The following is a 70,000-nucleotide window of genomic DNA, read 5'->3' as shown; positions in this document are numbered from 1 at the left end:
CAGGACTTATCAGAGTTGTCATCACTAATCTCTGGATGCCCATTTTGTTTGAATGACGATCTCACTATCCTATATGAACAAGGGCTGAATCAACAAATATCATGTGATACCAGCAGCGTAATCTCCCAAGTGTGAAAACCGGACGTTGAGATACGTTTCAAGTTATGGTCTCTACCATGAGCGTCGATCCTTTCTCTATCATAGGGATGATTACTTGCCTTGTTTTGTGGTTTCTGTCATACCTGATGAAGTTCTGTTATGAATGTACGCACCTGGAATGTTATGGCAGGTATTCGATCGCTAAGAGATATCTTTGTCTATGGTATAAAAAGTGGAGTTAGTATCATAAAAGAATACTGTGGGAAGAAGTGAAAACTAGGTGAACTCATGACAGAAGAATACAAATAAATTAAGGGACATTATTCATTTTTACTTCATACTATTAAATCTAAAGACAAGCCCATTCGTTTCGACAAACTAATTTCATAAGTACAGTCTTACATTTAAAGGAATATTACGTAAACCGTTAAGGTGGCGAGCTGGCAGAATCGTTAGCACGCTGGGCAAAATGCTTAGCGGCATTTCGTTTGTCTTTAAGTTCTGAATTCAAATTCTACTGGGGTTGACTTTGCCTTTCATCTTTTCAGGGTCGATAAAATAAGTACCAGTTGAACACTGGGGTCGATGTAATCGACTCACCCACTTCTCTGAAATTGGTGGCCTTGTGCCAAAATTTGAAACCAATATTATATCAGCAGTTTAGAAAGGAAAATTAAAATTAATTAAACAAAATTGTTTAATTAGCTAAATAGGAGAGTTAATTACAGTTAGGATCATCTTTCTACTTCGATAAGCTAAAATACCAGTCAAGTACTAGCACTAATGGTAACAACTAACCACACTCGACAAAACCATTATATAAGCATAAGGCCAGAAATTTTATGTGTAGAAAGTCAATCGATTATATTGATCCCAGTATTTCATTGAACTGAGAGGATATAAGGCAAAGTCGACCTCGTCGGGGTTTGAACGCAGTACATAAAGAGATATAACTAAATACTGCATATCATTTTTCTCTGTGGAAGCACATAGCCTCGTGTTTAGAGCAGCAAAGGATCGTGGGTTCGAATCTCAGACGGGCGGTATGTGTGTTTATGAGCGGAACACCTAAGCTCCACGCAGTTCCGGCAGAAGGTAATGGCGAACTTCCGCTGACTTTGTCGCCACAACTTTCTCTCACTCTTTCCTCTTGCATCTAACAGCTCACCTGCGACGGATCGACGTCCTATGCAGGTTGGGAACCTATATGCCAATGAAACCGGGAAATCGGCCCTTATGAGTCAAGCATGACTCGAGAAGGAACAACGTTTTTCTCTGCTACTCTACCAAACATATTTCTCAACATTCTGATTCCAATTCCTTCAGAAGTTGAGTTTATTATTAAATGTATCAGTAGGAACACCAGTAATGTACTAGGCTGCATCCGGTTGTGAGGCCTTGGTTCGAGAGTCCCAGAGGTTTGAAGAGTGTGAAACCAGCTCTTAGCCACAATTGCTCGCAGCTCTACTCTGACTCGGAGTAGTAGCACTTGGCAGGTTCCCAGCTAAAGGTTAACTTGCATATCACGGAAGAAAGTCAGTCACAGACACACCCAATGGACCCAGGAGAGGGAAGGTCATTTAGCTCTTTAGCTACTCATCTGTCACCCCGTCGGTTACGATGACAAGGGCTCCAGTTGATCCGATCAACGGAACAGCCTGCTCGTGAAATTAACGCGCAAGTGGCTGAGCACTCTACAAACATGTGTATCAGGGAGATTCAGCGTGACACAGAGTGTGACAAGGCTGGCCCTTAGAAATACAAGTACTACTCATTTTTGGCAGCTGAGTGGACTGGACCAGCATGAAATAAAGTGTCTTGCTCAAGGACACAACACGTCGCCGGGAATCGAACTCATGACATTACGATCGTAAGCCGAATACCCTGACCACTAAGCCACGTGCCTTAACAGCTACTCATCTAGGAGGAGGTAATCTCATGCAAATCCTATATCCTGATAACTACCAGGCTCATTGCCCTTATTGCACCAGGCAAAAAAAAATTTGTAGCTTGAGAGAGTGAAACTAGCTCTATGCAAACCATGCCCATCATCATAATATTCATGGGGCTGGTTTTCAGCAAGCCAACACATCAACACCAACACCATCGTACTTTCTTCATAAATCCAGTGTTGAGAGTACAGGATACTATCAGAAGTCTTCAGTTTTGACCCTGCACCCAGGTGGGTATAGGGTGATTATCATTTTTCTGTGTTGCTGCAAGCGTTGCTATCCCAACAGAAAGGGCCTGTAGGTATCCTATTAGGTTCCCTGCCCATATCACTAACAATTCCATTTTGTATATCTGGATTTCATGGGGGGTTTTTCTGAAACGATTGAAAGTAAAATCAAACTCCATGTGATTTGAACTTAGAGTCAAAGCAAATACCGTGAAGTATTCTACCCAACATTCTAACAACTTTGATGATCCGTCTTACCCACACTCTCTCACACACACACACACACACACACACACACACACACACACACACACATTGGATTCGCACCTGCGCTTTATAGGTACGAAACCAATGATTACTCTATGACAGGCCATAACCATTAACTGTCGAAAATATATATATGTGTGTGTGACGACTCCAGCCATGCTAGAGCACCGCCGCCTTTAGTCGAACAAATCGACCCCCACGACTTGCTGCCATACTGAAATACCGGTTTGAAGGGTTTTTTCTTAAATTTGGCACTTATTTTATCGGTCTTTTCTATCGGTCGAACCGCTAGTTTACGGGGCTCTAGCATGGCTGCAATCAAAGACTGAAACAAATAAAAGAATATATAAACAGTAAAGCCAGTCGCACCAGAGTGATAACCAGCCAACAAAGAGGCCATCGGTCACTGTAAACAAAGTGGCCATCGGTCACTGATTTGCAACAATCAAACTAGCTACAATAATCTTATTAATCAATAATCTTATTGATAGAGTTACAACTCTATAAATAAGAGATAGAGTTGTAACGTATATTAAACAGTAAAACCAGTGGCCACATCAAAGTGGATGTGGAATGTTACTACTAGTTTAACCCCAGGCAGATTGTCAATCAGCTGGTTATCGGTGCAACACTCTGAAGATAAACCAAACAGAGAATCTACCTGGGGTTAAACTGGTAGTAACATTCAACAACCACTTTGCTGCGGCGACTGGCTTTATTGTTTAGTATACGTTGCTACTCTATCTCTGCGCTTGAGATTTTATAACTAGCTATTTTGCTTATAGATAGATAGATAGATAGATAGATAGATAGATAGATAGATAGATAGATAGATAGATAATAGATAGATAGATAGATAGATAGATAGATAGATAGATAGATAGATAGATAGATAGATATATACATATACATATATATATATATATATATATATACACACACACACACACACATGTACGTACATATGTATTTGCGCGCGTCTATGCGTGTGCGCGTATGTGCGTGCGTGCTTACGTGCAAACGTGCGTGCGTGCAAGCGTGCGTGCGTGCGTGCAAGCGTGCGTGCAAGCGTGCGTGCGTGCAAGCGTGCGTGCAAGCGTGCGTGCAAGCGTGCGTGCAAGCGTGCGTGCGGTCAAGCGTGCGTGCTTGCAAGCGTGCGTGCGTGCGTGCGTGCGTGCAAGCGTGCGTGCGTGCGTGCGTGCAAACGTGCGTGCGTGCAAGCGTGCGTGCGTGCGTGCAAGCCTGCGTGCGTGCAAGCGTGCGTGCGTGCGTGCGTGCAAGCGTGCGTGCGTACGTGCAAGCGTGCGTGCGTGCGTGCAAGCGTGCGTGCGTGCAAGCGTGCGTGCGTGCGTGCAAGCGTGCGTGCGTGCGTGCAATCGTGCGTGCGTGCGTGCAAGCGTGCGTGCGTGCGTGCAAGCGTGCGTGCGTGCAAGCGTGCGTGCGTGCAAGCGTGCGTGCGTGCAAGCGTGCGTGCGTGCGTGCAAGCGTGCGTGCGTGCGTGCAAGCGTGCGTGCGTGCGTGCTGTGTATGTGTGTGCGTGCGTGTGTGTGTGTGTGTGTGGTGTGTGTGTGTGTGTGTGTATGTGTATCTTTGCCGTTTTTACCCTGTACTTGTTTCAATCATCGGACTGCGGTCATGCTGAAATACTGCTTTGGAGGGTTTATTCTTTGGTACTTATTCTATCGGTCTCTTCTGCCGAACCGCTAGTTTACGGGGACGGAAACAAACTAACGCCAATCGTTAGGTGGTGAAGAGGCAAACACAAACACGCGATGGACTTTCACACAGCTTCCGTCTACCAAATTCACTGTCTATGCGTTGGTTGACTCTGGGCGATAAGAGAAAACACTTACCCAAGGTGCTACACTATGGGACTGAACCTAAAACCACAGGACTACAAAGTGTGCTTCTTAACTACGCAGCCATATTTAAATTTGATTACATGCATGCGAACTGCTTTTGTTCCTACACATAAACACACGCACGTATGTATGTATGCATTTATGTAAGTAGGAAGGTTGGTAGGTAGCAAGATAAATAGATGTGTGCGCGCTCGCGTCTGTGAGTCTGTGTGCGTTTCGGAGATTTCTGGGGTTTTTAACCCATTTGTTTCATATGAAAGATGGGAGACTTGCACAGGCGCAGGAGTGGCTGTGTGGTAAGTAGCTTGTTTACTAACCACATGGTTCCGGCTTCAGTCCCACTGCGTGGCACCTTGGGCAAGTGTTTTCTGCTAATAGCCTCGGGCCGACCAAAGCCTTGTGAGTGGATTTGGTAGACGGAAACTGAAAGAAGCCCGTTGTATATATATATATATATATATATATATGCGTGTATGTGTCTGTGTTTGTCCCCCTAGCATTGCTTGACAACCGATGCTGGTGTGTTTATGTCGCCGTTACTTAGCGATTCGGCAAAAGAGACCGATAGAATAAGCACTGGGCTTACAAAAGATTAAGTCCCAGGGTCGAGTTGCTCGATTAAAGGCGGTGCTCCAGCATGGCCGCAGTCAAATGACTGAAACAAGTAAAAGAATAAAAGAAAAAAGAAAATACCAAATACAGGAGAGAATTATATTAAAATGTTGGCTGGAAATACCCCCAAAATAAAGGGAAATAACTGCCATGTAAATAAAATATAGCATGCTGGAGTTATTTCCCTTGCATTTGAATACGTGTAAGGCTCAAAACACAATATCTTACGTTAACGAATTTGTGTTGCATGATTTCTGATGATAAATCGTGTATTGAAACAGATATTTTTATATTTAGGGCTGGTCATTTTTTTTTCTTGCCAAATAAACACAAGTAGTTGTTTATTACTGTTCTTATTTCATGTCGACGAAAAGTTTCCTGAGAATGGACATAAAATATGAAGGTAATAAACAAGTGAAGGACGAATATATAGTGCGTATGTTAATTTGGCAAGAAAAAAATGACCGTTCCGAAATATAACAATAACAATATCTTACTTTCATTAAAATTCGTCGAACGTGTCTTTTACTAGAAAGTAAAATGCGGGTTCAGAATCATAGTATATTCTTAAGTATTGATCCTGGAAAAGTACAGAACAAGCAGTAACAGAATGAAAAAATACGAGCACAGAATGCGAGTGCTATAATATTCGTATGTACTGGAACTGCAAAATACAGAACATGAAGAAGAAAACTAAAAACATTGTTGCTAAAGTTAGAATTTTAAAAACTAAAATAGTAATATTATGCCCTTTAATATTCTTTAATTTTACTTAAATGCTTAAATTCAAATATTCAAGGACCTATTTATTTTCACTTTTAGTGAAAATACTAATCAAATTCCCTCATACAGCAAATGAGCTAACAAGCAGGGCAAAAGTACATGGAGGATTGGTGATATGAAATCTCACTACCCTGAAATCAGTCAAATAAGAAACATAAGGAAAAGGTACAAAATCATGGTAGTGCTCCGTCATGACCGCAACCACATGGCTAAAACGAAGAAAAGGAACAAGATAGATAGATAGATAGATAGATAGATAGATAGATAGATAGATAGATAGATAGATAGATAGATAGATAGATAGATAGATAGATAGATAGATAGATAGGTTGGGTCCTTTCCTCAACACTACCACCGCTCCTCGAATCACTGAGAATTCTTTCGTTATGCTGTCAGTTACAGTAAAGGTTTGCTAAGAGATCTCCAAGATCTAAGAGTAAAGCTCGAAGGGCAAACCATCCAAACTTAACAATTCCCCACCCACCCCGTGCAGCCAATCATCGCTTCCCGTATTTCCGCGGCTATTCTTGGCTTTTCACAACATTCCACTTCTCACACCGAGGCGCAGTAGGCCGTCGAGGTAGGCACTGAAAACCATTCTGTAATCCGTCCAGCCACCCATATTAATCAGTCAAACGAAGTGTAACTGTAAAGCCGCACACATTTTCTCGAGATAGAGTAACGCACGCCAAGCGTAGCCGTCAGAGACCGAATTATGGCTTTGTGGCTACATTGCGCCTCTATCACTCTGGCCCTTTGAGCAACTCCAGTCCATGTGCATTTACACTGCCTATTCTGAAGGAGAGAGTGGGAAGATGTTCTGTCCCTCTGGTTAGATGTAGATGTTTCCACAAGCAGTTCCTTATAACGTATGTTGCTGGTGTTCCCTCTAAAGTCTCCTATTCCGTTGGGATATTTATTTTTTTATTACGTTATATATGTTTTATGCTATTTCGATGATTTTATGTATATTGATGTGTTGTTTATTGGTGTGGTGAAATCGCTCAGGGTGATGTCTGTATATTGATGTATATATTCCCTTAGTCCTATATAGTTCGTGTATTATTGTAGTAAAGTTTATAATGTTTCTTTGCTGTTGTTTTTAGTTTGCGAGTATGATGTGAGTTTACTGATCTTTGTGATATTGGTTGTGTCTGTAGTAATGGTGGTTGTGATGGTGATGATGAGGCTGGTAGTATTGGTATTGTTGTTGAAGACAGTATTGGTGTATTGTTGTTTGGAGATTTTCTTCTAGCAGATTGAACCTCCCAATTTTTTCTTGATCATTGCTTATTATAATTTAATTTCTTCTCAGTCACCTTCACCACACGATGTGTCTGAGTGATTCCGGGTGGGAGAGGAGGTCATTATTTTGAAGGTCATTATTTTGTTCTGATGTTATTGTTTGGAGACTTCAGTCGATATTGTCGGTGATGTGATTCTTGGATGCAGTCATTTTGTTGTTTGATAAGCAACCTAGCATCGTGGTTGGTGCAGTTTCATCAGAGTCCTTACCCTCTGCCGTTTCAAAGCAAAACGGAAGGAATCAACAAACTAAATGAATAGTGATTTGTGGGAGGTATGGGTGCCACTATTATTAATTGTAGGGATCTTGACCTAGGGATCTTCACCTCTACTAAATGTGGTAGGTGAAGCGAAACATGGTCCTTAAAATAGGCCAGGATTGGATTGACTGATTAATATTAAAAGTTTACTATTCCACTCATTTCAAAGAGGATATTCCTAGTGTAGAGGTTTTCTATTACGCTTGATTTATTGCTTGGTTCTTGGTTTCTCAATTGTTATAACGATTACCTTTATTATTATATAAAACTAGCAGTATCGCCCGGCGTTGCTCGGGTTTGTAAGGGAAATAACTATATAAGCATTTTTAGAGAGTTATAGCCAAAAAATGCATTAAAAATGGAATAAAAAATTATGGTAATTTTTTTTTTTAATCGGTGACTCATCGTAGACATTTTTAGAGAGTTACTTCCCTTATATAATAGCGAAAAAATGCATTAAAATGGAAAAAATGATGGTAAATTTTTTTTAAATCGTAGACTCATCGTAGACGCGCGCTAATACCCAGAAGGGCTCGATATGAATCACGACTATAAGATACCCGGTTTTGGTTAAACTGCACCGCAAAATGTGGGAGTAGTTAGGAATCTAAATCGTAGGAGACAGACACACAACTTCACTTTTATATATAAAGATTTGTGCAACAACTAAAACATTCGGTTGTGCAAATTGTTTGCACAGGAAACCTGTCCTGTGTGGCGGTTTTTGCCGTTTTTGTGGATCTGTTTCAGCTTTTTTAGCGATTTCTGTTTTGGCGACTTCAAGCCATGAAGTCGTTGTTCTAAAAGAACGCTGGTCTCCTTGACAAAGCTTTACGACGTTGATTTCCCTACCCTGCCTTCCCCACAGCTTCACGAGGGAGGGAAGAAGGGGAGGAGCTACACAGGTGCAGGTGCGAGCATGAACGCCAACGCCGCCACCGACACACGAAAAAATTGGAAGAACCCAGACGACAGCTTCAGCCACCACCACCACCACGACCAACACCATCACCACTACCACCATCACCACCACCACCACTACGCCCATGACCATCACCACCACCATCGCCATCACCACCACCCCCACCACCACGACCACTACCACCAACAACAACAACACCACCACCACCACCACCACCACCACCAACAACAACAACAACAACAACAACAACAACAACAACAACAACAACAACACCACCACCACCACCACAAACACGACGACCACCACGACCACGACCTCCAGCACCACCGCTGCCACTACCACCGCCTCCACCACCACCATACTATGTCTCTGCTCTCTCCTTTTGGCTACTAAATCCATTACCATATTTCACAAGTACCATCGCCATACAATATTGCCTTCAAAAGTTTGTGTTTGGATAATATTTTTTAAGTAAAAGTTGTGCAACAACTAAAACATTCGGTTGTGCAAATTCTTTGCACGGGAAACCTTCCCTGTGTGGCGTGTTTCCCGATTTTGTAGAATTTGTTTTCGGGCTTTCTTAGCCATTTCTGTTTTGGTGTCTTCAAGCCATGAAGTCGTTGTTCTAAAAGAACGCTGGTCTCCTTGACAACGCTTTACGACGTTGATTTCCTTACACTCCCTTCCCCACAGCTTCACGAGGGAGGGAAGAAGGGGGAGAAGCAACACAGGTGCAGGTGTGAGCATGGACGCCAACTCCGCCGCCATCGACACACGAAAAAATTGGAAGAACCCAAAAAAATATGCTTTAAAATGGAAAAAAATTTTGGTAAATTATTTTTTAAATCGTAGACTCATCGTAGACGCGCGCTAATACCCAGAAGGGCTCGATATGAATCACGACTATAAGATACCCGGTTTTGGTTAAACTGCACCGCAAAATGTGGGAGTAGTTAGGAATCTAAATCGTAGGAGACAGACACTCACACAACTTCACTTTTATATATATAGATGTAATAATGTAATGTGTTTATTTAAATTGTTTAAATGTAAATTTTCTTGTATCAAGGCATCTTAGAACACGTTCTTTCCATGCGTTTATTAGATTAAATTTAGAAGTGAAAATTTGGTACATTTCTTCTACGCAAAAGTTACCCCTCTTACCTCCTATTCTATAAGGTTTAGCTTTACTAATATCCCAGCTTATCGAATATATTTTGCTGCTGTCTTTCAGCAACCAAATTAACTTACTTAGGCTTGTGTTATCTTTTTGTACCTATATCTAAAAGATTTTCATGGTTAGTTATTCTTTTTTTGATAAAATGTGAACTAGTACCTATACAGAAATACTCTTTGTCTCCTGAGGTAACATTCACCTGTAAACTACATATTTAGCCTTACATCCAAGATTTAAGGACTATTGCGGTTAGCCAGCATCTGAAATCAACTTAAGAGGAAACGCGGTAACCGCCAGAATAATATATCCCTTTAAACTCATTATATATATATATATATATATACATAACAGGTTTCCATCTACCAAGTTCACTGATAAGGTATTGGTCAGCCCAGAGCAATAGAAGACTTCCCCAAAATACTGCTCAGTGGAATTGAACCTGAAACCATGTGGTTGAAAAGTGCTTCTTAACAACACACCCATGTCTACTTTTCCATGACCATGACTTACAATTTCCTACCAAAGAGAAGCCTTCAGATAGTGTTGGCTTTTAACAGTTTTAGTAGATATTTATTCAATATGTTTATACTTTATTCATAACTACTAATAGAATATTATCTGTGATAATATTATATAAATGTGATATGTATGTATGTATGTATGTATGTATGTATGTATGTATGTATGTATGTAGTATGTATGTATGTATGCATGCATGTATGTATGTATGTATGTATGCATTGTATGTATGTATGTATGTATGTATGTATGTATGTATGTATGTATGTATGTAACGATGACTACTTCATTTTATCAGATGACAGCCGTCTTGTATTCAGCTTGATTGTTGTGATTTACTTTCATCATTGCAGTTGCATGGATATATACATTGCCGAAGTACTTTGTAAAATACAAAGCGTACCAAGAAAGGAAATGATAGTGAAGCATCTGTACATCACTAGATTTAAGTGACAAAAGCTTGTACAACACTTTTGCCACTTTTGTCATTCTCTTGGTCGCTGTATTCGGTTCCAGTGACAAGTATTGCAAGAAGACTGGTACTATTTTGACTGCAAATTTTATGTCAGAACTACCTTCCTCACAACTTTGTCGAAAATAGCAAGAGCTTCTGCTACGCCTGAGAAATCTATTTAACCCATAGATGGGACACTTATAGGTACTACCATTCCGGCTCAGAATAAATTAGAGAGTAATGGTAATTAAGGGATGATTCCACATTCCCCACAACACTGGAACTCCCAAACTAAACTCTCACCACCAAATGCAGTCTAATGTCATACCTACGACAGATGCATACCATCATCCTTATCATCATCATCATTCCATACTGGCATGAGTTAGACAGTTTTCCTGGAGAGCTACACCAGGCACTATTCTGTTTTGGGTTGATTTCTATGGCTAGATGCCCTTCCTAATGCCAACCACTCCACAGAGTGCACTGGGTGTCTTTTAAATATCACTGACATAGGTACATTTTACGTGTCACCAACACCGGTGCCTTTTACCAGCACTAGCCATGACCACAGTTTCACTTTGACATGTCCTCTCAAGCACAGTAAGTCTTGGTCTCACTCGTCATCCCTTCTGTGAGCTCAACAACCAAAAGTCATATTACACCATCATGTCCCTGCTCCTGTACACAACGATTGACATCCAAAACTGCATCGAGAAATGACCCACTAGACTGATTGGCATAATCACTCTGAAATATACTCCAGCCTCTGGCTTCCTCTCTCAACTTTTTTATACCACTATCATAAAGGACTCTGCTTCTCAGAAAAATCACTCTCATTCTACCTGCTTCCTCTTCTCTCATCACCCTTGTTGTTTCCAACATGCCAGGCCTTGCATAAATCACTACATCTAATCTTTCTTTCACAAAACATGCCCATACATACACATGTGTATATATGGACATGTGTACTTACGCGATTACTACGAACATTTTTACTCCCTTACCTTTACTCCCTCCCCTTACTTAGCGGTCATTCAAATAGCTCTTTTGTCTTAATAACGGTCAATCACACAGTAATTTCCCTTTGTTTAACAGTCATTTTCATAGCATATTTTTCGATGGCCCGATAACTGAAGAGATGCCGGCGTGGGTTTCCGCCCGACATCCGAAACTCAGAGTTTTATCATGGCTTCGTCTATTTACATAATATCGAGGTCTCTTTCATTCTTTTGTGGTCTTACCATTTCTATCAATATGTGTGTGTGTGTGTGTATTCTTTTATTTGTTTGACTGCAGCCATGCTGGAGCACTGCCTTTAGTCAAACAAATCGACCCAAAGGACTTATTCTTTGTAAGGCTAGTACTTATTCTATTGGTCTCTTTTGCCAAACCGCTAAGTCAGGGAGATGTAAACACACCAACATCGGTTGTCAAGCAATGGTGGAGGACACAAAGACACACACACATAAACATATACATATATACGACAGGCTTCTTTCTGATGCCATCTACCAAAAGAACTCACAAGGCTTTGGTCTGCCCGAGGCTATAGCAGAAGACACTTGTCCAAGGTGCTACACAGTGGGACTGAGCCCAGAACCATATGGTTGGGGAGCAACCTTCTTACCATAGAGTCATGCCTATGAATGTATATACATCATCGTCATCATCCTCTAATGTCCGTTTTCCATGCTAGCATGGGTTGGACAGTTTGAACAGAGCTGTCATGCTAGAGAGCTGCACCAAGCTTCAGTCTGATTTGGCTAGGTTTCTAATGCCAACCACTTTACAGTATGTGCTATTATATATATATATATATGTATATATAATATCAAACCAAAAAGCATTTTGTCAATGCCTATTAACTTAATAATACAAAGCACTCAGCTGGAATTTGAAAGGTACAAGCTTTCATTCTTGGTAGGGGCATACTGGCCACTTTCTCGTCTTCTAAAGGGTATTTATCCAATTTTCAAAGCTATCTTCACAGCTATCCTGAGTTTGAGGATTCTTTTGTTTCCTGTAGAATATACGTATGTATGCTTTTTTTTATCTTTCATTTGTTTCAGTCACTGGAGTGTGGCCATGCTGGGGCACTGCCTAGATGGGTTTAGTCAAACAAATCAACCCCAATACTTTTTTTTTTATCAAAGCCTGGTACTTATTCTGTTTGTTATATTTGCTGAACTGCTAAGTTAGAGGAACATACACAAACCAACACCTACTGTCAAGCAATGGGGAAAACACAAATTCAAAAGCACACATAGCTATATATACAGTTGCAGCCAAAATGTTCAGAACGGCATTGTTTTCGCCAGAAAAGTAGGTATAAGTTTTTATCAAAGTTGTTTTATGTTCTATCATTTTCACAGACAATAAATACAGTATTAATTGTTACTGTCTGAGATTTTGGTGTAATTTGAGAGGATAATACATAAGGATGATTTAGTGATTTACTGCAAAACCCATGGCGGCCAAAATGATCAGAACGGTTGAAAAAATAACAAATTAATCAAAAATGACAGAGAATACTGGAATTATTTAATATTTAGTGTGAAGCCCTTTAGCTTCAATCACACTTTGACATCTTCGACTGCATGAGGAAATTAAATTTTCAATTTCTTGCTAGGTGATCTTATTCCATTCTTCCTGAAGGGCATTCCATAATTGCTCGGTTGTTTTGGGATTTCTGGCTTTCGAACGTTCTCCTAGAATATTCCACACATTTTCAATAGGATTGAGATCTGGGCTTTGAGCAGGCCAATCCATAATAATAACCTTTTCAGCCTTGAGGAAGTTCATGACCACCTTAGCCTTGTGACATGGGGCATTGTCCTGCATGAATATGGGTGGTCGCTTAGTTGAATTTCTCAGCACAGGCAAGACATGATCTTTTACAAGTTGTTTATAAACTCCTGCATTTAACTTTCCCTGTAATCGCACCAAAGAGCCCACACCATCTCCAGATATCATCCCCCAAACCATGACACTTCCTCCACTGAATTTAACACTAGTCTTAAGGCATTTAGGCGACAATTTTTCACCTACTTTTCAAAGAACGTACATTTTCCCATCTGAGCCAAATAACATAAACTTAGATTCATCACTGAAATGCACCGTTTGCCATTTTTCTCGAGACCACAACACATGTTCGGTTGCAAAGGTAAGATGACACTTTTTATTTTTGGAGCTGATCAGTGGCTTCATTGCAGGTGCTCTTGCTTGTAGGTTATGTTCAACTAAACGACGAGACACAGTTTTTCGAGATAAAGTTTTCTTCAGTACAATGCTCATTTCCCGAGAAACAGCAGCAGCAGTTTTAAATCTGTCCTTTTTAACCAACTTTACCATAGCATGATCTTCTCTCTTGGTCGTTTTTCTTGGCCTACCTGTAGACTTTCTTGCTTCACACGAACCACAATCATCGAAGACCTTAAGAATACCGTGAACAACACTTTTTGACTTGTTAACAATCTTTGCAATAGACCCAATACTTAAATTATCCTTCTTTCGAAGCTTAATAATCTGCTGACGAATTGGTAACGTAGTAAGTGGCATTATAATAACAAAGTACACTGCAGATATTCTTACTAATGTTTAGTAAATGAACCATCACATAAACAAATTCAAAACATTAGAGTTCGTCGGTTAAATATACTAAAACACGGAGTAAAAGCAACCGTTCTGATCATTCTGGCCGCCATGGGTTTTGCAGTGAATCACTAAATCATCCATAACTTTTGTATTATCCTCTCAAATTACACTAAAATCTCAGACAATAACAATTAATATTGTATTTATTGTCTGTGAAAATTATAGAATATAAAACAACTTTGATAAAAACTTATAACTACTTTTCTGGCGAAAACAAAGCTGTTCTGAACATTTTGGCCGCAACTGTATATATATATACAATGGGCTTCTTTCAGTTTTTGTCTCCCAAATCCACTCACATAGTCAGCCTAGAGTTAGTCTTTGTGATCATTTTGACACTTGACATATAAAACACAGTGCACCTGTTCAAGCAATGTTTATTTGATGGAGGGAGTTAGCTAGCGTACAGTATGTAATTTGATCACTATAAACAAATCATTCAAGAAGGTTACTCAGCAAAAGCTGAACACTCATACATCTTCTTCAACAGAAGAGTCCATCATATATATATATATGGATCTCTATTGCAAGCAGACCTGGACACAATGCAGCAGTGGATCATGGACTGGCAATTCAAGCTGGCTGTGGACAAATGTACCACCATGCATTTTGGGAGGAGAAACCTAGCGTCCACCTACTCCCTCCACAACACTAGTCTCAAAAAGTCTTCATGTGAATATGACCTGGGTGTTATTGTCGACAGTGATTTGCGTTGGACAAAACACATCGCTAAAATTGTCAAGAAGGCTGAGGGTGTCTTGGCATCACTCACCAAATCCTTTGTGAGCCACTCTCCGGCTATCTATCTGCAGCTTTATATAGCTATGGTAAGACCTCACCTTGAATTTGCATCACCGGCCTGGAACCCCTATCTTGCCCAGGATATCAATCGTCTGGAAGCTGTTCAGCGACGTGCAACCAAAAGAATACCCTCCATCAGGCATTTGCCATATCCTGAATGCCTTACTTCCCTGGGCATGGACACATTGAAACTTCGACGTCTGGCAACTGACTTGGCAGACACCCATAAAATTATCAACCATCGTACAAACAATAACTCTGAGCACCTTTTCAAACTCCACCCATCTAACACCCGTGGACATATTTACAAAGTAAGAAAACAGCACAGCTCCCATGACATCAGGAAACATTTTTTCATGCTGAGAGTTGCTGAAGCATGGAACAAACTGCCGGCATCAGTTGTTAGTTGTTGGAACACTGCATCCTTCAAAACTTCCATGCTTCCTGAGATTTGCGAACACTACACTTGATTTTCTCCCCTCCATACACACACAAGCATGTATCTGACTCATACATTGTTCGCTTTCCAGACATTTCTACATTACTGCATGTACTTTATATGCACTTTCTGACAAGTTGTGGTGCACCTGAGCACTGTATACAATAATTTCATTATTATTATTATACACTTTTACTTGTTTCAGTCATTTGTCTGCAGTCATGCTGGAACACCACCTTTAGTCAAGCAAATTGACCCCAGGACTTATTCTTTGTAAACCTAGTACTTATTCTATCGGTCTCTTTTGCCGAACTGCTAAGTAACAGGGACATAAACACACAAGCATCATTTGTCAAGCCATGTTGGGAGGACAAACACAGACACACAAACATATACACACACATACATATATATATATACCTACAACGGGCTTCTTTCAGTTTCCATCTATCAAATCCACTCACAAGGCTTTGGTCGGCCCAAGGCTCTAGTAGAAGACACTTTCCCAAGGTGCCACACAGTGGGACTGAACCCAGAACCATGTGGTTGGTAAGCAAGCTACTTACCACACAGCCACTCCTGCGCCTATTGTGTATATGAGAAAGAAGGAGAGTGAGAAACAGAGAGTAGTGTAGTAAAGTATTCTTTGCTCTTCAGATAGCTACCTGATAAGTCTTGGATAGTTTAAATAATCTATATTTTAGGCAAAATATTGGGTTGTCCAGAAAGTTTGTGCCAATTTATAGTAGCTTACCTTTCGACTTATTTTAGGACATGGTTGACTCCATAAAATAGGATTTGACTACACCTCCATTTAGAGCACAGTTTAAGCTATCTTTTCATGGAAGAAGGTTTATGTTCTTATAACCTGTGTTAATTCTGTAGCCCTTTAAAATGGAAGATAAGAAAGTTCATTTTTGGCACTTGATGTTTTGGGAACCAGACAAAAATTACTGCAGCTCGGCTGGGATGTGTTACCCCATCCTCCATATTTACCAGATATTACTCCTTCGGATTTCCACTTATTCAGGTCTCTGCAGAATAGTCTTAATGGTAAAAATTTCAATTCCTTGGATGACATAAAAAGATACCTTGATGAATTCTTTGCCATAAAACCACCTCAATTCTGGGAAGAGGGTATTTTCAAGTTAAAGGAAAGATGGAAACACATTGTGCAACAAAATGGTTCATATTTGGTTGATTAAAAATGTAATGGCAAGTATTTATTGACCTTTTTCTTTCCTTTAAAAATCAGCACGAATTTTCTGGGCAACCCAATATTAACTTTTCTGATGCAAATTTTGATTTTATGCACAGAGTTGCAAAATATTTACTTTCATAGGAACATTGAATAAAACAAATTTAGAAACCACTGGTGCACTGCCAGCATGGTGTCATGTAAAAGCACCAAGTACACTCAGTGGTTGGCATTAGAAAGGGCATCCAGCTGTAGAAACCATGCTAAGTCAGCCTGGAATCTGGTGCAGCTACCCAGCCCACCACCTCTGGTCAAACTGTCCAACCCATGTCACCATGGACAACAGACGTTAAATGATGATGATGGCGATGATGACGATAATGATCTGATCTGAATAGTCAAAAAAAAATTTTCTAGTGAAAATGAGGTGTCATCATCATTTTACATCCACTTTCCTTGATTTGAGAGCAGGATGGACAGGCTGTCATGCTTGGAGTTGTTATCAAGGGCCACTGCCCCACTGATACATTTTTGGTTTGGTTTCTACAGTTGGGTACCCTTCTTATCACCATCTGCATTACAGAATGCATTGTGGAACCAGCACTAGAAATATGTCATGTTGCCATGTTCTCAACAAGACATTTAACCCTTTAGCATTCAGATTATTGTCAAATGTATTGTTTATTTATTCACATTGTTTTGAATTGATTATGCATTATCTCACAGCTTTGAATTTTCAATGATGTATCTGTTTATCTTTGAACGATATTGCAGGACAGGTGTGAGAGGCCAGATCTGGCCAGTTTAAATGCTAAATGGTTAAGGCCTCTCAATTCTACACTTCATCTGCTCATTCACTGACCACTTCATGGTGTACAAGTGGCATGAGGGATTGCCTTGCACACTGTAAGAATAAAGGATATTCACTATTCTAAAACATGTACTACTGCTCAAATCAGTGAGATAAAGATGAATATGAGAAAAGAATGAGGATAGATGGGTGAAAGGAGCAAAAGTATGATGATAGAAACAGAAATGAGTAGGGTGAAGGTGAGAAAGTGGTAGATAATAATAGAGGAATACAATGATAAGGGAGATAGAGGACAGTAAATGACCTGAGGGTAAAATGATGACTGGGAGTAGAGAAAGGATGAAGGTTGAGATGTATTGAATGAGGAGATTGAAAATAGGAAAGTTTCATACTATGAAGACTTGTGGCCTAGTGGTTACAGTGTTGCACTCACAATCATATAATCATGGTTTCAATTTCCAAACAAGTTGGTGCACAGCATTCTTAAGCAAAACACTTTGATTTCTTTCTATTTCCCATTGCCCCAGTCCACTCAGCTGTAAATGAATTCTAGCAATAGCTGGGAGTTTACTCTGTGATGGATTGGCATCCCATTCAGAGGGGAATCTTGCTATTATCAGTCATGTACAGGTTATGAAAACCAGTTAAGCCCTGACCAGACAAATCCTAGAATTCGTTACAGACCTAGGTCTCATACCATTCATTGTTGTATGAAAAGCGCAATTAATAGATATGAGACATGGAAAGCAGTGACAGGGAGATGAGAGGGTGTCGAAGATACAAGGAAAGCAGTAGTTATAAACTTGACGATAGATAAGGGTAAAGACCCCCTTCAGTCATGTTTGATCATGGGATTGCCTCTAGAAAATTCCCCTCCGAGGCAAAAGTTGTGCAAGGAAAACCAGCAGTCACCCATGCATACCAGTCTTCCATCTCCATGCCATTGCTGTTATCCAAGGGAAAGGCAAGTGATGTCAGAACTCATTTCTGCTGCTTGTTTGTTTGTTTGTTGAGCAAAGAAGTCTTCGTCCTGGAGAAGTCTGAAACGTGGTCCTTTGCTATTCGTAAGACCCGCAGAAGAGAAAGCAGGTCAACCCCCAACACCGAGAGCATTGACGGATGGATGAATGTGCATCCAGGCTCAGCGGTTGCATAGGAAGTCGGGGACAAGAAACAGTGAGAGAAAGTTGGGGCGAAAGAGTACAACAGGAGTCGCTACCACCCCCTGCCAGAACCTTGTGGAGCTTTTATGTGTTTTCGTTCAATAAACACACACAACACCCGGTCTGGGAATTGAAACCACAAGTTCGCTGCCCTAACCATTGTGCCTCCACTGCTACTGCTGAATGAACTGGAGCAACATAAAATAAAATGTCTTGCTCAAGAACACAACACACCATCTGGTGCAGGAATTGAACTCACTACCTCATGATTGAGCCCAATGCTCTAACCACTGAGTCATGTGCCTTCACACTATTGATAATACTTATGCATGTCTTCATCACTTACACAATTTTCAATATTCAATTCACCATGCTTACTCAGGTGTTCAAGTCTTCTATCAACCTGGTTCTTTTGTCACTTCCATAAGCTGCAACATCTTGAGGTCAGTCTTCACTGATTTGCTTTTCCGTCGCCTTCTTCCACAAGTTCCATTCACAGAGTACTTCTGTGCACAGCTGCATCCATCTTACAAATCACTTACCCATATCAGTGCAGTCTTCTCTTTTGAGCACATTTCACGACATCCAGGTTGTCTCTCAACTTATTTGTACTGTTACTCATTCACACTAACATTATACAATCACTGGAACACACTTACTTCATTTCTTTCCAGCTGTTACAAAATATTCAGCAAATCATCTATGTACAACCTGTCCGTCACTGAGTGAGAAGTTATTTCTAACAAAACAGAGGTAACAGCTTCCTGTACATTAACGACCTGTCCTACAGCCACAACTGCTGATCAGTTAAGTAGTAAAAGCTATTAACTTCTCAAGAACTTTCTCATAATTTGACAGAATCTATTATTTGTGAGCTTTTGCTTCATGCACCTGCTGTATATGTCTGTTTACTCTGCCTGTGACCCACACCTCATGTGCCTTTGGTTTACGTAATGTACGATGAAAATGTGTCATAGGCTGAACATCAAAGGAAATAGGACCAATGTAGAAACTGAATAAATCCATTGACTAATACCATGTTATGAGAAAGATGACTGTAGCAGTTGCTATATGAAGAGTTAAGCTGCAATAGGTTTAGAATAGAGGTTTACATAAATGCATCTTCAATTGAATGCCATTCTTAGCACCAACTGTACAATAGGTATTTGTGTGTGTGTAACCCCACTATAAAAAGTAAAATGCTTCTGTAAGACTTTATTGCTGCTTCTCATGATTCAAGTTTTGATACTTCTGCAATACTGAGTTTTTTTATCATTCCATCATCTGAGGCTAATCAATGCTTCTGCTACTACCTAGAATAATTTCTTGCCATCAAAAGAACTTTTAAGATTTAAGATGTAAAATTTTCATCTTACATCCATACTAGTATTCTTTCTGTAACTAATATCTAATAAACCACAAATAAATTTTGCAAAACATTATTTTCCTTCAAATTATTTAAACTTTACCTTGACTTATTACTTTTTGTCTTTAAAACCAAGTTTAAGATAGATAAATAAAAACTTTATGCAGATTCTGTTTCAGTAAATAACATCCTCTCAAAATAGTGTAGTTTGCACAATTTAAGATATTTATCTAAGTTAAAAAAGATTTAGATTTAAAATATCAACTGTTTGCAATTTTGTACAGAAATGTACATTGTTCCGAAGTCAAACATAAGGAACAGAGGAAAATAAATTCAATAACTAAATTACACATCTGCCTCTGCACAACTTGCTTACATCTAGAAATATAAATACACTTAGACCCAAACGCACTACAATGGGAGAACAGGTCAGTGGTTGAGAGCAGAACATTACTGTATCCTTGCAAACTGACATTCTGAACAAAGTTCTTTACAGAATAAATGGCATGGCTTTAAAGCTAACAAAAGATAAAATAAAATAAAGCAAAATCTGGAACCACCATTTTAAGTTATTTCTATGGGTAAACTTTTTAAGAATTCGGAGTGTGGACTTTTACTTGACTCTGGCTGAATAAAATAACTGTAAATTAAGAGAACTTGTCAAGTTTACAGCTGCTGATGAGTAACCATGGTGAACTGCATGAAAGAAACAGATTAATCTTTGCAATGTTAACTGATTAAATAAACAATCAATAACTTATATTCTTGTATAGTCACTGATCAAGTGCAGTGTATAGTTAGGTAGCAAAAACTGTTGCATGGTCTGGTTCACATATCCTTGAAAGTTCTGGTTCATTGAGCTTCTTGATTTCTCTTCTAGTTTTTAACACATCAATAGTATAGTAAAATAATCATTGATCAGATGTATTTTGTCCATCCAATAACTTATCAATTTGTCAAAGTAAGCTAAGTGTAAACACAACCCCATCTGAGTTTCAAATAAAGAGAAACCATTTCTTTCTTCAATGATATATGTATTTAACTTGTAACATGACAAAAACCGTTCAATCGTTTTAAAGTATTGTTACCATTTAGGTTTAAGATGGCAAGTCAAAACCATTGTTTTGTCAATATACAAAGTTAAGAAGGCAGCAAGCTGGCAAAATAATGCTTTGTAGTATTTCACCTGTCTTTACACTCTGAGTTCAAATTCCGCCAAGGTTGACTTTGCCTTTCATCCTTTCAGGGTCAATAAATTAAGTACCAGTCATGTACTGAGATCAATCCAATCAGCTGCCCCGGCCCCCAAAAAAAAATTTCAGGCTTTGTTCCTAGAGTAGAAAAGAATGTTAAGGCAGCAAGCTGGCAGAAACATTAGCACACTGGGCAAAATGCTTTGTGGTATTTCGTCTGTCTTCAAATTCCGCCAAGGTCAACAAATTAGGTACCAGTTGTGTACTATGGTTGATCTAATCGACTGGGCCCCCTCCTCAAAAATTTCAGACCTTGTGCCTAGAGTAGAAAACAATATGCAATGTTAAGTTACACCTCACTATAATGTTAGTGATATACCAAGTGTTACCTTAATCAAAGACTCAGTTAAAACCCATACACATCATCATTTAGAATACGCTTTCCATGGTGGCTCGGGTTAGACCAGGGTCTATATAAGATTTGGTGCAGTCCATGGATGTAATATAGTAAATCGAGGGTCCACAGTAATTTTTCAGGGTCCATGGAAAATATTGTGCTTCAAATTAGTAAAGTTAGCACAATAAATTGGTTATATGTCCAGAATACATAAAATATTTAAGCAATTTTTATAGAATCCTAATATTTAATTATAAAAATACAATAGGATTTTTTAAACATTGAATGGTTAAGGGGGTCCACTCAAATAAAATAGGTATCAAGAGTCCATAGGTAAAAAATGGTTGAGAACACCTTGATTAGACAGTTTGACCAAAACTAGAAAACTTTACCAGGTTCCGGTCTGATTTGGCTTACAGCTGGGTGCCCTTCCTAACTCCAACCACTCCACAGTGTAACGGGTGCCTTTTACATGTCACTGGCACTGGCCATGACAAGTTTTCTCAAGCACAGTGAATGTCTCGATCTGAGATGCAGCATTTGACAATCATGCTTCACCACTTCATCCCATGTCTTCCTGGCTCAACCTCTTCCACAGAGATCAACACTTTGAATAGTTTCATGTTTAACAAGCATTTACTGTAGTCATGTATATATATATATATATACATTTGTGTATATGTGTTTGTATATACCATTTGAACATCTATATTTCTATACTTGCATGAATCAGGTAAAATTTGCTGAGTTAGATTCTTCTATGGCCTGATGCCCTTCCTGTTGACAACCCTCACTAGATTCAAAACGAGATAACATTTCCTCGTATGACATAGGGCGGCAAGCTGGCAGAATCATTAGCACACCACGCAAAATGTTTAGCAGCATTTCATCTGTTTTTATGTTGTGTTCAAATTCCACAAAAGCCGACTTAGCCTTTAATCCTTTTGAGGTTGATAAAATAAATACCAGTTGAACACTGGTGTCAATGTGTAATTGATTTATCCCCTACTCCAATATTGCTGGCCTTGTGCCAAAATCTGAAAGCAATATTTCCCCCATGACCAGATATGTTCCCATGTACAATTGTAAAACAAATGATACAACTTGTATGACTGATATTCATTCACAATTATCACACTATATCAAGATGTCCACGATAGCATAAAGTCAGATGGAATTCACTGAAGCAAATCTTCTACAGCAGGATGCTCTTCCCATCTTCAACCATCACCTGTTTCCCCTTGGTTAGACACATTTTCACAGAAGACTGAAAATAAATGCTGCTACCTATATGCCAGTGATACTAACTACCACCTGAAGTCAAGACAAGGATAGATAGACAGACACACATATATACTAGAGAGACATAGATAGATATTCCCACACACAAGTTTTCTTCTAGTTTCCATCTACCAAATCCATTCACGAAGCTTTGGTCAACCAAGGGATAGAGTCGAAGACACTTGCTCATGCCATATAATAGGACCGAACATGAAACCATGTGGTTGGGAAGTGAGCTTCTCAACTAGTTATGCTAGTGCCTTCTTTCTCTCACTTTTTTCATATATATATATAAAAATTCCTTCAGCGTTTTAAAAACACCCACCATTTCTGTGAGATTTATTAAAATATTTACTATTACACTAATGAAACCATGACTAAATAGCTAAGTCTTATAAGGTACATCAAGTATGAGGAAAATCTTTTAGTATGCAGAACAAAATGTAATTTCGCCAAAGCTAAAAAAAAAACTATCCCTTCTAAAATAATCGTGAATTTAAACTGGTTCAATAAAACTGTTCGGTTTTTTTAATTATCAACATATGAATGCGATTTTCTTTTAGAACACAATTTAACATGAGGTTCTTAGCCAAATTGGCTTCATGATTTGTGCCTCATTGAATCTAATTACAGGTAATGTATGTGTTGTAATGATTAGCATGTTTGCGGCCAGATAGATGTTGAAACAAGCAGCAGCATTCTAAAGGTATTTTTTTATTTATTTTAAATAAATATGAAATTTGCGTGTGTCCATTTTTTTTTTTAAACCCATTATTGTGAGGAAAGACTTCAATAATACTATTGTAAAATGAAACATTTATTTGAAGCTATCACTGGCTGTTACTATATACAATCTATTAGGCAACAAAAGATCTTTTGTTACCTGAAAGACTGCATATTAGAAATTGGAGTAGCAATAGAGTGAATTGCCAACTTTGTTGAATAAACGCAATATACTGTTTTTTTTTGTTTTTTGCTGGTATGTGTATGTATGTATGTATATAGACACACATATGTGCCGTTGTGTTTGCAAGTTGCCCTAGAGGTGGTTTCTCCAACTCTTAATCCAATTCACGATTTGTAGCACTTTTCTTTAACTCATTTAGATCTTGTTCCAAAGTATTAGTTTTTTCTTGTACATCATTATTTCATCAGTGCTTTAATGCCCATTTCCCCATGCTCGCATGGGTCAGGGGGAATTTGTTGAGGTAGATTGTCTCCAACCAGATACCCATCCTGTCACCAACCTTACCCTTTCTCCAAGTAAGGTAATATTCCCCTGTGGCTGTACATGTCTTCACAGAAGACTATAAACAATCAGCATTGCTTATATGATAGTGATGCTTGTTTACCATCATGATGTCAAAGACAAATGGCACACACACACACACACAAAATGATTCTTCCAGTTTCCATTTACCAAATCCACTCAAAACGTTTTGGTTAGCACAGGGCTAGCAGAGAAAATACCTGCCTGACACCACATGGTTAGGAAGCAAGTTCCTCAACCACACGGCAATGTTTGTGCCTATACAAAATCAAAGATTAAATGGCATTTTAAAATTTCAGTTACCACTAATGGCAATTCTTCATCACTATTTCATTGTTATCAGTAAATCAATTTGTCTGCATTTGTTAAAACTCAGAGAGACTCATATTGAGTGGACTTATGACTAAAAGTGTTCTGTGACCATGTATCCCAATTACTACCATCAGGTAATATGTATCTAGAACCACATCATCCAAAATGTACTTCCTTTTAAGATGAAAGGATCTGAGGGAGATCTGCTTACTAATTTTAGCAAATACAATGAAAGGTACATGATAAATAATAAATTATCTATTAATTAAAAAACTAATTCTCTCTAATTTCATTACTTATTTCTTCCTCTATTGCCAACACTGTCCTCAATGCTTGAATGAAGTTTACCAGAGCAATTAAGGATTTTAAAAACTGAAGGAAAATGCATTTTAACATCAAAAGGAGTTTGATGTTAGCAAGACATCAACTATGTGTAGACCTGTCCTGCTAGAAATAGAAAGAAAATTTCCCTTAAATCATACCCCACAGCCTTAAAAAAGAAAAGGACACTTTGAATAATGTAGTTATAGATACACTGCAAATGACTACAAGACAGGCCGGTTACTGATGAAATGCCTTTGTTCATTGAGCTGATCAGTCGCCATTAACAAAGTTAAAGAATATGGCTGTTAGATTTGATTTTGTGATATGGAAGCTTGTAAATGAAACACGAATTAAAGAGAAGAAATGTGTATAATCTAAATGTATAGGTGTGTATCTTAGACCTGATAGCTACTTATGTGATCTCTCAAACACAGAGTAAAGCAAGTTTGCTTTTAATATTTTAATCTTAATCTGATCATAACTAAATTTCAAACAGTAAAATGCCAAAATAGCTTTGTTTGTTCACTTTATATATCTGGTTTTTTCATGCTAGAATAGGTTCGACGAAGACTTTTTACAGCATTTCATTTGGATATCTTTGCTGTTGCCGATCTCTGTTTTTTCAAGTGGGTTTATTTTTTTATTCTGCTAGTCTTTGAAAATGCAGAGCAAGATGTGTTACCAGGGAAAATATACATTGCGGCATTGCTTCATTCAGGTGGTAACAAAGAAAGCTGTGAAACGCCAACATTCATGGATGCACACCCAACTCACATAAGACTTCCATACCAATTTCCACCCACAAAGCATCAGTTGATCTGAGATTTATAGTATAAGGCACTTGTCTAGGGTGCTACACAGTGAAGTGCAACACAAAACCAAGTGGTTATGCAGTTTATGAAGCAAGCTTCATATCCATAAAGCCATAGCTTACGCAGATATTACTAAATAGTTAAATCATTAAATAGGAATTCTTTTTAATAAAAATTGCTTCCATTACATTCAGCTTCACTGTCTTCAGTAGCTCAATCCAGATAACACCTTAGCTTTTCATAAATGAATCAGAAATGCTTTGCTTTTTCACTAATATTACTTTTAGAAGGTGCCACTATTAATGTTGCATAGCTTCATGATGAAGTGGTTCCTGTGTTAGTCTCAGTCATCCTTAACTAATCTAGGTGATAAGCAATTATAATACAACAGTGATTTATGACTGCAATTGTATGCCTGTTGAGTTAGAAGAAATATTCTAAATAACAAGACTTAGTTTAGGTACAACACTGTAAAGTAAAAAAAAAAAAAAAAGAAGTAAGATAAAGACCTGAAACAGTGCTGTGTTCTTGACTCAATCTATCAAGGCAAAAACATGTTATCATCCTTATTACATGGCGACTGCTTGTTGATACAATATCCTTCTATATGTAAAGAAAAAGGAAAGATATCACTGTGATTCCTCAAATGTATAAATTCGACACCTTGTCTCGTGATAGCATGGGAAAACTATCATGAAAAGTAATAGTAATACAACGCATTCAAGACATGTAGCTTTCCTAACTAATAAATTTCAATATTTTCTTTGGACTTTGAAGGATTAATCTTTCAAATATTAACGATCCAATCATAAAAAGGAGTTACAGAAGACATATCCAATTAGCTCAATCATACAACATAGGAAGTCAAATTTTGAATAACTCTATATATAAATATATCTATCATGAAAGTCTTTTAGGTTTTCAAATATTAAACGTGTTTATCTGATGCTTCACCTGCAGAATACAATATATGTATATCTAACATCATAAGCTTTAGTACCATTAATTTATTTGATGTTAAGTTATGGGTTGTAGAAAAATCCAAATATAGTGTCAAGGTAGTAAGGCGCAATCACTAAAAGTTGATGAATCAAATATTACTACAAACTGGTGCTACTTTGAACACAGTGGTCTCTTCTGAAATTGGTTAAAAAGAAAAGTTCATTTCACTGATTCTTTCAGGCGACCACACTGAGATGAACTCTATTGCTAAATTAATTATATCAAATGTAAACGGGGGGAATTTTAAACAAATACAATGATGCAAACTCAACAACACTGAATGGAGACACATTATAGTGTAACAATAAATGTAAAATTGAAGATAAAAATTCATATCTTTTTCACTGCTTCATTGTTCTCAGCTCAAATACTGTTGGAATCAACTTTATTTTTCCAAGTACACCTAACTTCCAAAAACAGAATCTTAGTCCATGAAAGAAATCCTTCTTTGTAACAGCAATCATAGGCTGCATTATTAACACTGTATTCCATTTAAATCGTAACAAACAGGGGTTGATGCACTTAAACTGGTCCATCAGATGGTCAGAATAAATTGCTTTAATTATTTAGCTCATAATTCAGGTATCCTGCTACTGCCTTTCCACTGTCATGTAAGACTGATTCAATTTTCATATAATATCAACCGCTGCTTGAGTAAGTAAAATCATCTTTAAACTTTGATAAGAAACTGACCCATGTCCTAAAAATTCACTTTTAAATCAAGTAAAAAAATAAATTAAGATGATAAATGATTGCCTGAATTGATAAGCTCAAATTTTCAGATTGTTTGTTGAAGCGTAGTAAAATAATATTAATCATTTTAGTAAAAGTTTGATATATTCCTCTTTTAACTAAGTACAAGGTCACCTCCTGTTTTGTTTTGTTTTTTTTTCTTTGGTAGAAGGAAGCTAACTGATCCTGGATGGATGTACCAGTGGGATTTGATTTTGAAAGCACAAAGCACCAAACATCGTAAAGTATCTTGTCAGCATTCTACTGACCTCACTAACAAGTTATGATAATGTAAATCTTATAACGGAACAACGTGAGGCTAAGAATTGAGAAATGTGTCACAGACTCAATCTGCAAACTTCCAGCATTCAAAGGATTAAAAATTTAGTTCAACATACCTCATGCAGTAGTTTTAGGTGGTTTTTCTCCACAGAAGTGTCACTTTATTGACATTTAGTTAATTTCTTTAAAAAAAAAAAAAATCTTCGTGGCGGGATGTGAATGAACAAGCTTATGGCACAAAATAATATAGGTTACAGGCCATAACCCTGAAATTTGTAGGTTTTAAATGTAAGGAAGGTACAAGCAAAAATTATGTGAGGTGCACCTCAGTGGGATACTTTTCGATTTGAAGCATGTTGAAAAGAAAATAATTTTAATATTGTTTGAAAACTTGAATGAAGACAAGCTTCGTTGGTGTTGTTGAAATTTGTCCACAATGATGATGACTGCATATTAGCTGTCCATATGGTGTACTCAATTTGTCGTTTTTATCAGACTGATCAAATTTTTGTCCAGTTATAGAGTAGAGAAGGAGTTTCTAAAATGCTCACTAACAAATTATCGGTCAATATCAACCTTCACTGAACCTAATAATGCAAAGATAATTAAAGATTTCTGTGAAATTTGAGTTAAGTAAAAATTCTACCAACATTTCAAACTGGAACCGCATGAAACATCTAAAGCCTTTACTGTAACCAATACTTTTGTCCTTTGGTGCGAATCTCAATCATTCAATTTATTCTAAACTATACACAATTTTTTCTTTTGTTACTAAATTCTTAAATCATAATATAACTCTGAGTTGTTACAATGAGACTGACTAAATTCTTAAACTGTAATCTGAGTTGTTACAATGAGCTGTAAGTATAAGGTTTTCTAAATGCTTCATTACGGAATTTCTTTAATTACAGCTACAAAATACATATGATAAATGTTTTTAATATAACTAAATTCCTAAGTACAAAACTTTAGTGATAAGTTTAAATTCTTTCTAAACATCCTTCATCTTAAATAAATATCATTAGATAGCTCCAAATGATCAGCGCTCCACTTTCCTAAAAATGATAGCTAGTTTTCAAGTTTAAATAACACACAGTGATTTGTACACTAACTTGTCATTCACTGTACTGATTATTTATTAAAAACTCCTAGACTGATAACATAACTGCAATGGACTATTTACAATGCTATTTGTATCAATGATAACCATTAAGGTTTGGCTATGTATATCAATAAGTGACTTCAGTTTCAAAAATGAATGCACTAAATATTTTGTTTTCTTGGTAGAAGAAAAAAGTCAAACTTGAAATTAAGGAACTTTACCCAGTAATGCATATGCAATAAGGTTCAGTTGAAGCAAGGTGCAAGTGTTAAAGTATTGGAAACTCCTTGTGTTAACAAAAGAACAGTGTGTGTTGCAACCAATATATATAGATATATATATATACATGTATTATCGACATCAGAATGCATTGGAAAGTTAAAATAGTTCGAAAACCAGTTCTGTCAAACTGATGTCATCCAATGACTAACAATTCAATAACAAGGAAGGACAATTTAATTTGAAATCCATACATGGAAATTACCTAAATTCTAAGTCATTGACCTTATAGCTGTACAGGGTATCTCTTTATAGACTATATATTGTTCAATTTTTTTTAATTTTTCACAACATTTAGACATTGTGTGCTTTAATTCTTCTGTTCATAAACTTCATACATGATTGACGAACTTTATATCAATAAAATGAAGGGTGAAGTATGTTGTAGTAGTAGTAATAGTAGTAAAGGTGAGGGAGCAGAGAATGTGAATGAAGTAAAGTAATAGTTGCCTTCTTTAAATTAAAAGGTATTTCTTATCAATGCTAATCATTAACTAAGTTCTAGCTTCTGATTGTTTAACTATTTATTTTTTACTTCCCAAGTAGTTTACTGCCAAGTGGCTTGCTGTAGAATTTTGCATGATTATTTTATTGAAAATCATTTCAAAATATTTCAGTGAAAGAGAAAAAGGAAGAAATTTTAGTTCTTTTGGGATGAAAACACCAACTGAGACAGACTACTATTAATACTGGCAAATGGAGAGCCTATGACAGCTATATATGAAGACAACAAAGTAGAACAGCTTAACATTTACACTTAAATAGAAAAGCTACATAAGATTTTTCTAGAGCTTTTCTGAATTTAAGGATGGAAAGATATTTTACAGCATTGGGTTTGTTTTGCTTTTTAATGAGTAATATTTTCTCAAGGTAGTAAAATCTTTATCCCAGGTGTGAGAACTATTCTTATATAATTTCTGTGATTGAACTGAACATTAGCTGTGATGCAGTCACTTGTTCATTCAGTGACTTGACTTATAGAAACAAATCTCTTGTGCTATAATACAGCCTTATGAAATAACAACAACAAAAAGAAAAAAAAAATAAATGATCTAACCTTAGATACAGGAGAAATATCAAAATTGACTATTGATAACTAATACCAAACTTATCTAAAGAAATTGAAATATCTCACCATATTCTTTTTATGTGACAACTGTTAGAATTCTATTTCTGTTTTTTTAAAAACAATGGGGTTACAAAAGAAATCTTACCTTTTGTAGATGGCTCTATGTGAAAGTTCAAAACAAAAATATAAATGGGAAAATTAAATTAAAAAAAAAATAATGGAAGAACTGAAATGACAATTTCAGAATCTAGGAGGATTTGGTGGAGGCAAATGACTTCCTTGAAAGCTTTGAGAAGCATTTAAATGATTTTCTGTGCCCAGCATAAATCCTGGTAGGCCTTGTAATGGGGCCTGTGTAGGTGGAGGTAACTGCCACATATTACAAGGTGGCATTTGAGTGAAGAAATTTGGATACTGGTTTGTATTAAAATTTGGTGGTGGACAATCATTTTTTGAATTATAAAGATAGGATGTCTGGCCTTCCTTCCCAGACACATTTCCAGCAACCGTATCAGAGGAATATGTTGGTAGGGAACTAGAACTGCCTCTGTTATTCCACTCAGGTTTTGTATTGTAAGCTGCTTGCCAGTTATTTGAACTTGCCTGCCCTCCATACTGGCTGGCATTGGTTCCTGTTTTATCAAACATTTTGTCTTGTATGGTTTCCCTATTATTTGGTGGTAAACTGGGTGTGGAAGAACTGGTTGGAACAGCAGCGGCTTTATCTGGCAACACTTCATTCCTGGCCAAGGTTTCGGTGGCAGATATTGATGGAGGGGGATAGGATATATAATTCCTATCCTGACTAAACCGAAGATCACAGTCCTTTACAGCTGGAAACGCAATATTATCAGGTGTAGCATCATTGTAAACAGACTTATTACTGACAATTGATGATTGTGATGATTGCTGAAGAGTTTGATTAATCTGTTGTGGGGTTTGAGACTGGCAGCTGACTGAAGTAGGGTATTCATATGAAAAGCCAGATGCCTTGTCTTTAGAAAGAGAATTTACATTTGAAGAATAATCCATTTTTCGCGTTTGGAAAGTGTTACCTCCAACAGACTCGCTTGAGGATTCTCTCTTATAAAAGACAGTATTATAATTAGGACCCTGTACAGAAGTTCTGATGTCGGTATTTTGTGGTTCATGATATTCTCTGTTCTTATGCGGCTCGACATAGCTTTTAGGAGTTGTAGACGTAAACTGGCTGCCATACACACTAGAACCTAATTGTTGAGTCGGCTGATAAGCAGAATCATAGCTTAATGGATTTGAAGAATTAGCAGACGATGTCTGCCATTGTTGAGGATTACTAATAGAACTGTTATTTGCAAAATTTGATGGTTGTTTGACAGCAGATTTAGAAAGATCTGTGGAGACATTAGTTTGGTTGTTGAGAGAGGAAGGACCTTGATTACTCAAAGACGAAGAAGGGACTCTATAATCAACATCACAAGTTCCAAAAAGGTCATTGAAGTCATTTCCACTGGATTTGTTTGTTTCTTTGAAAGGTTCAACAATGTTGCTAGAATTAAAACCAAATGGTTGTTCCTTGTTTACGGAAGCAGTACTTGGTGGCAAATTTGAACCAGATTGGTATGTGACACCAGGAGTTTGATTTTCAACAGCAAAAGCAGCCTCCTTGCCTTCAGTGTTTTGTCTGTATGTGTATGGCTTATCATAAGATTGATTGTCTTGCTTTTCAGCATTAAATGAATGATGATCGTCATGATCATATTTGTTCTGAGACCAATCTCTTTTCTGATACTTGTCACTATCATAAGACCGTTCCCTAGATCGACGCCTGTCTCGATATTTACTTCTATATGAGTCTCGATACCTATCTCGAGATCTGTCCCTACTGTAGTATCTCTCTCGAGAACTATCCCTGCTACGATACCTATCACGAGACCTGTACCTATCATGTCTCTTATCTCTTTCTCTTGACCTATCTCTGTCATGTCTATCTCGAGATTTATTTCTACCTCGATATCTATCCCTAGATTTGCTCCTTCTACTGTGATCATCCCAAGACCTGTCTCTGCCTCGAGGCTTATCCCTAGAAGTATTCGCATCCCGTGACTTATCATCTGACTTAGCCCCATAATTTGAAGTAACTTTATTTTGGCTATCGTGGCCCTGAGAGCCATAATTCTGAGTTTGAGAGGAACTACTATTAGGATTGTGTTCAGAAATCTGTTGCAGGTTTCCATCACTGTTGTTATGCTTGTCTCTGACATCAGTTTTCTCGCTGCCACAATTGTTCCTATTATTGACATCTTTCTCAATTGGTTCTTGTTTCACAACTTGGCTTAAATCTTTCCCACAGTGTGTTCCTGTTGCTAAACCAATGGTGTCTGTCTGACTTTTGTCTATCCCACTTTCGACTTTGACCCCTTCAGGGTTATTAGCCACCACTGGTTGGACTGAAGTAGCAGTAACAGCTGCTGTAAATACTGCAGCACTGGAATCAGATACTTTCCTCTGACCCTGAAAAGTTTAACAGTTCTTATCAGGGAGAATTGTATAAAAACAAAAGAAAACAATGTAAAAACAACAACAAACAAAAAATATTAAAAAAATACTGACAGAAGCACCTAAATAAAGGCTTCGTAATTATCAAACAAAATATTAAAATGGGTTTTCTTTTTGCAAAGAACAAATATAGAATCATGAGGGATTATCTTTTTTAGTTTCCCCCTTATCAATCAATCTTTACAACTTTGCAAATAAGAAAACTTACCTTATGATACCACACCCAAACCAAAGATTTATCTAAATACAGTTATAAACATCATCAATGATGTGTCACAAACCAAAATGACAAAAATAATCTATGAAATATCGAAGGAGAGTCAATGCATACAAGAAAGATAAACAACTGTTGAAAAGCATGCTGACATACACACATACAACTAAAATAAATTACATAGCTTAATCAAGCTAAATATCCTATCTAAAGATGAGAGAAATGTTCTCAAATATTTCAAAGTCTTAAATATTTCGCAGCCGATTTTTAAATTCAATAAATACTGAATAAATTCTTTGCAGCATGTAGAATTCAAAACCACTTCAGAAATCATAACAAAAAGGTGTGTCATTAGCTGCTCCTCTTAAATTTTATGGAAAAAAACAAAGATAATTATCTATCAGCTGCACATCTTTGGCATAAGGATAAAACTTTGTTTACTTAATATGAAGTTAAAGAGAAGGAAATCTACACAGAAATTCATATGCAGCAAAACTTATACGAAACAAGGGAGAAGAGTTCAAGTATTGTTCTGCTTGTGTTAACAAAAGAACAGAGTATTTTGAAACCAACAAAGAAGGTGCATTATAAACAACTTATAAGGAGGCAAAATAGATAAACAGATCGAGTTTCAAATTTTGGCACAAGGCCCTAAGACGTAGACCCAGGAAAACCTGGGATGAGGTGGTAAAGAACGACCTTCGAACTTTAGGTCTCACCGAGGAAATGACCAGAGACCGAGACCTTTGGAAGTATGCTGTGCATGGGAAGACCTGGCAGGACAAGTGAGACCATAACCCGTGGCCTCTACCTGGGACGTAGCCAGCCCACTTATGCATACCTTTCCTTCTTGTGACACAAACCCTACTTGTGAAGACCTGTTGAGGCAAGTGAAAATCGAAATCTTTCAACATCAATGGAAATTGTAGCTGAGATACCAGTGCCGGTAGCACGTAAGAGAACCATCCGAACGTGGCCGTTGCCAGCGCCGCCCCGACTGGCGGCATGTAAAAAGCACCATCCGATCGTGGCCGTTGCCAGCCTCGTCTGGCCCCCGTGCCGGTGGCACGTAAAGAGCACCATCCAATCGTGGCCGTTTGCCAGCCTCGTCTGGCACTTGTGCACGTGGCACATAAAAAGCACCCACTACACTCTCGGAGTGGTTGGCGTTAGGAAGGGCATCCAGCTGTAGAAACACTGCCAGATCAGACTGGGCCTGGCGAAGCCTTCTGTCTTCCCAGACCCCAGTTGAACCGTCCAACCCATGCTAGCATGATGCCCTTCCTAACACCAACCACTCCGTTAGTGTAGTGGGTGCTTTTTACATGCCATCTGCACAGGTGCCAGATGAGACTGGCAACGGCCACAATCGGATGGTGCTTTTTACGTGCCACTGGCACGGAGGCCAGTTGGGGCGGCGCTGGCAACGGCCACGTTCGGATGGTTCTCTTACGTGCCACCGGCACTGGTATCACAGCTACAATTTCCATTGATGTTGAACGATTTCGATTTTGATTTTCACTTGCCTCAACAGGTCTTCACAAGTAGGGTTTGTGTCACAAGAAGGAAAGGTATGCATAAGTGGGCTGCCGGGTCTTATGGGTGCTTTTACATGGTACGATATGGGCACTTTTATGTGGCACTGCACGATGATACAATGAAACTATTTCATATCTTTTATCTTTTACTTGTTTAAGTTACTAGACTGTGGCCATGCTGGGGCACAGCATTAAAATACTTTTAACTGGATGGATTAACCACAGTACTTATTTTTTTTTAAACCTGGTACTTATTCAATTGGTCTCTTTTGTTGAACTACATTTCATAAATTAAAGCATTTTTTTTTTTAATTGAAACTCGCTAACAAGTGACAAGCAACTATCAGCAAGACTTCAAGTAAACACTTTTTAGTGGGTGAGAGTTAGAAAAAGAAGGGAGAAAAAAAAGGAAATTTAACGAGGGGCTTCCTAAAACAAGTCAGAAAAATGATCAGCAGAAGATAAAAAAAAAAAAAATCATGTTAATCTGGAAAATAAAACAATGAGTTCTCTAAGACAGATGTTCGAGGTAACTACTACCGAAAGAAACACTTCAAACAGAAAGGGACAGCAACATTGATAGGATGAGAATATGAAAACCAAGTCGCTCTTCTTAATCTTAAAAGGAGGTACAAGAGAAGAAAATTGGGTAGAACAACCAAGAAAGTATTTATAGAATAGTCAAACTAAGTTATAAATTACTCTTTCGAGACTGTTACTTCACTCAAATACATGCTCATCAGTTAGGCTTAACCCAATACAAAAACACATTTCAGATTTTAATTAGTCATTGTATTATAGTTCTTACATTATCAGTAGAGTCATATGTAAATTTAGAAGTATAAAGCAAAGATGCTGACTGAACTGGTATGAAATCTACACTATCAAACACTTAACTGTGCACCACAGAAACAACAACACGCTTGTATTTCCATGAAACCAAAATTGGACAGAATGAACACTGAAAAATATTTCCTAAAATTCTTTTTTTCTTCTTATTTTCCTTTAAATTTAAACAATGTAAGGTGGTTCCAGCTATTGTCATGAGAAGAGAGAAGAGTACAGTAGGATAGGAAGAAGCTGGATGCATAATAATAAGTACTGATCTGCCACCAGTGATAAAGTTGACCTTGGATATTCCAACCCAGACCTTTGTGGTCAGTATTCTCCTATACATTGTCTAATTACAATATTTTTCATTATCATTATTTAGCGTCCATTTTCCATGCTGGCATGAGTTAGACGATTTGACAGGAGCTAGCAAACAAGAGGAGTGCACCAAGCTCTACTCTCAGCTTTGGATTAGTTTCTATGGCTGGATGCCCTTCTTAACACCAACCCCTTTATAGAGTGTACAGGGTGTTTTTTTTATGCAGCACCAGTGACATCAAGTAACTTTCAGAACAAAAACCAAGATGGGAAATGGTATGGAGGGAGACGGTTTTGTGCCCGGTGATAAGAACTTAAATTATGATAGTCAAATTTTATTCAGTATCAGATAATTGTTTAGTATATGTCTATATCTGTTTTACCAAGACCATTTTGAGGAAAATTGAAGTCAATCAACAATTGTTTATCTCACAGAGGTGATGACAAGTAACCAAGACCTTTGGCGATATGCCATGCTTGAGAAGACCCATCAAGCCAAGTGAGATTGTAGTCATGGCTGATGCTGGTGTCATGTATCTGGCACCTGTGCCAGTGGCACGTGAAGAGCACCTTTAGAATGTTGGACCCCATGGAGGCCCAACAATGCGGTCATGGCCAATGCTGATGCCATCTAACTGGTACTGATGGCACATAAAATGCACCCATTACACTCTTGAAATGGTTAGTATTAAGAAGGGCATCAAGCTGTAGAAACCATATCAAATCAGACTGGGACTTGGTGTAACTCTCTGGCCTACCAGTTTCAGTCAAACTGTCTAACCCATGCAAGCATGGAAAGCAGATACTAAATGATGATGAAGAATTACCATATTTTTCATCCATTTTCCATATTGTCTTAGGTTGAATGATTTGACAGAAGCTGGTAAGCTAGAGCACTACAACCAAGTTCTACTGTCAGCTATGTGTTTACTAATACATTTACTTACATCTTTCATTCCACCATACTGGAATTGGTTACAAGTGTAACCAGAACCTTAGGTAACCAGTTTTTGCATAAGAATTTTATCAAATCACTTTGTATAGTAAATGAGTATTTAGACAACAGCTGAACCTTAAGTTGGCTAATGAACATTCCAGTTATTTCTAATGTCCAAAATACAAACTTCTATAAACACCTGTGTAAAAAATTATATCACAACACACACACACACACATGCACTTCTACAGGTAAAACAAAATGTAACAAAAGGAGAAAAAATAATAAAGAACTTACTGGAAATGAATAAGCAAAGTTTGAACTTGAATATGAAGATGTGGAAGTATTTTGATGCTTTTGGGCTGTATCATGGCGAAAAACCAGTTGTTTGGGAGGTCGTTTTTCAATACCTTCCTTTCTGTAGCTGGAAATATGAAACATCAAAGATAATTACCCACTCAAACACAAATCTTGTAAAATTAAAATAAAGATTTTGGTTGTTGTTCCCTTGTTTTTGATTTGAGAAATTCAGGTCACTTTCAAATCAAGATTATTTTTTGGTGAAACACCAATGTTATCTAAATTAGTTATTTACTAGTCATTTTGAAGGCAAAAATACAAACAAAGATACACACGCACAGATATATATACATATATTATATATATATATTATATATATATATATATATATATATATATATATATATATATATATATATGACAGGCTTCTTTCAGTTTCTGCCTACCAAATCCACTCAAGGTTTTGGGTGCCTTAGGGATATAGAAGACATTTGCCCAAGCTGCTGCACAATGGGAACTGAATGAGAGGTCAAATATTTGGGAGACAAGATTCTTAACCACATAGCTGTGCCTACACTTTCTTGAGGCAAACTATTGGAAATCGCTTTTGATTTTTTTAGACAGGTGAGAAAACACAATGGGATTTTCATTAAAATGTTGACTTATCTAGATTATTATTTGATTTAAAAAATTCAGCAATGAGTACAAGTAAAAAAAAAATGTCTCCAATCATCATCATCATTGTTTAACATCTGCTTTCCATGTTGGCATGGTTGGGTGGCTTTACAGGAGCTGGCCAGGCAGAAGAAATGCACCAGACTTCTGTCTGATTTAGCACCCAACAGAGTAGACTGAATGCTTTTTACATGCACCAGCACAAGCAAGGTCAGTTTTGGCATGGTTTTTACAGCTGGATGCCTTTCCAAATGCCAACCACTTTACAGTGTAGACTGGATGCTTTATACATGGCACCAGCACTGACTGGGTCACCAAGTAGCTTGCAAGACAAAGATCCTTTGAGAGGGAAAGGGTCATTGGATGAGGTGGTCTTGTGTCAGATGAAAGGTTTGAGTCTGACATAGAGACAGAAACAGGTATCTTGCTAAAGAGGAGGTACATGGTTACCTCCTCTACATGCAAGCATAGAAAACAAATGGCTGTAATATGAAAAACCAAGCTGTAAGAACAGAGATATATGAATAGATTAAAAGTGTAATATATCCTACCCATCCACAAGAGTTGAAGCTGATAATCTAGGTAACTCCACAAACTCAATTAAATTCAACGGATCGTCCTCATCAGGCAAAGTGAAATTGGCTTTCATTTCCAAGACAGCTTCTACTGGAACATGTTTACCTAGAGTAAGAGAAATGGGAGAGAAAAAAAAAAGCAAATGCAAAACAAAAAAAGATTTGGAGACATTTTAGCAACATTTTGGTTGATGATAAAGCATCATGTTTAGGATAGTACGAGATGTTCCAGCCTTGCACATGAAGGGCAGTGGATGTAATTATTAGTGGATTTCCAGAATTAGCTAGAAAACATAATTGACTGATATTCAAGAATTTTCTTATCAAAGGAATTTCACAAATCCGATTGTATTAAAACAAGTTATAAAATGCTTAAAGGTTTTGTCGTTCTTTTAAAATTGTGACTAGCATGTTTATAATATACTCTATTACAGTCTTGAGTACCCTTAATTTAATCCTTACTATGCAGACAATGGTGTAAAAGTTGATAATGACCAACAAACTAGAAATATATTTAGCTTCATAGTCTCAATTCAAACCCCGCTGTATGGTTAACTCCCGAGCAAGAAACACTTAAGTACTTCCATCTTGAGGTCTAAAAAACCTGTAGCCCCCACATAAAAAGGGCAAAAAATCTAAAAATACCCAAAACTTTAATGGTTAAGACATTGATATAATGTTGATAAGGCGGCAAGCTGGCAGAAACGTTAGCACACTGGGCGAAATGCGTAGCCATATTTCGTCTGCCATTATGTTCTGAGTTCAAATTCCGTTGAGTCGACTCTGCCTTTCATCCTTTCGGGGTCGATAAATTAAGTACCAGTTACACACTGGGGTCGATGTAATCAACTTAATCCGTTAGTCTGTCCTTGTTTGTCCCCTCTATGTTTAGCCCCTTGTGGGTAGTAAAGAAACAGATATAATGTTGAAAGTAATGTAATATACTGATATATATTCATATGTTCATATTTGCAGGGAAGTGGATTATAAAATGAAATTATTAACAAAATGTAAAGCTAGTAAATGAAGCATGAAATAAATATTACCATCTTCAACAGTGCGTTTTAGTGACCTACGTTCAAATTCATCATCTTCAGGTACAATGACCCAAGCACGTCTGAAGAACCCTTCAAAAAATCTCAATTTCCTTTTACGTGCAGAAGGATATACATTAGTTTGGTCAAGAATGTAATTTCTTCTCTTTCGAGAGGCTAATCATACAAGAAAAAGCAAAGAAATTATTACATTTATTTATTGACATATCAAGTAATTTCATTTCAGTACAAAATAAAATACAGAATAACAGACTCACACATACAGAGGAATTCTTTAAAAGCCATCTAGGCAGTATAATGAAGCATCTCTCTTCCAAAGGTAGATTACTTTATGACAAAAACTATGTTAAGCTCTCTAGTCTCCCTACAATTGTTTTCACTGGAAAACTTATCCAACAAGGAGGTTGCGGGCCCAAAATAATTTTCCATAAAGATATCTTAACATAAAGCATGGCTCTAGTTAAAAGTGTTAATCTTATAAGGTAAGCTTGGCTAAATAGTCAAGAAGTTTGCTTCCCAAGCACATGGTCTCAGGTTCAGTCGTAGTACATGGAACTTTGAGCAAATGTCTTCTACTTAGCCCTGAGCCTTGAAAGTAAATTTGGTACATAGAAAAATGAAAGAAAGCTTGTTTTTATATATATATATATATATATATATATATACATATATGTAAAATGTATTGTTCCATGATGGTAAGATCAACAAAAAAAGTACTTCATCTGGTGAGAGAAATATTATTTAATAGACACAATACATGTTTTTATGTGCTACTAATAGTTTCTTATGCTGAGAACATGCCAAATAATGAATTATAACATGTGTAACATCCCAATAGTCATCAGGTGCAAACCACAACTAAAGATTGAACAATAGAAGAAACATGGAAAGCTAAGAAGGAAGTATATACAAAGTGTGAAAAGTTATAGACACATGCGCATGTGTGTGTTTTGTTGTCTCAATATCATACAATAGTAGTAAAATGAGTATTACCATCATACAAGCAACATCCTTCGTTTCCAGACTTACATGAAACAGTGATAAGAAAGGTATCCAGTCATAGAAAATTTGCCTCAACAAGTTACATCTGACCCATGCAAGCATGGAAAAGTGGATGTTAAGAAACAGTGGTGAAGGGGAAGATAATTACTGGTACATTACTGGTACATTTCAAACCACAAAATGAATGACAGCACAAATTAATGCTGGTAAGATGTCTCAGATGCCACAAACATTACACTAGCAAAAAAGAGAGCAATAACCAGCATTTAGGTATAGCATAAAGAATTACTTCAAATGATGATGATGATGATTGTAAATTAAACCAAAGAGAAGCACAAACTCTCACCTATTTCAAACAACCTGTTCAAACATTTTGATGATTTCTGAATCAAAACTTCCCAACGACCATGGTAGTTATTTTTTCTTGCAAGACCCATCACACGCATTTTATCAATGAGCGTGTCTGTTCCAATAATATTATATCTTTTATCTGGGAAGTTCTTCTGTTTCAGAATGCCTAATGTGGTCTTACCAGCACCAGGCAGACCGACAATCATATTCATCTAGAATAAATTTAAAATAAATGATCAAAAATACACATAACAAGATACACAAAACAAAAAGAACAGCTAGAAATAAAACACTTTAACACTACATAATTGTATTTTACAACAGGTTGTCAAATACTAATTTCTTCAATTAACTATAAGGTCCAAAACATGTACAAAAGGAGTATGCATGTGAGGAGTTGTATAAGTCTATTGTTCATGAAGCAAGCTACGAAGTTCTCACATTCTTTTGATTTCCTGTAATTCAGACCACCTCTTGGTCACAGCAGACAGAATGAGAAAGGTGTTGCCCTGGAGGATGGCAAGGGAGATGCAATGGAACAGGGCTTGCACTTGAGAATAGTTATCTCTGCCTCAACAGCAGTGAACAAAGATATGATCGGGGTACTGAGAATGTTGAAGTTCTCTGCTGTGACAGGTTCAACCATAAACCTGTTAGAGATCAACTGATACTTTGACAGTTTGCTTTTCACAGTCTGACGAGCAGCAGAGCCTGGGCTGGAGGCTAAACACACCAAGTTGCCACTGGAGGTGTCACAGAATGTGGCATCCTAGATGAGAGGCCTACCACTATGGAATGGGAAAATTGTTATACCATCAGGCCTTTTATTGTCCCCTCAGTCTAGCCCCACTGGCTTGAGCTGGGAAGGGAAGCCTGCAGTATCTAGGCCATGCTTTATGATTTTAAGGACAACATGACATGGAAGGCAGTTGATTTTTGTTTAGGACAGAGTTTTCCTGAATCTGAAGAAAACAAAAATAGGACACAGGATTCCAGCCAAATTTCAACTGGAAATATATATATGAAAAAAATTAAATACAACTTGCTTTTCTCAGCTTGATGAGCAGCAAAGTCTGGGTTGGTGGATGAACACACCAAGTTGCCACTGGAGGTGTCACAGAATGTGGCATCCTAGATTAGGGGCCTATCACCATGGAATGGGAAAATTGTTATACCCTCAAGCCTTTTACTGTCCCCTTAGTATAACCCAGCTGGCTCAAGCTGGGAGCAGAAGCTGCAGCATCTAGACCACGCTTTATGATTTTGTTAAGGGCAGCATAGCATGGAAGGCAGCTGACTTTTGTTTAGTACAGGATTTTCCTGATTCTGAAGAATCAACGAAAATCTGATAGAACACAGGATTCCAGCCAAATTTCAACTGAGAATATAGAGATGAAGAAAATTGAAAACTATACATTGTTGACATCATAAGAATTTTCTCAACTTTTGAGAGAACATGAAATAGTTCTCTTTGAAATATTTTTAAGAATACACATCAAACTATAAATAACAGCATGTAAAAATTGGGTTGAGAAACCCTTTTGGATAGTAAAAATCAAAAGCTACTCTTTATCCTTCAATTTTTTTATACAAAACTTTGCAAGAAGGTTGTCAAATATAGATCATCTTTTAACTTTTTTGATACCAACTTGCCTGAAACTGCCCCTGGTTCTAGGAAACAAACTTCCTGTTTTAAAGAGATCAAAATTAAAATCTTTCAAAAGTTCATATTAATATGTTTCAAACACCAGCTTAATAACTACAAAATTATTTTACTAAATTCATTTTTTTTTAAATTAACTGAAAAGAAGGCAGACTATTTTGATAGAAATATGGTAATGAAAGGGTTAAAAATTTACAAACAACTATAGTGTTATTCATGTGCAAGCAATTTTCACAAGCTATGTGAAAACTTGATACTGTTCATAGTAATTAGCAAGAAACTGTAGACTATTACAATACCAATAACCACAACTGCTTCCATAAAACTAGATAAATGTAGGCTAAAGATATTTACCTCACAATCAGCTTTTTTACAAGGTCCAGTAAGTCCCCGTACACGGTCTGCTAAAGGAACATGGTCTATGTAGACAAAACCAGGTGGCGGAGAAAACCATGGATCAGTCTGACCAAAATTAACCTTGAATCTTAAAAATGGAAAAAAAAAAAAAAATAGACAGACAGTAATGGTGCTATCTTTCATAGCAAAATAGCAATTTCTAGCTTAGACACAAGGCTACACATTTTAAAGAACTGGCAGTTAAAATGAAGCCAGTGAATTATTGGTACATATTCTATTGCCTCTGGAAATATGAAATGCAAAGTTCAATCATAGATCATTTGAACTCAGAGCATAAGGCAGTTTTGCCAAATATTTTACAGATTCTGTCAGTTAACCCTTTAACAATTCATTCTCTTTCATCATAATATGTAAGGATAAAATGTTGTACATAATACTTAAGTCAGTCTGGATCATTAACAGTGGTCACAACACTAAGAGTGATGAGTGACATTATTACAGTTATTAAAGTGAGGTGTTAGATTTGCATGGCATAAGAGAGTAGCAAGTTCAAATGGAGTAGGGTTCATGAACAGAAATGATGAGAATGAATGAAGAAATCATCATTTAACACTGGTTTTCCAATGCTGGCATGGGTTGGGCAGTTTGACAAACCATAGAGCTGCACAGGGATCCAATTGTCTGTTTTGACATAGTTTCTATGGCTTGATGCCCTTCCTAATACCAACCACTTCACAGAGTGTACTGGGTACTTTTTACATGACACCAGCATGGGCCAGGAATTTACAATAAACTCAGAACATAGTGACTGGTGAAATACCGGTAAGCATTTCATAAAGCATGCTAACGATTCTGCAAGCTTGCCGTTGCCACCGCCATCATGAGAACTGGATTTTTGGTTAAGGTAGTTGATACACCTCACAATGTCTTCATAAAAAAGTGTTAAAAAAATAAATTATTTCCAAACCCCATTTCCAGTTATAGGAAGAATACCAAAAAATTAAAAGATTTTACTGTCAGGATGAAACACTGAGTCTTACAAAGGAGATGAGTAAAGGCTGAGATATCTGTGCCTTGCTATACTCAAGAAACAGAATTGATACTGGTGCCACATAAAAGACACTGATGCTAGTGCCATGTTAAAAAGCACTGATGCTGGTACCACGTTAAAAGCACCGGTGCTGGTGCCACGTTAATAGACTAGTGCTGGTGCTACCATGATAAAAGCAACAGTGCTGGTGCCACATAAAAGCTCTGTCGAGCGGTTGGCATTAGGAAGGGCATCGAGCTGTAGAAACCATGCCAGAACAGACAATGGAGCCTAGTACAGCCCCAGGTCTTACCATCTCCTGTTAAACCATCTAACTCATGCCAGCATGGAAAATGGACATATGATGATGATGATTAGGGCATAATAAATTGAGATTACAAACAAAAGTTATTATAGTAAAGTGTATTCATTAAGTTCACTACAAACTACCAGTTCAATAACACAACAATATAAAATATTTAATTACAAGTTAATAATAACTAAAAGCAACTAGAGAAAAATAAAAATTAAAACTTACCGGCAATTTTTTGTAAGAACATGAGGAAATAAAGCTTTAGATTTTACACCCACAGGATAACCGTGCAAGACTTTGGCATTTCCAAACCAACGGCCGTTTTTGGTGAAAGAAATTGTCGGTGGGTGAGATTGCAAATCTAGCAGTGATCCAATAACATCACCCACACCAAAACGTTCACCATAGTTGGAGAAATTCAAGTTCACAGAAAATTTGCCAGTACCTCCATAACCATAGGATTCCATAGATTCTCCTACACATGAAGAAAATTGGGAGAAACATGAAAACAATTACCAAAACTGCAGGGATTTCTTTTTCTTTTTTGTTCACTTTGCAGGAAAAGTGTCACACAACTGGTACTTAAAAGAACCCATTACACACTTGGAGTGGTTGACGTTAGGAAGGGATCTGTTATATGCTAACAGTTGAAAATTCAAATTTTAAAAGAACTCCAAAAATTTGTGAACATAGAAGTTTTCATTTAAACTGAATTCAAAGTAATACCAAAACTTTGTGAATCAAAAAAAACTAGCTTAAAAGTCTGCATGGAGTACAGCTTCTAAGCTAGTTACTAATAGAAATTATACACTTCCACTAACACCCACCAACTCCATGGAACCCCACCCCCTTGTGTACTCACAATGCTTCTAAGGTGATGGGATCTTTTCAGTTTGAACGGCATTTTTTAACATAATTTCTAGGTAACTAAAAAATTTTAAACTTTGTATACTGGTAGAATATGTTTATAAAACATCTTTTTCTCTTAGCTTTATTGAGAAAATTCTATAGTTTGTAAGATATTTGTTGGTTTTTTTTTCTTCAATTTTTGCAATTTCAACCAATCAATGATTTCCATTGAGGTAAAAAACATTCTGTGCTGTATGAATATGTCCCTCGTTTACGCAACAGATTGGGTTTATTTACATTTGTGAAGAAAAAAAAGATACCCTTCCCCTCACCCCTAACCCTAAAACAGATTGAAATGCAATAGATCGATACTAGGGTCATAATTATGGGTGACAATTTCATATGAGACCGCTAGAAAAAACTGCTGTTCAAACCGAAAAAATCCAGGTGATGCCACCACTCAGGTTAAAAATCACTGTCTTTTCTCCCAAGCTGTTACATTTTAGTGCCTTGAGGACAGCCACAGAGAGAGAGAAACACACATACAACCAATCTCCTAATACACAACATATAATGAGTATCAACTCACCTAGCTGGAAGCAACAGCTATCAATAGACCAACCAATTCTTACTATATGGGGATCAGTTTCTTTATGGTTGTCACCAAAATTTACAGGAAGGTGTTCAGTTATGTGAACTTCAAAGAAAACCTGCAAGGATTATGCACACACAAAAGATAAGCTGTAAAGTATAAGGCTGAATTGGAAAAAAACGGTGAGAGAGAGGAAAAGATAGAATGTGAGGAGAAATGAAAGAAAATAAAGCTCTACAACAGAGAGGCAGAATTAGAGAGATGATAAATTAACAGTGATAAAGAGAATGAGCAAATGATAAAGAGAATGATAGATACAGAAAGAAAAATTCAGAGACATTGAGAAATAAAGAGGAGTGGAGGTACTATTTGACTGAAGGAAAAACAGAAAAAACAATACAGTTACAGGGTTAAAATAGCCTATTTAGTCTAGCAGATAACTGCTCAATAACTGATTTATTTTATACAGTATAACTAATTACAGGAAACATTATCTATCATAGTAGAATAGAATTGGTTAGAAAAAAAAAACACATTCTAGGAATTGCTTCCAATCTATTTCCTATCTATAGCATTTTACGAAGCTAGAAAAATCTCACTTCATAAAATGTTTAATTTATATACTACAGCTTATGTCATGCTGAAGATTTCTAAAAGGAATGAAATAGTGTTACATATAATTACCAGTGACTAGAAATTTTAAATACTTCATAAGTAACAAAAGAAAAAAAATGTACACTTTCTGCATGTGATGGTGCATGGCCAAGTAGTTAGGATGCTGCACTCATGATCGCCAGGTTGATTCCCAGAGCAGGCGGCACATTATGATCTTAAGCAAAACACATCATTTCACATTGCTCTAGTGCTGTGTGGGGACTGGCATGTCAAAGAATAGACCCAACGTTTTCTGCGTGTCATAAGAGGCAACTAAAAGAGGTCATGGTAGAATTTGCACTCCGACCTGGTAAAACAAGAACCATGGGTTGGGTAGAGGTAATCGCCTATGTGGTGCAAAGATGTCATCTTCCAGTAGGGAATCACCAACAAATGATGAATGCAAGGACACACTGTCACAGGGCATTCTCCCATACTACTACTATTCTCTACAGCTTTTTCTTTATTCCCTAGTTTCAAATTCAAACTTGTAATTGCACCAAATATTATGAATAAAGGATTATCTCTTTTGTATTAAGAGTTCAGTAATGGACTCTTGCCAGTTCATAGCATTCTGAAAACTATATTATTCATAAGGAGCTAATGAAAATATAAAGATTTGAACCTTTCCACGAGTAACACCATAAGTTGCACGAGCTCCAGCCCAACAGAAACAGAAACCTTCAGGATTAGTTAATGCAGTTCCACCATAGCTGCAAGATAACAAAATAAAAACTATATTGTAAAAACATACAAATAATGTACATTGTCTCTAGATAATTCACACAAAAATATACATTATTTGTAGACAATTCACACAGTAATAAACATTACTAAATTACCATATTTACTGGAACTCTTACATAAGATGCAACCCTATTTGTGGAAAAAGCAAATTTAGTGTTTGATCAAAGATTTTAAAGTGAGGCTTTCTAGGGGGAAATATGCATGTAAATAATAGGAATAAAGTATAAAACCATAAATTTATCATAAACTAAGATATATAACTACTATATTTTAACTTCATCTTATTTCAGATCAACTCTATAGTTATCTCTATTGTCATACAGGATGTTAAAATAGTATTTCTAGCTGTGATGTCTGTGTAACCATGATCATCCACTAATTGCAAATAGCTAACAGGTGAGTGAACAGTTAAAATTGCTTTCATTTTTCTAAAAGAATATTTAATTTAGATAATTAATAAAGGTTTCTTAAAGATAAAGTCACTAAATAATCTGAGACAAAGGCATAAAATGATGATGTGACTTTCCCATATAAGTGCCAACACACTGCAAGTAATTTTTCATAAATTTGTACTGAGAGTCCATGATAATTTGGCTTTTTTTTTTCAATATTTTATTATTAGTAGTATTATTTTGCTCATCTAGATCCCTAGTTTATGGTGCTCAGTCTCTTATCCATACTATGGTTATTTTAGACACAGCAATTTTTGGATACATTTGAAAAAAAAGAAAATATATGTTTTATATACCAGTAAATACAATATATAAGACAGCTTGGATCTTTTCAATTCTGAAGCCAGTTTTTTCAAATTTTTCCTACTGAACCAAACAATTTGAAACTTCGTATACTGGTAGAATGTGTCAAAAGTAAACTTAATTGTAAACCAGAATGAAAACGGAATTGTAACATCTAAGTTTAACGTTGTTTAATAATTAGAATTTTAACCAATGATATTCCGTCATTTGGCTTTATTTTATTTACTCCGTCTCGACCACCAATTTGGTGACGTATTAAACATCTTAAATGTAAACAAGCCGCATGTCTCCGTGAAATCTCCTTCTAATTATTTAACGTACTCATGTTTCCAGGATCCTATAGTCAGCCACCTTCTAATAACAATATTTAAAACTAGTTAATAAGCCACATGTATTAAATTGAAAATGTTTCCATTCTGTTAGTACTTGCTTTCGTTTGCTATTAAGAAGTGGCATCTCAGTGACGAGGCTTCTAACAAGATTTCGTTTCTAAGCTAATGCGTTTCATTTCATTTATTGTATTTATTTGTGCAAAAGGCAAGAAATTTAATATTAAAAAAGCAAAGAGCTGGCAGAAACGTTAGCACGCCGGCGAAATGCGTAGCCGTATTTCGTCTGCCGTTACGTTCTGTGTTTGTTTACAGTTTTCCGAACGTTAGTACGTCACAAAAGCGCTTTCTACGTCACACTAATAGAATGCAGTCAAGTTTTACACATGAAAACAAACAATCTGATTGGTTAAAATTCGCAGTTTTAATCTACGATTAAAGTCATAAAATAGATTTTTCTCAAATAAACTAGTTCCAACCTGTGTCTTGTTTTGCTAGACTCTATCAGCATACGAAGTTTCAGAATATTTAGTTAAGTAGAAAGATCTGTGGTCCTGGCTTCAGAATTGAAAAGATCCGACAGCTTATATGCAACTTACCATAATGACTTGAATGTCCACATATAACTAGGTTAACTACACCATTATCATATGAATTTAACTAAATAACTGTCACATTATAAAGCTTCTATCTTATGTGAAAAAGACAATTACAAAGGATGAGAAGTCTGTCTATAGTCTATATATAATGAAGTGGAAGAAAGTTACATCATCATCACCATTGTCGTTTAACATCTGATTTCCATGCTGGCATCAGTTGGACGGTTTGACTGAGAACTGGCAAGCTGAGAGGATGCACCAGGCTCCAATCTGATTTGGCATGGTTTCTACAGCTGGATGCCCTTCCTAACACCAACTACTCCAAGAGTGTAGTGGGTGCTTTTTATATGCCACCAGCACTGGCATCACCCACACTCGAATGTTGCTTTTTATGTGCCACCGGCACAGGTGCCAGTCAGGCAGCACTGACATCAGCCACGCTTGAATGGTGTCTTTTGTGTGCCACTGGCATGGGTGCCAGTCAGGCAGCATTGGCATCGGCCATGACTACAATTTCACGCGCTTCAACAGGTCTTCACAAGCACTGCGTATCAGCCAACAATTGAAGGGTGCTTTTAAATGGACCAGTTATGCAACACTGGCATTGGCTATGACTACAATCTCACTTGGCTTGCCAGGTCTTCTCAAGCATGGCATATCTCCAAAGGTCTCAGTCACTTGTCATTGCCTAAGTGAGGCCCAACATTTGAAGATCGTGCTTCACCACCTCATCCCATGTCTTCCTGGGTCAACTTCTTCCACAGGTTCGTTCCACGGTTAGGGTGTGACATTTCACACAGTTATCCTCATCCATATGCAACACATGACCATACTAGCACAGTAGTTTCTCTTGCACACCATATCTGATGCTTCTTATGTCCAACTTAAGTCTCAGGATGCTTACACTGTTGTGTATGCATATTGACATGATACATCCAGCGGAGCATACTAGTTTCATTTCTTTCATGTCTACATATGTCTTCGGCAATCACAGCCCATGTTTCACTGCCATGTAGCATGGCTGTTTGCACACAGGCATCATACAGTCTACCTTTCACTCTGAGCGAGGTCCTTTGTTACCAGCAGAGGTAGGAACTCTCTGAAATTTGCCTAGCCTATTCTTATTCTAGCAGCTACGCTCTCAGAACATCCACCCCTGCTACTGACTTGGTCACCTAGTTAACAAAAGCTATCAACTACTTCTAGTTTTTCCCCTGGCATGTAATGGAATTTGTTTTCTGTACATTTTTGGTGTTTATGGCACCTGTGCATCTTTCACACACAAAAACTATATTCCCAGTTAACCTTCATTAGATATTGCTGCACCTATCAAGTGTCCATAGCTTACACAGGGTACATCTTATGGAGTTTCTACCTATGTCTTTTCTACGGATCAAGCAGGGCCATCTACCAGAAGGGATTTGTGATTTGTCCACCTTCTTACTTACTAAGACTTTGGCTAAGTTAACTCTAAGATCCTTCGATTCTAGACCTGGCTTCTACACCCGAAACTTCTCTAGTTCAGGTAGTGACTCAGGTATTAGAGCAAGGTCATCAGCATAGGGGAACTCCCAGAGGCACTCTGTTTTGAATTCCTGGTACATGTTAATTTATTAAACAATATTACCCTTACTACTATTCTTGGAAGTACATTAAATTATTATTTAACATTTGAAACAAGCACATCAAGAAAAGCATTTAAAAAAGAAAAAAAACTTTACCCATCAAGATCTATAAGCAGGTTGAGATCTGAGTTATAATGGTCCAGTACTGTGAAAGAATGGTCTACATTGATTTCTTCCACATTTTGTTCTGGATCAGTCTTCACACCCCAACCATGTCCATTATAATTTCTGAAGTAAAAAACAAAAAAAAAAAAAGTGTAGACATGTTCATAATTATCAGCTCATTTGCTGAATAGAGAAAACTAAATCTTATTCACAATTGATTCTTGTTCATCCAACAGAAAAAAGTAACTATTTACTCATTCAAGTCCATTCATTCTTTATTGATTTATATTTTCAACCAAGTTAATCTTTTCCTTTTCCATTTTCTAATCTTATGTAAATTTCAAAAGCTATCTTAAATTTTGTGCAAAAGGAAAGTATCAAAAAGCAATTTTCCCAAAACTGTCCAACATGGTTTAAAGAAGCTCATGAAAACTCAAACTGCTACATCAGGTAAAAAGCTGATTTGATGATCTACACGAATGTCTCTCTTCCTCTTTTAGTTAATGTAGCATTTCCAGTTCTCCTATTTCATAATCATCCACTATTTTCAGAGGAAAAGATAAATGAGACTTATGATCATGTCAAAAAATAAACTGCATCTTCATTCCACACTTGTCACTGAACAACTCTGTTTCTATGAGATTTCAGATAACATCACAATCAGACAACAATATAGAATTTTTACTGTTAATAAATAAGATATATGTTTGTTTTAAAAGTGAAAACTAGCTTACCGATCTTTATTATCAAATGGAATTTTTTGTTGACCAAAGCCATGTTGATTTTCAAACGGAGGTCTGTTCCTGTTAAAATTCAAGCCAGGAGGTTGGCCAGTAGAATATGAATATGCCGAACTGATGGTGTTATTCCGATTATTGTTGGCTTCATTGCCATTGAGCATGGAAATTAAACTGTAAGCAGAATACTGATTCATATCTGCAACAAAAATATTAGAAGCTATGTTGAAGAGGTAATCAAATATATTTCTGGTTCAAATTACTTCCATATTCATTATCTGTTAACTCTGCATTGAAACCAGCCATATCAGGCCCAAATAGTCTACCGATTTTTGTGTTGAAACTGACCAGATCAAGCCTTTGACAATTACCTTGCAATGTCATTCTAAAAGCAAACACATCACTGAAACCTCAAACCTACAAGATAGTATATGATTAATTTCAAAACAATGTGAATAAATAAGCAAGTGACTAAGATCTTTGGCAATATGCTGGGCTTGAGAAAATACGTGAAGACAAGTGAACCGTAGTCGTGGCCATGTAAATGGCACCCAGGAAATCGTAGTTATGGCTATTGCCAGTGTTATGTAAATGGCACCCATGCCCGTGGCACGTAAAAAGCACCCATTACACTCATGGAGTGGTTGGTGTTGGGATAGAAAGTATGCCAAAATCAGTCTGGAAGTTAGTGCAGCTCTCCGGCTTACCAATGCCAGCATGGAAAATGAACATTAAACGATGATGATGACACATTTGACAGAGAAATATGAATGCTAAAGGTTAATGGTTAGATTAGGGCACTAAATTATTAGTTTGTGCATTTACAAACAAGGATTTGTTTCCATGCATACATGTCTGTGTGTAATAGTCTAAGCATCATTATTTGTGCTTATGTAAATATACAATGTTCAGTTTATTTAATTTTTCCCAAACAACAAAGATGTAAATATCACAGAAGTCAATTACAGCAACATATCAATGCATTAAAGATATAGCTGTCCAATGCTTGAAAGTGAATTCCCACCTCTCTAACAAAGAACAGTGACATTTTACGTATACGTCATGAGAAAACTATGAATGAAAGTAGGTCAAAATTTGCAAGGTTAAAATAACAAAGCAAATACAAAAATAGAATATGCATTCTAGAAACTAGACTACCATACTTTTTATTCTACTGTGGACTGAATTATATCTATGGGAAATAAAGTCAAGAAAGTCAAAATAAACAGTGATCTATAAAAAAAAAAGCATACAAAATATTGGTTTCAAATTTTGGCACAAGGCCAGCAATTTTGGGGGAAGGAGTACGTCAATTACATCAACCTAAGCGCTCAACTAGTACATATTTTATAAATCCCAGGACAAAAGGCAAAGTCAATTTCAACAGAATTTGAACTCAGAACGTGAAGATAGATGAAATGCCACTAAGCATTTTGCCCAGCGTTCTCATGAGTCTGCCAACTTGCCACCTTCATAATAATACTTCATACAGAACATTAAAATTTTTTAAAAAAGCACAGAGGTGGATGTTATTTAACTGCTTAATATTCAACTGAGGTGGCATCAACAAGTTCCCCAACTATTTCTATAGCATGCCAACAGATGGCAGCACAAGATTGCATGCGCAGTGAGAACTAGCAGTGACCTTTATGAGGTAGTGTGCCAAGTGACATTGCTGTGTTTACTTCACAACTTGTGAAATTTGTGTTTTTGTGATCACATGTATGCTGTAGTCTGCAATTTTGTCATGTAAAGAAAGTTGGAACAAAGAGCCAACGTGAAATTTTGCTTTAAACTTAGGAAGTCTACTACATAGACATTGAGCATACTTTGGCAAGCCTAGTGACAAGGTAATAGGATGTACATGATGTCTCAAGTGGCATAGGCACTTCAAAAGACAATGAGTGATCTGGAAGACCTACCATGAGTATCACCCCTTGAAAACTGGTATTGTACAGTCGAGAGTTTTATTGCGAGGTTTTAAAATGTTTGAGGGAGGACATTCGGTGAAAGCTACCAGATCTGTGGAGCAGGAAGAATTGGATTCTTCATGACAACAATGAACCCTATCACTGAGTTTCTCACCAAAAACAACATGGTATTGCTTCCACACTCACTCTATTCGCCTGCAGGCTTCCATCTCTTCCCCAAAATGAAAATGCAGCTCAAAGGTCACCGTTTCACCACTGTTGTTAAGATCCAAAGCAAATCACAGTACTAAACTTAATTGTTCAACTAAACACTTCAGCATGGATGTGGTCCAAGTAAGAAAAAAATCAGTTTTTGTAGAAAAGTTTGAAAATTTTAAATGCTTGCAATGCATACAACCATCTAATCCACATTAAGTTCCTAGAAAAATATTCTCTAGTAATGACCTTATATCACTCTCCCAAAATTTCCATTTGTAGATCACTAAATTCTTTCAAACCATTAATGTTTTAAGTTATTCTGATAGCAATCTCTCAGCTTTTGATTATATCACCTCATATTTTCACTCTCCCATACATGTATTATAAAGGCTTGGAATATAGTGTCTTACAGCTCTGCCAGTAAAAGCTTACCCAACACTTCACAGAGTTCATATAATCAATTAATATTCCATTTCAGGGCCTAATGATGCTTAGAAAAATATTTTTATTTATAATCTAATTTTTGGCATGGTCAAGGTCTGCACCAGGTTCTATAGTCAGTTTTGGCATGGCTTCTATGGCTGAATGCCCTTCCTAATGCCAACCACTTTGCAGAGTGTACTGGATGCTTTTTACATGGTACCATCACTTGTGATTTTGTTTATATGGTACTTGCACCAATGCTTTTTATGCACTGGTACTGGTGCCACATTAAAAAACACCCAGAACACTCTGTAAAGTGTCTGGTGTTAGGAAGGGTCTCCTGCAGTAGAAACCAGACAATAGAACCTGGTGCAGTCCTTGGCCTCGCTAGTTCCTATCCAGCCACCCAACTCAAGCCAGCATGGAAAACAGATGTTAAATGATGAGGATGCTGATGCTGCACTGTTTAGCTTAAAAACTCTGAACCCAATCACAGCATCATAACTAAATCTAGTTTCTTTAAATTTCCACCATACTGCTTCTTAAAATTCCATATAAAGTAAAGCAGTGTTTGTGAATGTCTTTAATGCAGTGATTCTGACAGATTTATACAACATCAACATTTCTGCCTAAACATGAAAACAAATTTCAATGCTTGCAAAGATTCCCTACCAATATATTCAACAGGGTACATGAGGATTTTTCTAGAATTCCCAAATCTCTTTGCTATAACAACCAGCTCAAGTTCTGGTCTCATATATTCCAAGATACAGTTCCATCTATTGAGAAAAAAAAAAAAATCACTGCTTCTATTGCATATTCTAAATTATAGGCCCTCAACCATGTTGGTGAATTCTCAGAACAAACAAAAATTACTTTAATACTATGCGTTATACCATTCTGAGTCTTCATATGATGTCAGCATGCACACTATCAGAAATTTCATTTTCGTTACCAAACCAATTAATCTACTTTTTAATTAAAGTCTAACTGAAAACAGTTTTCTCTTTAATTCTCTTCCAATGTTCTTTCCATGACTTTGGTTGTTAGCATTGCAGTGCAACCTGAACTTGACTTTTAATCTTCAGTTTCAGGTTCAAGGTTTCATATTTGGAAAAGGGTCAATTGCTATATTCTTTTCCTTGCAGCAACACTGAAATACTGTCTTGAACAGAACCCCAGTATATCTTTTAAGTGTGATATTTATTCTGTCATTTCTTTTGCTGGACTGCTAAGTTACATAAACAAAATCCAATACTATTTGTCAACACACATGCACACTATATATATATATATACATATACACAGGTTTCCAAAGTTTCCTTCCACAAAATTCACATACAAAACATTGTCAACCCAGGGCTGAAGAAAATATTTACTCCACATGATCCATATTCCAAAACATTCACTCTCTTTGATGTTATGTGACTTCAACATCTACATTGAAAAGATTCAAATAATCAAATATCTTTTTTTGGAGAATTTCTTTGGACATCTCTACCTGCAAATATCATTCACCTGGAAACATTAGTTACCCATGCACCAACAGCCTCTCCCACCAGAAATCTACTCAATATCAATATGACAAAGATGGCAGCTAACCCTGACAATTGATTTTAGAGTCTTTGCAATCAAAATTGGCAGAGTGTAGTCATTTTTTTGTACAGATCAAAATAAACAAAATGTAAAGCTCTCTGTCTAAACACAAAGCTGAAAAATATTCAGATAACTAAAGAATACCTTCTCTTCCAAACTCAATTTGTATCTTTGCATCAAATATTCTATTCATCTACATTCTGCTACTCACCCATTTTGTGTGTGTGTGTATGCATTATATCACCTGCTATAAAAAAAATTATATTGAACAGTAAGAAGTTACATTCCTTGCTCTTTTAGCCACACTTCTTAATTCAAAATATTAGCTATGAACTTTTTGTGTTTTCAGAGGAAAATGCAGTGCGTATGGTCTTCACACAGCTTCTATAACACATCACTAACATAGAAAATGCTTCATTATATATTCTGCTTTAGAATGGTTGAATTAGTGAAGACAGTAAAAAACAAAACTAAATTCCATCATTTTTTATCTATGGACCCTTTCGATTACTATTTTATTCTGGTGAACCCCATAGCCATTCCATGTTTAAAAACTAGTTTTACAGATACTTCTTTTCAAGATTCCTATTTTGTTTTTCACAAATTAATTTGTGGGCTGAACTATGTATGTAAAATGGTAGAGAAAGAAACTTGTATCTTGCAATACTTAAATTTAAAGCAAAATTTTTTCAGTAGCCCTTAAAATACTATTGTGGATCCCAAATTTACTATTTTGTTGCGTAGACCCCACCCAAATTCTTATATGGACCCTCAGAGGTCATGTGGGAACCCAATTGAGAACCACTGTTCAATATGAACGAGTTTTCATACTAAACGGATTGGAGTTCAAATACCACAAGAATAGGCTTCATCTCTATACGCAGTAATGTTACTAGTAGCATTCGATGGTCAATATTTGCTTTCTTCTTATAAGAGTACCTAAAAAGAAACATTATCTTTAGATTTATGTTGCAATCGTAAGTGGTGACATTTCTGTACTTGGATTTTGTTTTCTATATGGCGCGAAAAGAGAGAAAATGTGAAATAAATTACTTGGTTTTCTTCTATCCTTCTGTTCGTAATGATGTTTAGTAGTGATCAAAGTCCAAATTTACAAAACAAACATTTGTGTACACCATAGTGCTTGCCAGTGAAAGAGAATCTAGCAATTTATTTCCCAATATAAAACTTTTTAAATCAGTTTTATGCTGAGTTTGGTAAATATGAAACACACAGAAACAAAATGGAAAAAAAAATGGGAATAAACATTCAAACTATTTATATACATTTGATATTATTTCAGAGAGAAATCTCGAAAAAGAAAAGTTTGCTGAACAGCTCTGTCTCGAAGTCCCGAGCGGTGTGGGAGAGAGAAAAAAGTTAAGGAAATGAGAAGGGGCAAAATGTAAACAAACATTTTAATTTTCGAGGGAAAAGAAATATAGAGAATTTCGTTGTTAATTGAAGACTAAAATAGAGAAAAAAAAATACTACCCTCGGGCAGTTCGCAAACTTAAAGGCTTTCTTGGACCTTCTGGCTACTAACCTGAGTACTGAGGCAAGGATTGAAACGAGAACGTTTAATACGCTCGAACTGCTAGAAATAATAGTAAAACCTCCCTCAAAATTGTAAAGAAAAAAAAAAGACATTGGATAATTCAACCCAAGATGCACATTGACTTAAAAAGAAAAAGGCGATTGAAACTTGAAAGATTTTGATTACAGTTCAGCTTGAGCAGGGTTGACCTGGAGCTAAACAAGGTTCAGCCAGATAAAACCGTTATTTATCTGTGCACAGCTTTCGATAATTGAAAAAAAAATCACTGGCTAGATAACTATTAGAAAATTATTTCAACAAAAACACGTTTATGTTGTATAAAGGTTACATTTTTAAAAAAATTATGAGAATTTTGCGCATAAATTCATGGAGACATACAAGGATAAACCAGAAATTTATATCAGTGACTGACCTAATAAATGATGAACAGTGTTAAAGGTTTTTATTCCTTAGAAGAAGGAAGGAGAAATAATATAATGCAAAGATAACAAAGAAGTTAAAATTTACCAAAATTTAATAATAGAAAAAGAGTTGATTTGATTACCTCGTAATTAAAATGAAAAAAAAAAACAGCTAGGATAAACAAAATAAAAATGCCCGATTGGAAACGAAAATATTTTTTCCAGGTTACAATATACCAGGTTTACAAAGCCACCAGAAAACCCCGAATAAGTATGTGTGTATGTTTGAGTACATGCTTGAGTTACTCCGAAAATATTACAAGTAAACATGTGATAGACAAGATAAAATTGTGGACGGAAGACATCGCAGAGGGGAAGAAAAAAAAAAGCTTTTGATTTAATAGCAAGTAAGACAGGGGGTTCAAATTAAATTCACAAATACAAAAAGATGTGTACATGAACTATAAAAGAAGCACGCTGAAGTACTCCTAATAGCTTTACAATTATATAAAAATAAATTAGTTGTAAGAGGATATCATTTTTTACCGTTTTCTAATAATTTTAAATCATGTCTTCTGTAGCAGTTTGTTACTGAACAAGAGGCGCCATCTACAACATTTAGGGACGGCTTCTTTAACTGAACTGACTGCTGCTGATTATTATTATTTACTAGCAACTATCATTAAAAAGAAAAAACATCTTATAAGAATTTCTGTATTAATTTTAATATAAATAATGTAAAAAAAAATACTGCTCTGCTGAAAATAGTAAAAAAAAAATATATTAATTCTAATTATAAAAATTTAATCGATTATCAGGAAAGGCAAAAAAACTAACCGGTCCCGACGACGTGTTGCACGGTTATCTTACGGAAAAGCACGAATAACTTTTGCTAGAGCTGAATGGTTGTTTGATATTGTTTAATCTGAAAGCTTTTTCAGTTTATTTTTTAAATATATTTGCTTTTCAATTAATTAAACTATTTCAATATTATCGTTACCAAATATATTAACCCACAACTGACAATGAAATATATGCTACGTAATGAAATATAATCAAGAATCGGGTTTTAAAAAAAGACAAACTTTTTGTGTACTAAAGAGGTGTGGCTTATCAAAAAGGAAATAAAATGGGTCTATTCTATAAATAAATGTGCTGAATAAACAGTGGAACTTTGTTAATCCGTATTAAACGGGAGAGGGTTTGTTTGAGCCGATTGTCCGTGTTAACCGATGGTTAGGAGGGTTAATATTGTGATATATGCATTGATGAACACGGTACACAATAGCAAAATTATAGAAAATACTGTAAACATGATATAACAATTATAAATAGACAATAATATAACAAATATAAATAGACAATTCTTCATAGTAGTTCTTGGTGGGATTAGGCCACCTAAAATAAAGAACTATGCACTGCATGGTCTCATTCTCAATGTTTTACCAAAGACACTGAGTCCAGTAAAATATATTCTGCATATTGTTAGGTTCTTAGTTAAGCATAAAACATGAATCTTTTTATCTTATATTTTACTTGTTTTAGTCATTGGACTACAGTCGTACAAGTGTACCGTCTTGAAGAGTTTAGTTCAGTCATGAGCAATATGCAACCCTCAGGATTTTCTGAATGGCACACCTAACGATAAATTACCTTAGCTTTTTTTTCAGGGGTGCGACTCGATGGTTAATGGGTCATGTTCCATGCAGACTGCTTCTCGAAGGATGTTGCCCATGCCTGATTTAGTCTCACAAATAGACCCCAATGCTTAATTTTTTAAAGTTCGGTATTTATTTTATAGGTCTTATTTGCCAAGCTGCTAATTTGCAGGGACGTAAACAAACTAACACCAGCAGTCAAGCAATAGAAAGAAGACAAACACACACACTCACATTCACACACATATTCGACAGGCTTCTACAGTTTCCGTCTACCAAATTCATACACAATGCTTTGATCGGCTAGGGGCTACTGTAGAAGACATTTGCCCAAGGTGTTGTACGATTGAACTAAACCCGAAACTACATCATTGCAAAGCGAGCTTCTTAACCATACAGCCATGCCTGCAGCTTTATACTTCATAAAATATCTAATATTACAGTATGCTAAAATTTTATATATTAATACAATATTTTAGTTAATTTGATTTTCCTGCTGCGCGGTAGATTAGTTTTGTTGTGGTGGAAATTGGAAGTAGAGGTCCTAACTTGTCATGAGTTTATAGAGTTAGGATGTTCAACCGGACCTTGCTTCCACTCGAAGAAGAGAGTGAGAAGGGACTGGGTTAGCGATATGTAAGTTATCAATATCATCAACAGACATAGGACGAATTAGCTTGAAGATTAAGTTGAGTTTCAGTTTGGAGTAGAAGGTTTGGTAACCCCAAAACGCTGAGAATTAGCATCCAGGTTGCTGTATTTGATGCAAAAACAACTAAATAACACGAACGCGATTCACTCAATTAAGGAACCGACTACTAAGATATCTGGTAAAACAGGATCTCATTAGACAATTTCATCTTTGGTACGCTTTTTCTGATAAGGACATCAGCTATATATTAAGCGCATTTTAGGCACTTGCCGGCAGCGTCCATAGACATTAGTAACATACGCTTGAACCGGCCAGCTGCGAATCAAGACCAATGGATGGTGAGGCGATAATGACACAGCTAAACCACTGAGTTGCTAGAATCACACGATGACGGTACAATCGTATAGGAGCCAAAATTCTGTTAGACTTTCAACGTCCAGAGAAAGTTCAAAAGGTCAGTTCATTCTCATTAAGTAAGTGGTGAAAAAAGAAAACAAAAGACATTAAATTCAAATTTTAAAATGCTGATTTTTCTACGACTAAAAATTCTTCAAGGTGTGCCCCAGCATGACCGCTGTGTAATGACTGCAACAAGTAAAAACAAAATAAATTCTGGCGTTGATACATTCGACTAAAAATTCTTCAAGGTGGTGCTCCAGCATGGCCGAAGTGTGATAACTGCTGCAACAAGTAAAAATAATTAAAAAAAAAATTCTGGCGTCGATACGTTCGACTAAAAATTCTTCAAGGCAGTGTCCCAGTATGGCCAAGTAAAAGGTGAAAAAAAACCCCGAAAAATATAACCGTGGGGCTTTTGTCCTACACTCATATATCACGTGACCGACCAGGCTATCAGATGTTGCTACACATCGCTGGTCACAATGCGCTTCGCATTGTTTTAGCCTTCAAATGACGCCACCCCGCTAGCTAAGCGAGCAGGCCAACAGAAGGAAGATGAAAGTTGCGGCGAAAGAGTACAGCAGGGATCGCCAGCACCCCCTGCTAGAGCCTCGCGGAACTTTAGATGTTTTCGCTCAATAAACACTCACAATACCCAGTCTGGAAATCGAAACCGCGATCCTACGCCCGCGACTCCGCTGCTCTAACCACTGGGCCATTGCGACTCCACACACTCATATATCAAAAATGAGGAAGGCTGGTTAATGGGATTACCTTAGGTTTCCCGTCCATAAAGGGTTAGTTTTATGGCATATCGTCAGATCACCAAACTAGTTGACCCGGAGTAAAGTTTTTGAAGAGGTCATGGGCCAAAAGGCTTTGGGATCTGATGATACGCCATAAAGCTAAACCCTTTATGGACAAGAAACCTAAGGTAATCCCAGAGACCAGCCTTCCCCACTTTAATACTTTAATGTACACTGCTCTACATCTTAGAGCGTGCTTTTTCTTTCGGATTTATGTTTTCTACAAACGATATATATATATATATATATATATATTATATATATATATATATATATATTATATATATATATATGCAGAGATAGGGCAGGAGAGAATTTCTTTATTCACCATGAGGTTGAGAAAAAGAGGGGACAATACGGAGACAGACAAAACAAACGTTGGGGTCAGGGTATCGAATGAGACGAAACGTATGAATAAACAAACAATTAAAATATATACAATTAAATGAGAATGAGTGATTAACAAAAAATGAAGCGGAGGACGCAGTTGACCCCACAAACCACATACTCACACTGAAGACTTTGCTTTCTCCTTTTTTACATTCTCGTTTAAACAGGTTCTTTCACTCGCAACATACTTGCTATATACTTCCATCTTTTACGAAACACACTTTGCGACAGGCATTTTTTCTCCAGCCTTATTTTCCGTTTCATGTGGAAAACGAAAAAGTCGATTAGCTCGAGACTGGAGATAAACATGCTTGTTGCAATTCCTTTCACTCTCGTCTTCCATACTACCTCTTTCGCCACAGCAACTACCGAGAGAAAACAGGCTCGCTCCTCCCTATTCAGGGAGGTCGGCGGAACGATCTTAATTACAGATTCGCTCGACAGTTGTACTCTTCTCGAATGCGTCAGCAGGTGTTCCACATAAGCCCAGAGTTCAGTCACCTTGGGGCATTGCACAATCGCGTGCAGGACAGTTTCACTGTCCCTCCCTCATCTTGCACAAACCGGTGAAGGTGCACACCCATGTCTAAAGAGCTTATCTCGAACCGGTAAAGCTCCTCTGAAACATTGCCAGGCCAGGGACTTTTGGTAATTATCCATAGGCCCCGGACCGAATGTTCTTTGGAACAAGCTGGCTAGTTGATTTTCGTCGAAGCCTAGGGTTTCTCCCAGGACGTCGTCACACTTAAACTCTACTAACCCTCTATAGAAGAACGAGGTAGTACCCCCGCCACCGGCGTTGCCCGACTGGAAGAGAAGCACGAGTGCCTGATGGCACTCTACATGCCACACGCCCAACCTCGGTCTACACTTGATCCATGGGTTTAGTTTGGTAAACGATGTGAACTGTGGAAATAACAGCTTGACGAACGGAGACCACACCTGCTCACTGTCCAGGTAAAGCCAGAGGAGAGAGGTGAGAGAGACAGGTAGACAGACAGACGGGGAAGCACAGGTAGGGAGAAAGATCTGCATATAATGCATATATTTTTATTTTGTTCTCAGGAAAAAAAATTATGAAGAAATATGTATATCTGTCTCAACAAGAGTTATATATTACAAGATGTAACAGTCTATATTACATGGTATAACCGTATTACAAGATATAACAGTCAAGATAATCATTTTAAAAGAATTAATTTCCGGTTATTGTTTCATTTCATCTAATCGATAGCCAAGTCATTTTCGTACATTTCCCATTATTTTAATTGATATCTTGTCTTCCTTTAATTGACGTCGTTTTAGTAATAGATTACTCTATTACTCTTTTCTCTCCCTCTTTTTCACTTTGTTTATATGTAATCGTATGTCTGTATGTGAGTTCGTTATAATATAATTCTTTCTGACATTTTAATAATAATAAAATTTGTTTCTTACATAGATAGTTTCAAAATAATGTAATATATATATTTTATATATACATATAACAAGTACTTTGGAGAGAGCTGCATGATAGCATACTAAGCGGCCTTAACTCACTTTCGTAAGCGGCCAGCTATAGTGAGTGTGTTTTGGTTGAGTTTTTCCCGACCAAGGACAAACATGCCGTTTCGAGAAGAAGACTGGCTTCCCAGTCACGAAGAGCTAGATGTACCAGAATTGCAACTCACTTCATCCGTACTACGAGCTGGTTCATTGTATTATGGTAAATACTGTGACTACCAGTGCAAAGTAAGTACTTATACCTTTACTGTGTGCAAGGTTATCAAAGGGTGACTTAAATATTTTTAGTCGGTTCACCTTGTTCGTTTTTCATGTATTTAGCTCAGTGCATACTGAGATCTCCTTTTATCCATCATCCATTCAGAATAAAGTATATCATAGTTCTGAGTCCTTGCATTATTACGTTTTCAGAATGAAGGGGAAATATCCATAACAAGTATCGCCCTAATGATAGTATTATGCTTGTATTTTAACTCTATTGTTGTTTTGCTCAGCCCCAGGCCAGTCCTGAACGAGTAGATGAGCGACTATATAGCGGCCCCATCAGTTGCTCCTGTATCTTCGAGTATTTTTCTGGTTAAAATTGTAATAGAAATCGCATAATTGCAATATATCATTAACTGCTGGGATTTTGCACTAAGAATGTTATTTAACATATCTAAGTTAGGGAGTGAACAGACTATAATTATTGTCCTTTTTATCTCAACGCACTCATCATTATTTGTTCCCTTTTTTCACGCCGGTATGGGTTTGTACGAGTCTTCTGAAATAGTGGTTTACGGAAGGATGCCTTTTTTGTTGCCAACCATATCAGTTGCTTCTTTACGACAGACAATATCAGAATGAGAAATTCAACGCTATAACTGTGTGTTGGTTGTTTCGATTTAAAACGTGGATTCAGGTCCTAAGAACAGACACACCTACTACGGTGTGGTGGTTTGTTTGTGTGTCAACAAGGGAATTATGCCAGGGAGTGCAGGCTGTTGATAGGGCCTCAAACGCTAGACAAGTTAAAGGATAGAGAGTAGGCTAATACGGATCACTTCTCAAAGGTAAAAATTTGCTTGTTTAGGCCCAACGCTCCTCCCTAAAAAAAGCGCAAAGTTACAAAAGTATCATTGATAATTCAAAACCAACAGGGACTGGGAGAGAACGGCCTGGAATTGAGAACAGCAGAAAAAAGTTGTCACTGGTCTACATACATTCATGCATACAGATATATGTGCAGGCAATAGAAGAGGTAAAACTGACTAACAGTTCTGTGGATTAAAGTATATTTTAAGTAAGGAGATAAAATAGAGGAGAGTTAAATTGGTAAATACATGATCAACAATTTGTTTACATGAGCAAAGAGTGGGAATTTCGTTGCAGTCACTTAAACTGCTATAAAATAGCAACCAAATCTCTCTCAAATAATCCCTTACTATCTTAGAACACACTGGATAATATAGCCCTAAGTACTATGGCTGTTAAGAAAATAAAAAGACAGAGTGTTCATTATCGAAGTATCTTTGATTTGTTGGTGTATTAGATCAGGCCTCTTGGATCTATTTAGTCTGAGCAACTCTAAATTAGGAGTATCTTTTGGCAATCATTCTCTTGTTTGTGATTCTTGCTATAAATAGTCAACCATATTATTTGCATTTTTTTTTCCAGGAATTCATGCTGTGTAGAGATGAGACAAATGACCCTAGGCGTTGTTTAAATGAAGGCAAAGAAGTTACACGTTGTGGTTTTGAGTTCTTTAGTAAAGTGAAAACTCATTGCCCTGATCAGTTTTATGATTACTGGCAGTGTGTTGATCATTCAGGAAATGACATGAACTTTCAGAAGTATGTATTTCGTTTTTTTACCCACTACCTCCTGTTTTTCTGTTTTATTTTTCTGCACCACCTGTTCTGGTACAGAATGAATATAATTAAAACTAGTAAAAAAATTCTTGAATCTTGAAGTGTTCCAACCACATATTATATGAAGTGATTTTAAATTGGTATCATCTAATTTTTACACTGGTTGAACAAAGCTTGATTATGCATCTGGAAGCATCTTTCTAGTACTAACCTGTCATATTTGAAGTAAGAAAGAAACTTGTTTTATCAGCCCCACAGATTGAGTTATGTGCCTTATTCAGAGAACAGTGCAATATCTGTAGTATCATTTCAGCCCCTGTTCAGTAGTTCTGTATATTAAACTTGCAGCCATTATACTTCTGTATTAGAAATTGTGTTATTATTTAATGGAAGATTAAGGCTGGCAGAATCATTAGCTTGCCTGGCAAAATGCTTTGTGACATTTTGTCTGTCTTTACATTCTGAATTCAAATTCTACTGAGGTCAACTTTGCTTTTCATCCTTTTGGGGTCGATGAAATAAGTACCAGTTGAGCACTGGGGTCTATGTAATTGAGTATTCCACTCCCCCAATATTTCAGGCCTTGTGCCTTTAGCAGGCAGGATTATTTAACACTTTAGTATTTAAACTGGCCATATCCAGCCGAAACACAGTGATTCCTCATTTATCATGGTAGATTGGTTTCCGCAAAGTAGGGACACCATATTTACAGTATTTATTTAACATGTATTTGGACTTTTAAAACCCTCGTAACAGGTGTTTTGAGTCCTTTATTGCAAGTAGCTGTTATAGAAATAGCAGCCAAGTCTTTAGTGCTGAGATATGTTAAATGCACTCAGAAAAATTTTTGTAATGGTATTCCCTTAGGGGCAATCTTTTGCTTTGACTCTCAGAACTGTCATCTGGATCAGTTGGTTTTGTTTGTTAACTTCTGTAAAAAGTTTTTATCTATTTACTTTTGTTTTAAAGTGGAAGAAAGGAGATAGTGAAAGATGTAAGAATGTGTATATGAAATGGACGTGTGAGAAAGAGAGAGTCACTTACACATACATGAGAATACACATGTTCACTCTCTCTCTCACACATACACACATACACAAGTACATATCAAAAAGATGTATGCATATGTATTGATATATGTACATATACATAACACACTCCTTCACTGACTCTCTCTTTTCTTATCACTCATTCTATTTCTTTTTCCTATCACTCTCTCTCTCTCTTTTGCACACACACACGTCCATTTCATATACATGTACAAACATCTTTCACTTTAAAACAAAAGTAAATAAATAAAAAATTTTTATGGAAATTAACGACTTGAAAATAATTTTAAAAAAACATTAAAATATTGTCTGTTTAAAGAAAGCTAAAATAGAAAGAGTTACTGTTCAAATAACTTACATTTTTGAAATCACATTCAGTTAATATTTCTAAATGATTAAAATATTCTGTACATCAAAAGTCAACATTTTCTTTTTCTTAGAGAGCACAAAGACTATGTATGTGTATATGTCACTGATAGAAGACGTGTGTTTGTGTTCATTGACACACCATGATATTCTGCATGTGTGTATATTCTGTATGTCTGTTGACATCATGAAGGCCATGTTTTTTTTCCATCAAGAAATAACAAACAAAAATTGTAATTACTCATTTTCATTAATGAATAGGGGTCCAAATGTCACAAAAATTTGTACTGCTCTGCTGAAGGTAAGTATGAAAATAAATGTGCAAAAAAAATTAAGATGAAATATACTATTTCTGAGATATTTCAGGTACAAACAAACATCTCTAGAGTTTCAGTATTATTAAAATACACACGCACACACACACACACACATATATATATATATACATATGAATTTTAGATAGATAGAACAACATAGTATACTTAGTTGGCATATACTATTTTCCAGTTTTAAAATTGTCATGAAATGAGATATCCTTGTTTAATTTACCAAAATGTTCTTTGATCTTCTCCAGCTGTCGCAAGACACAGAACGTGTTTGATGAATGCGTCAAAGAGAAACTAGGAATTGAACGCCCTTATGTTGGTTACTTCTCTAAAATTCGCCTGCATGACACACAGCGTCCGAGGTTTCAACTGCCACCACACAAGTTACCAGAGAAAATTCCTGAACCTCCAAACACTGACACTGCACCTCTACCTAACAGAATTTTAGATTAACCCTGGCCAATCACTAGATATTTAAACTTATTACTTTGGAAATCAGAATATACCAAGGTTGTACTTTTAGAAGCAGATTTTTTAGTCTGTCCGTCAGGCTTTAAAACCTTGTATTTCTTCTGCTACAATAAACAAACATTTCCATATTTTATTTTCTTTGTTATATTGTTATGTTTTGTCATTATTTTTTTATGCTTTTCATTATTTAATATCTTTTATCTTTTACTTGTTTCAATCATTGCAGCCATGCATTTTTAGTTGAATGAATCAATCCCAGTACTTATTTTTTTCTAAGCTTGATACTTATTCTATCAGCCTATTTTGCTGAACTGCTAAGTTACAGGGACATAAACACATCAACAGCAGTTGTCAAGCAGTGATGGGGGGACAGGGACAAATACTGTCACAACGGGCTTCTTTCAATTTCTGTCTACCAAATTCACTTATAAGGCTTTGGTCAGCCGAGGCTATAGTATAAGACACTTGCCCTAGGTACCACTCAGTAGGACTGAACCCAGAACCATGTGGTTGGTAAGAAAGCTACTTACCACGCAGCCATTCCTGCGTCTAAGATATATATATACACACACACATACATATATGTATGTATACTCACACTCACCACACATATATATACAGGTATATCCAATACCATACAACATAAATTCTCAACTTATTAAAACTACTATTGCCTTTAAAAGACGGATCCCAGTTACAGATAGCAATGAAGCAAAGGGGTATGAGCTCAAGAATCAATAATTACCCAAAGGTGCCATGCAATTATGACAAAGAACAAGCTTATTGTTTAAATATATGAAGATAATGATGGACGTGTGTTTCTACCTCAATAGGAGTTAGCTAATAATTTTCGTACTCTATCTCTAGCAACCAAGAAACATTGACATATACAAAAAGTGTGGAACAGACCCTGAAGCATTTTGTTGGGTGGAGAGGTCACACATCAAGAAAACCATCACCCTGCATAACTTGTCAGGCTCTGATGTAGAACCCACAAAGGATGTAGAAGAGTAGGTGCCCTAAAAATAGCTGTGAGCTTGATACTGAGAAGGAGCTGAAAGTGCAAGAATCCAACTGAAGAGAAGCAGAAAAGGCAGCCTAAAGTTGAGAGTAGCGGGGGAAAATTCACTGATGGCTTATGTTCCGCTGGAATTGAAGGGCTTAAGAAGCTTTAACTAAACTAAACTTAGATCACTTTGTGTTCACTTAGAGGAACCAATTTAGTCTCTGCATGATACTTTCTGATCTTCTGGAAGTGTATTTTTCACAGGATGTATTTATCGTTTTCTATTTATATATCACCTCTAATATTATCAGGCAGTGAGCTGGCAGGCTTGTTTGCACATCGGGAAAAATACTTAGCAACATTTCGTCTGTCACTACATTCTGAGTTCAAATTACGCCAAGGCTGACTTTGCCCTTCTTCCCTTTCGGGGTCAATAAAATAAGTACCAGTAGAGCACTGGGTCCGATATAATTAACTTACTCCTGCTCCCAAAATTGTTGGCCTTGTGCCAAAATTTGAAACCAATATTTTAACTACTGTAGACATACTGTTTATAAGTTTGTTGTTTATAGTATTTGATACTTTATTAGTTTTTATATTAAGACAGGTGTTCTTTTTTTCTTTTTTATCGGTGAGTCAATGAGGGACTGTACTTGTAATATAGAAGTTCAGTGGTTGCAATAGAAAGACTCATTGACTGTGATATAAAATGCATTATGACGGTAATATATGCAATTCAGTGGTTGTGATATACAGGCATGGTGAATGTTATGACACAGTGGCTGTGTTACGTGGACACAGCGATTACAGTATAGAAGCATAGAGGTTAAAGTAAAACTTGGTCTAAAGATCTCCTTTAGTCATGAATGACCATGGGATTGCACCTAGAAAGTCACCCTCCACGGCACAAATACAGCCAAAGTATTTTATGGAAGACCAGCAGTTGTCCATGCATACCAACCTTCCTTCTGCATGCCACTGATGTTACCCAAAGGAAATGCAAAGACTGATGCAGCTTGGCACCAGTGACATCGCAACTTATTTCTACAGCTGAGTGAAGTGGTGCAACGTGTAAATAAAGTGTCTTGCACAGGAACACAACACACAGTCCAGTCCTAGAATCGAACTCACTACCACATGATTGTGAGCCTTATGCTCTAACCACTGAGCCATAATGGTACATATTTACAACTTGGAGAACTGAACACCTGTTAATATAAAAAGTGGAGGTGCAATGGCCCAGTGGTTAGGGCAGCGGACTCGCGGTCATAGGATCGCGGTTTCGATTCCCAGACCGGGCGTTGTGAGTGTTTATTGAGCGAAAACACCTAAAAGCTCCACGAGGCTCTGGCAGGGGATGGTGGTGATCCCTGCTGTACTCTTTCACCACAACTTTCTCTCAATCTTACTTCCTGTTTCTGTTGTACCTGTATTTCAAGGGGCCGACCTTGTCACTCTCTGTGTCACGCTGAATATCCCCGAGTATTACGTTAAGGGTGCACGTGTCTGTGAAGTGCTCAGCCACTTACACGTTAATTTCACGAGCAGGCTGTTCCGTTGATTCGGATCAACCGGAACCCTCATCGTCGTAACCGACGGAGTGCTTCCATCCAATATAAAAAAACAGTGGTAATACAGTACCAACAGGCAGCTAGCTATTCGACAAGACCAGCAACGATTCCCATCAGCGATTTCTTTGATTAGGCTCTGCACAAGATTGTATTTTTATACGGGAAATATATTGTCAAATTATTAAATATCAATAAATTAGTGGTTTTTATTTAAACGTCCGTAAAGGAAAGACAGGAAAATTCAAGCAGAATAAAAACTACGAGAGAAAGAGAGGGGGGAAGAGAGAGACCCTAGAAATCTCAAAACTATATTGGAAATCTACACTGGAAATTTCGATGATGATGATGTTGGGAGGTTAAAATTTAGATCGATTGCCTTTTTTTTTACCTTTTTCTTTCTTTGAAGGGAGGTTACTCTGTATCACACTCACGATTTAGTTACGGGAGAGAACTCTGTATGTTTATATTCTGTATTTGATAATTTAAAGAGGCGCAGTACATATAAGTATCCCACTTTTGGCAGGCCCTTCCTTGAACCTCCGCTTGCCTGACTCTTTTTCTCGAGCCGCTAAGTTACGTTGCATGAAGACACAACATAAAAGGAGACGAACAGAGACAGACATACATACGAACTTCCATACAGTTTCTGTCAACTAAATTCCACTTGTAGGTAATGGCCCAATGTTTTTTATTGATGAATTCAGAAGTAGTGACCATGAAGATGAATAGGAGGCGAACAAATTGCTAGGGTTAATAATATGAAGATGGTTTAAAACTTGTCTAACAAAAAGGAATGATATGGATGCAAAAATATGTTCAGTCTTCTCATTCATAAGGAGTGGGAATGGGTATAGTAATTTTCTCTAGGAATACAAGGATACAATATAAGACAATTGCCCGAGGTACTGTGCTGTGAAATTGAACTGGGTACCACATTGCTGAGAAGCAAAATTCTTAACCATACAACTGTTTTTTCCATTTTGTTTATCACGGTATCACGGTATTGATTACACTATCAAATGTTATACATCGCTGGTTACAATATGCTTTGCTGTTTTAACTGTTACTGTTTTAGGTGAACACGCCAACACACCCCCTGATCAGAAGACTGTTACGTAGCAGGGTTAACTTATTACAAATAAGTGGACTGGAGCAAGGTGTAATGAAGTGTTTTGCTCAAGAACACAATGCGCCACCCGGTCCAGGAATCGAAACCGTAATCTAGCAA

At 36.9% G+C, this 70,000-nt stretch overlaps 2 protein-coding genes and 1 long non-coding RNA gene across 3 annotated transcripts; 1 reads left to right on the top strand and 2 right to left on the bottom strand.

Annotated features, from left to right (window-relative positions):
• Positions 1-10,442: 10,442 nt before the first annotated feature.
• On the bottom strand, positions 10,443-22,144 carry LOC118763916. The gene is made up of 3 exons (XR_004999678.1): positions 22,134-22,144; positions 13,433-13,440; positions 10,443-10,560 (listed from the first exon to the last, which is right to left on the bottom strand). It is a non-coding gene; the product is annotated as an uncharacterized LOC118763916 (long non-coding RNA).
• Positions 22,145-25,096: 2,952 nt separating this feature from the next.
• Positions 25,097-57,380, bottom strand: LOC115213441. The gene is made up of 12 exons (XM_029782416.2): positions 57,272-57,380; positions 50,616-50,817; positions 49,873-50,004; positions 46,347-46,434; positions 45,065-45,185; positions 43,852-44,101; positions 42,281-42,410; positions 40,259-40,475; positions 38,902-39,066; positions 37,832-37,961; positions 36,603-36,729; positions 25,097-32,422 (listed from the first exon to the last, which is right to left on the bottom strand). Exons 2-12 carry the CDS (start codon positions 50,813-50,815, stop codon positions 30,170-30,172), a joined length of 3,813 nt encoding a protein of 1,270 aa, XP_029638276.1. The 5' UTR covers positions 50,816-50,817; positions 57,272-57,380; the 3' UTR covers positions 25,097-30,169.
• Positions 57,381-62,154: 4,774 nt separating this feature from the next.
• On the top strand, positions 62,155-66,328 carry LOC115213443 (NADH dehydrogenase [ubiquinone] 1 alpha subcomplex subunit 8). Its single transcript, XM_029782418.2, has 3 exons — positions 62,155-62,361; positions 63,790-63,965; positions 65,973-66,328. The coding sequence occupies exons 1-3, from the start codon at positions 62,233-62,235 to the stop codon at positions 66,175-66,177; spliced, it is 510 nt and encodes a 169-aa protein (XP_029638278.1). The 5' UTR covers positions 62,155-62,232; the 3' UTR covers positions 66,178-66,328.
• The last annotated feature ends 3,672 nt before the right edge of the window (positions 66,329-70,000 follow it).

This window comes from Octopus sinensis, linkage group LG6 (assembly GCF_006345805.1).
Source record: "Octopus sinensis linkage group LG6, ASM634580v1, whole genome shotgun sequence".
Lineage (NCBI taxonomy): Eukaryota > Metazoa > Mollusca > Cephalopoda > Octopoda > Octopodidae > Octopus > Octopus sinensis.
Note: the sequence above shows the minus strand (reverse complement) of the source record. Positions and strands in the feature narration are given on the sequence as shown.

Coding starts and splice junctions, on each gene's coding strand:
- LOC115213441 (XM_029782416.2), bottom strand. CDS start 50,815: ATGAATCAGTATTCTGCTTACAGTTTAATTTCCATGCTCAATGGCAAT. Junction 50,005..50,615: donor CCATTTGATAATAAAGATCG/GTAAGCTAGTTT, acceptor TTTTTACTTCAG/AAATTATAATGGACATGGTT. Junction 46,435..49,872: donor CTGCTTATAGATCTTGATGG/GTAAAGTTTTTT, acceptor GTTATCTTGCAG/CTATGGTGGAACTGCATTAA.
- LOC115213443 (XM_029782418.2), top strand. CDS start 62,233: ATGCCGTTTCGAGAAGAAGACTGGCTTCCCAGTCACGAAGAGCTAGAT. Junction 62,362..63,789: donor ACTGTGACTACCAGTGCAAA/GTAAGTACTTAT, acceptor TTTTTTTTCCAG/GAATTCATGCTGTGTAGAGA. Junction 63,966..65,972: donor AATGACATGAACTTTCAGAA/GTATGTATTTCG, acceptor GATCTTCTCCAG/CTGTCGCAAGACACAGAACG.